The following is a 72,089-nucleotide window of genomic DNA, read 5'->3' as shown; positions in this document are numbered from 1 at the left end:
CTTTTTTTACCAATTATTAAAGAGATGCCTAAATAGGTTTGTGACAAAGATTGTAACGTTCCAAATTTGAGTTTTTAATTTGTTAAATTTTGTCAAAGTTAAGTATCTACTTCAGTGGTTAAGAGCTTCAAATGTTTGTTTGTGGTCATGGGTTCAAATCTCACTCTTGAAAAGTTTTACTATTTTTTTTCCTATCCTTATCTTTGTTCATTCGAGTTAAACACTATTTTAGCTCAACTTATGATAGAATAAGCCTATTGGTTTAGTGGTAAGGTGTTAGCTTACCCTTTGGTCTTGTGTTTGAATCTTTGCATGTGGAAAATGACAATATTTTTGTTATTTTTGCTTGAGCCACCCACGTGGTGGAGTTTGGATGGGTTTCGAATTCTTTGGGAAATCTGATAGGATGGCTACATAATTTAGTGGGGGAAGTGGTTGGTTGAATTTAAAAATATATTTTTTAGAAATATCCCCAAAAAATTTCTCTCGTCTTTCTCACAGTTTTTTTCCTTTACCCTATTTCTTCATCTTTTGCTTATTAATTCTTGCTTCTGTCCGTCATAATTTTCTATTGTTCCTTTTTCTTTTTCTTTTATTTAATTCCCATTCTTCTGTATAGTCGACCATTGTGATTCTATCTACTAAGTGGTTGTGGTTATGGTGTATTAAGTGTTACAGTGTTCCTCGATTGGTTTGGTGAAATATCCTTATCGAGTTAACTGTTTAAGTGAGTATTGATTGTAGGTTTTTTGATAGGAGAGGAACGTGTAACATTCGATGATCTTCTAGCGAATTAAGTGTGTGTGGTGCTGCTTATGTGCAAGGGTAAGTGTTTAGTGTCAATTTGGGGTTGTTGTAGCTGTTTGGGTTATTCGTATTTTGGTTTGATTAGTATTTTAGGAAAATCGAGGACTATATCCTCTTAATCGATTCACTATCGTTGGCTAATTCGTTAAGTGTATGATGTTTTTAGGTACTGGAATACGTTATTTTTTAGCCTACATTAGATTTTTACTAGGTCCGTAATGAAAAATAGTGAACGATGTGAAGTCGAAAATTTGACAGTTGATGCCACACAGCCGTGTGAACCACACATTCTGGGTCAATTGGCTCGTGTGGCCCATAAAGGTGTGTGTGAGACCATGTGGGCCACACAGGCGTATGGGCCCAAATTCTACAAATTTTTCCTAGGGTCGTATTTGTCGGGCGAATCAAATTTAGCTTTTCCGTTGGGTCTGTATGGTATAAAATTTTCTATAAATCATGATTCATAATGCTCTAATACTATGAAATATGAATTATGAACGCATGTGTAGTATGTTATATATGATAACATGATCTATTATATGCTAATATGATATTAACCTGATGAGTGAAGCATGTATGTCATACACGTATTTGATATTTGTTTAGTTTTGCATGTGCATTGGGGTGGGATTATAATTATGGAGGAAGTGTGGGCAGTTTAACATTTCTACAGTATTTGGTGGCTCAGCGATGTATATCTATTTCTAGCAGATTACCGCGTATTGCTTTGGCAACTAGATTGCAAATATTCTGAAAAGTGACATACGATCACTTAGCGTTTTGTGGGGCTAGAAGGGTATCTAATCCGGTGAATCATATGTGTTTGATGTATTACTTGTAATAAGTTACACACTGAGCTCTTAAGCTCACTTTCTGTTTGTTTGCTCTCAGGTAATCCATAGACTAAGGTTGATTGGTGTAACGAAAGCGCGATTATTTATTAGTAATGTGTTTCTTTTAACTCGTTTGTTTTAAATATATTTTTCTTATGGATTGTTTTTGGACTTTTGGAACTATTTTTAAAGTTTGTACTTTATTTTCCATTTCCTTTTAAATTGATTAAATGTTTTTGAAGGATAATAACTCTATTTGCAAAATGTTAGATTTTCACTAACAAACCTCGTTTTCCAAAACTGATGTTAACTAAGAGTTTCACCGCAAACTTAAGTGTTTTATAAATATAAATAATCGACAAATTTAACGAAGTAGTTAATAAAGGTATTTTTCCCAAATATATTGAAATTTTATTTATCAAAAACTAGCGCTATTTTTTTCAATCCTCAAATGATTTCTGGATTTTCAAAATGAATAGTAGTAATTTCTCCAAATCTAGTCGTAACGTCTAGGCCGAGTTTGGGGTGTTACAAAGACATACCTATAGAGGAAAAGGCCAAAATTGTTAGAAATATTACCATAATTTTAAAATAATTTCCTGTTTAGAAATTTTTAAAAACTAAGAAGTATTATTTACAATAGAACACCTTTCACAATAAAGTTCGCAATGGTGTTAGTCCTACAATAAAAAAAAACATAGTCAACTAGTGATTGAGAAAGATCAAAATTTGTAATAGAAATGTTCCTTGAAAAAGAAAGTGAATAATGGTTGCATTGTTATCACATAGAATTCTCTGGAATGGAAAACAATCTATTGTTAATATGTTTGAGCTATGTGGCATGAAAACTTGGGTTCAATCTTTTGTATCCTTACCTCTACTTCTAATTACCAAAAACAATCCTAAAACTTGCTAGACTAGATTATAAAGATATAAAACGTACATATTTTGGATAATACATTTCATTAAATATATATACTTCATTATTCCAATTAATCTATTATCCTTTTGTTTTGCTTTGACAAACTCCAAAAATTAAAATCCAACACCAACCTTAAAAAAAGGTATGCATATTATAAACCTAAGAAACAAACATACCTTTTTTCAGAATAACAAAAAAACATTAAGGCTTTGCAACAACCAACTATAGCTCAAAAGGGACATGGGAATGGTAGACCCAGAGATATGATCAGTGGCACAACGAGGCAGCCTCCCTCAAGGAAAGGAAGAAGCATTGCGAATCCACCTTGGTCTCAAAGCCCTATGTTCTCATACACAATTCAAATAGGTATCTTGATCAATAAGAAACAAACAATCAAATTAGACTAGATTAACAAAGCATATTATTTAAGAAAATATATTGTCACATCCCAAAAATCGAGTTTGTAGAAATTGGGTTAATGAATCGAGAGAGTGGTCACCCAAATTTTATTTATTTATTTTAGATAATCTTTTGATATTAATAAATATCAAGTATAGTGGTTGAGTAGTGGTGGAGTTGTCCATGATGACTTGTGTTTGAATCCTTTCCCTCACACTATTTTCTATGTGGTGCAATTTGGCCTCAAACTTTCGCAAAGGTCACACAATGTTTTTAGAATAAATGTGGTAGGAATTAAAACAAGGAAGTGAAGTGGTCAAGTGGATAAGTGCTCCTTAGTTATCCTTGAGGTCCTAAGTTCAATTTCCCTTATTTTCATCTTTTTATTTAATTTTTTTAACACAATTTCAATATGCATAATGTGCTTGTCGTCCACCCCATTGTTACCATGTTTAAGAGGATTCCTTTCCCTCTTTATGAGACAAACTTATTATATGTTGAGGTAACATAATTCACTTTACACTCCATGTCTCCCTCCTTTGCCAAAACTTCATATCTTGCCATTTGTTATGGTTTATTGAACCTAGGCACAATTGACAAGCTTTCACCACCCTTTGCCGTTCCTACCTCCCAATTGCACCCATTCTTTCACTTTTTCATTTCTTTTCTCAACCATTTTCTCTCCTTTCGCAAAATAATCACCATATTTTATTTTAGTGTTTGCTTTTCCTTTAGCACAACTAACCATAGCACCACCATCGTCTCACCTTCTAGTCACCTTAGCACCGCCCTTTCCCTCATCTTTCTTTTTCCACCACTGTCGATCGCCGTTGTGACCACCGTCGCAAGCCACCTCGGATTCATCTCTTCTTCTATTTCTTCTCTTTCATTCTTATTTTTTTTACTCGTCCCTTCTTGTACTGAAACTTCCTCTGTATTATTCTTCACTCCTCACCGGACCACTCCCTTGTAGGTGAACCGTCACTATCATTAGACTAGCATCACTGATGATTGAAATTCTTCATTTCTCTTCCTCCTCTATTTTTTGTTTCTTATACTGTTTAACTAACATATTCTCTTTGCTCAATCAATTCTTTTAGATCGCTTAACTCTTCGATCTCGTTCCCTTCTTTATTCATTGTCCATCTCGGTTTAATCAAATTGTAAGTGTGGGTTATTTTGATCAGAAAATCTTTCTCTTGGTGATCTCATATCATGGCTGAATGGTATAGTGGCCATAGGGACAACATAATATTTTATTATTTATTTATTATCATACTAATACAATTTCATATAAAATTTTAAAGGGTCGAACAATAATCAAAGGGGAGACCCTTAACTTTACAATTGGAAATCCTTCTTTCGAGAGTCCTAGATTGTGGGGTAAGTGTTGATGAGACTTTTAATAGTTAGCCTTTTAAGTGATGAAATATCATCAAGGAATCTTAATTAAGAAAAATTATTTTTGTGTTAGATTGTCTTGCGAGATAGATCGAGTGAAATCACTATTAAAGATTGTGGCAATCGGATCTACAATATAAGGTGTGGGATCTAATTCTTTAATTTGAATATGATATGTCATTTTCACTTTTAATAATATGCTAATAAATAATTTTTTGAGAGTACACTAAGCACTAAAAGCGGAGTTGAAAAACTTATCAAAAGAAAATCCAAGTAAGTGATCCTAAATTTTAAGTTCATGAAAACTATGATTTGTGATGTGTTGATGTATGTGATGATAACATGTGTGCAAATCTCATCTCTATGTTATGTGATGTATGGCTTAATTGATATGTGGTGATTTAAATGTGTGTTATATATATGTGTGTGATGAGATCCATGATTTAATATGAGAAATATATGAAAGCATGCTAAAGTGAATAAAAAGCGAATATTATGTGATTTTGAAAATGCGAGCATGTTTACATGCAAATGTGTAAAATTGAGAAGTATGCGTTATGTGAGACTATGAGCATGATTACATGAAAAATGCAAAAAGTGATTATTTGTGTTAAATTTGAAAATGAGCATATAACATGCATGGGTTGGTCTTGTGAAAGGTGGAAGTTATGTGGCAGTTTATCTGTGATTATGTGGCCGTTATCGACAATTATGTGGTGGCTTTTCCCCAAATGATGTGTTATTGGATGGACGAGTTTTGGGGAAACTCGATATTGGTGTGTAACAGAGATGGGTATGAAATTTTATAAAATGTGCATCATTTTAAAATATGCATTGACATGTTCATGCATATATATTAGTGTTATAATTTAGGAATATTATGATGATTGATATCTTGTTATGTATGTCATTATGTTTGTGTTGATCTCACACTAGGCTCTTTACAGCTCACCCACTTTACTTATGTGTTTCAGATAATACTCGTGGTTAGGACTCGGATGTGGTCGTCGATGATTCTTACAGAAATGGTTTTTAAATAAATTTGGACTTTTATTTATGATTTTGATTTTTATGGACTTTATTGCTATTTGGGACTTTTTTTGTTAAATTATGGTATTGTGGCATGAGACTTTACTTTTGGGATTTTATTCTGATTTGCATGAATTGATTTTATGACATTAAGTTTTAAAAACAATGCATAAGTTAGTATTTGATAAGATTTCGTATGAAATTGATTTTAAAATAAAATCTATCAATAATATATATTTTTCCATTGCATTTATGAAAAATGAGTTCTTAATAAAATTGGACCTAGTTTTCAAAATTTTCAATGTTTACAAATGAGAATTGAAAGGCATTTGATTTCTAAAGATAATATACAAATGATTTAGAAGTATGATTGAAAATCTAAAGTAGTTTTGAATAAAGGATTGAATGTCTATGATTGAGATATTAATTATTTCAATTGTTGAAATTTGCATTGTTTTTACTGAAATTAAAATAAACATTTTACTTCATTTGTTTTGAAATGGTAAGCCAATTAGATTTAAGATATTTTTTTCAAAATTACGAAGATTATTTCGGCCATTTTTATGGATTGATTTGAAATGTGATTGAAAATAAAGTTGAAAATTTGATTTTACTAGTTTTGAATGAATTGTCCAAATGGTTTAAAAAGTATGTTTGAAATTACAAAAGTTTTTTTTTCTAGGAAATTTTAGTGGCCAATGTCGCTTTCCAAAATTTTCCATAACTAATACCTCTTGAAAAGGTCTAGTACCATTTCATTAAACATCAACAAGGTTATATTTCAGAAGGTCCATCGTTGTGTAGAAAAGAAAGCTAGCAGTCTAAATTTCCCTTCCCTAATCACTACTCTCTGTAGAACGGTTAAAGTCCCTTTGAATGCCAGTGAGGATGTTACCCCAAACAAGGGAGGAATGTCCCGATCTATATGTGCTAGAATCCGAGGAGTAGAAACACTGAAACAACACCAGCAAAGTAAGGCACCTACATCTTCTACAAGGCACTTTGCCTCAATAGAAGCCTCAACCTCTCAAAGTTCATTTCAAAAAACAAATGTTGTAGTCCTTAGAGCAACTAGAGCAAAGAATGTCACTATTTGAGATTTAGCAATATCAATTTACTGAAGAAATGATAAAGGCTCAAGAACAGCAGGCGCTCTATTGGTCATATATGAAGGATCGAGATACTACTCTGAAAAGATCCCTGTAAAAGAACTTCACTAAGCCAATGCTTGAATTTCCTGATTTCCCAAAGAATTTGCTACCACTTCCCGAGGCTGGACGTGCTTAGGAGGAACCAATTGAAGTGTTGTCAGACCAAAGAGTGGAAGGGGGAAAGCTCTCCGCCGTTCTTGGTTTTCCTGTAGCAGGATCCTCTAGAACCACAAGAATCTTTAGTTAGATTTGCATTCCAACTCAGATCCCTATAAAAGAACTTCACTAAGCCAATGCTTGAATTTCCTGATTTCCCCAAGGATTTGCTACCACTTCCCGAGGCTAGACGTGCTTAGGAGGAACTAGTTGAACTATCGTTTGACAAGGCAGAGGTTGCAAATGTGAGAGAAAATCCTGAAAAAGGAAAAGAAACCAATGAAGAACAAGAGAAAACAAAGTTTGTGAATACTAAGGGTGAGGAAGAACAACAAAATGAAACCACCCCTACACCTGCAGTATAGAAAGATAGTACTAAAGCAATCCCACCTCCGCCAATAGAAGCCATGTTTGAACAAGACCTTAAAATCCATCAAATCATTGAAGAGATCACAGAGTCTGACAAGGAAGAGGAGGAACCACCTATTCAGTCACTTAAAAAAACTAAGATATAACTGTATAACAAGAAAATCAGCCTACAAACTATGAACTACCATCACCACAAGTCGTAAGTGAGTTTCTTTTACCCTCCCTTAAATAAATAAATCACACTGCATTTTGTTAATTTTAAGTCTCATGCATTGAGGACAATGCATCCCTAAGGTTTGGGGGTATAGCATGCATTTTAGATTTTAGTTTAACATTGCATCATTTGTTGTTATATGTTATCCTTATAGACATACTTAATTGCCATAGCATGTCATGCATTCTGGTAAGTAATAAAGAATTGTTTGTTATAGCATTATTGAGTTGATTGCATGATAGCTAATTTAGTTAAGTCCAATGATGAAAATAGTCCTTAAATTTTTTTGAGAGATATAGAAAGGAAATAAATAGAACCGACTCCTATGGTTAGGATTTTCTATCATATCTATGACATTTATATTGTATTCATTCAATCTTTAATGACCTTAGGAGTTTTTGGACTAAAACTCACAGTTTCTTAAGAAATCATTGAGTCGAAATGCACAAATATAGCAAATGAAAGGCTAAATTAAAACTCCCAGAAGCATAAATTGCTAAGCTAAGTTTTGTAGTAAAGACTCTAATTTATTCCTAATTGAGTAGCCCAAGAGTAAAAATTTTGGGACACTCCGCTGTGAAAGACTGCTAAGTAGCTTAGGAGTTTGGTGTTTGCTTTATCTTCACTTCCAAGTAGAAAGGTAGTTGGAAACATGAGTGAAGAAAATAACTTCAAATCATTATTGCGCTAAGTAGCTTGGGAGTTTAATGTCTACTCCATCTTCACTTCCAAGTAGAAAAGCATGTGTAATGAGATGAATTCCCAAAAACAAAGACAGAAGTAATAAATGGGAGAAGTATTAGCTAAAGTAAGGTTGAAAGCGATAATAAGTGAGTCAGACTAGGAATTCCTAAGTTATTTAAGAATTGACTAAATATAATCAAATGTACACAACTACACTTAAGAAAATTCTGATGTTAGGGAAAGGTCCTTGCATTTCTGGATTTGATGAGTTTTTTATTGGACAAGTTGCACATATTCTTGAGTGCAGGGTATCCTAAAGACCGAAAATTGCTAGTGTTTAATTAACTCGATAGTGTAAGTATAGGCAATGAAGTGCATTGGAACATGCATTAGTTGTTAGGTTGCATTGCATTGCTTGAGGACAAGTAGTAATTTAGGTTTGGGGTGTGATAACATTTGAAAAGAGTTATAATTCATGCTTTTAGACTTATTTAATTTCTTGTACTTAAGTAAAATTAGCTTCATTTTAGGTAATTGCATGATCATTTCTAGTAAATCGAGAAGTTTATCTAAGAACTTGAGATGGTGATTACTTTATTGCATATTTACTTTTAATTTCTTGTAAAAAAGTCTTTTTGTGGCTGAATGGCAGGTTTAAGGGAGAAAGATAGCAAAGGATGGAGGCTTTTTGAGGCATTCTGAAAGGTTGCCATGGCATGATGGTGAAGAAAACGATAAACACCAAGTCAGCAATGAGAGCAATCAGCATTTGGTCCCCCATACGTACGTGTAATGGAGAATATTCACCTAAAAATTAGGGAAAAAGAAGTCATTGGTTGACTACTTTTACCCTAGAGAACTAGCCAAGTATAAAAGGCAATAAAAAGGGGAGAGACGAAGGCAAGAATTTTTCTGAGCTGGGACAGAGGTCTCATGGTGACAATAAGGGCAAGTTGAGCTGATTGTGAACTTTGGTGAAGACTAGTAACAAGACACCAAGTTGGGGGGATTGGAGATTTAAAACCAAGATTTCGTCCTCTACATTTTATTTTAATTCTTCTGTTCTAAACTAATATTTTGGGATATTAATGATACAAAAACAACTTGAATTTGTATAGCCCAACCATGAGCTAACTTAATACGACTGGGGTTTGCTTTGGATGATTTTTTAACTTTGACTACTGTTTATGGATTAATATGGTTCATATTACTGCTTTACCCAATGGTTGTTTTTATTTAAATGCTTAAGAGAGTGTTGATGAATGCTCAATAAGTCTTAAGGTAGCTTGACACCGACAGGATTAGGTTACCTTGACCAAAGTTGGGTAATATAAGTGAGTGTTGAGTGAAATACTTGTGCAAACTTTAGACATAGAGCCTTACCTTATACGATTTAGAGGGTTGAGCTTTTGTAGTAGTTGCTAATCCCGAGGCTATATACATATAGTGCCTTAGGTGAGTAATCCTAGGCCTTGCTTTTGATAGAGGTAAACCACATAAGTACCCAATCAAACAGTAGGTTCGCCATAGGTTTGCCACAGCATTGTTCACGGGTTAAATCAGATCCCTTAGTAATCCGAACCTTCACGACCAATATTCCAACCTTACTAAAGTCATTAGTACTTTTTTTTGATTTGTTGCAATGGTAATCTTTGTTAATATACTTCATTACTCTCACTTCTACTATGTTAATCCCATTTTAATTTCAATAAACATCATTCGGTACATTTATCTTTTTTGTTGAATTGTGATAACTTAGACAAAGAACACTCATCCAATCCTCATGAGACCGATACTCACTCATCACTATATTACTTGATTTGACGTGTACACCTGCACAATTCACACATGATATTCTTACGCAATAATAACTACTGGGCTAGGTTTGGGGGGTTACATTTACTGGTATTAGAGCCTGGTCCAAAACTCAGACTATGGGTAAAGATTTTCTAAAAACTACATGAATTATAAACGGGTATTTTTGGAAGAATATGCCACATGTTAAAATTGTTGTAAAAAAATTCTAAGTCTCCCAAAGTCGATCCAAGGTCAATGTTCTTTAGATTTGAAACTATAGACTGAGACAACTGTAGACTATGAAAAACTATATACTAAGACAACTACAGACTGTGAAAACTCTAGATAGTGAGACAAGTGTAAATTGAAATGAAACTTTGATTAAAAATTTTCAAGTGATAACATAAAAACTTACCTCAATGTGAGACTATGAGCATGATTACATGAAAAATGCGAAAGGTGATTGTATGTGTTAAATTTACAAATGGCCATATCACATGCATGAGCTGGGTTTTGTGAAAGGTGGAAGTTATGTGGTAGTTTATCTGCGATTATGTGGCCATTATCAGCAATTATGTGGCGGCTTGTACACAATTTGTTATGTGGTCATTTATCGACATGTATGTGGTGACTTGTCCACAAATGGTGTGTTATTGGATGGACGAGTTCTAAGGAAACTCGGTACTGGTGTGTAACGGAGATGGGTAGGAAAATTTATAAAATGTGCATCGTTTTAAAATATGCATCGACATGTTCAGGCATATGTATCAGTGTTATAATTTATGAATATTATATTGGTTGATATGTTGAGATTGATATTTTGTTATGTATGTGATTATGCTTATGTTGATCTCACACTGGGTTCTTTAAAGCTCACCCACTTTACTTATGTATTTTAGATAATCCTTGTGGTTAGGACTCGGATGTGGTCTTCGGTGATGCTCTTAGAAATGGTTTTTAAATAAATATAGACTTCTACTTATGATTTGTCCTTTTCTGGACTTTATTGCTATTTGAGACTTTTTATTGTAAATTATGATACTGTGGCATGGGACTTTACTTTTGGGATTTTATTTTGATTTGCATGACTTGATTTCATGACATTAAGTTTGAAAAACTACCTAAGGTAGTATTTGATAAGATTTCATATGAAACTTGATTTTTAAAATAAAATTTGCAATAATATATTTTTCCAATGCATATATGAAAAATGAGATTTTAATAAAATTAGACTTAGTTTTCAAAATTATAAATGCTTACAAATGAGAATTCTAAAGGCATTTGATTTCTAAAGTTAATATACAAATGGTTTAGAAGTGTGATTGAAAATCAAATACTTTTAAATAAAAGATTGAATGTCTACGATTGAGATATTAATTATTTCGATTCCTGAAATTTGGATGATTTTTACTAAATTAAAATAAACACTTTACTTCATTTGTTTTGAATTGATAAGCCAACTAGGTTTAAGATTTTTTTTTCAAAATTCCGAAAGATTATTTCAGCCATTTTCATGGACAAATGGATTTCAAATGTGATTGAAAATAAAGTTGAACATTTGATTTTACTAGTTTTGAACGAACTGCACAAATGGTTTAAAAAGTACGTTCGAAATTACAAAAAAAAATTTGGACCATTTTGGTGGCCAACATAGCTTTCGAAATTCGACCATAACTACTGGGTCAGGTTTGGGGTGTTACAGATATAGGCTAAACCATGGCGAATATACATCAACAAAAGAACTCAGAAATGAGAGTCATCCACTTAAGATGCAATGAGCAAGCAAACAATAAAGTTACCAAATATGGAAACATGAGGTGGTTGAGCCTGATACCAGCCAAGTTCTTCACTTCCCTAAACTGGATAAAAACCAGCTAAATTAAAAAATATATAAAAATTGATTTTATATCCTGATAATAAATAATCTCATAGTCCATTTTCAATAGTCCAAAAAATCATTTGTATATCACTTTAACTCAAATAGTTACACTGAGTGAATTGAAGGATTTCCACTTGGAGTCAAAGGCCACCACTCTGCTTGCCTTGAAAATGACAATCCTTTAGGTGACTCTTCATCTCAATCTTCATTTATCTTTTGTAATTTTTTTACCTTGTATAATCTTCTATTTAGATTAACCAAACCTTGTCTTGCTTGAATTTACTGAGAAATGGTTTTATTATGTCTATTTTTTTTCTTCAATTCAATTTTACTATATGGTTAGATGTGAATTGCATGCTTGAAAATAATTACATTTATTTTAGTTATTCTTTTAGATATTGAGGCAATATTCTAGAGTAATAACGATTTACGAGTTACTATGCGTGTCTGCCAGATATTTAATAATTATCTATTGTAAAATAATATCTTTTTCTAACAATGTAATGTAATTGTTTTATAAAGTTTTTAATCACAAATTTTCACCGAAGACTAGTGGAATTTTTGTTTTGTAAAATAAATTCATTTCACAATAAATTGTTTTATTTTATGACAAAATTATTTTTTAATATCAAATTTAAATTTTCATTTCAAAATTAAGGATAACACATGACTAAATGATATATATTTTTAATGAGTATTATGAGAATGTCAATATCTTATTCACACATAACGGGAAAAGTTAAAACGTTAGGAAAGTTTATATATATACAATTTCTTTTAAATATACACAAATTTTTTATTTAATGTTTTATATATTAATGAGGAGAGCATAAATTAAGAAAAATATGTAAAATTGAAGATGCATACGAAATGATATGATCCAATATACAAGATTTTTATTGGTGTTTCCATTAGCTTCAATTCTACATCAATGATTTGAAAAGTTTTTTTTTTTGGTGATAATAGACAAATCATAAAAGATTATACTACACTAATACAATCAAAAGCAATACTAGCTTTGTCACTTTCAAGAACTTCAAGTAGATCTGTAGGAATATAAGTCAAAACATTAACTCTCTCCATCTCTATAGACACTATCTTGGTAACCGATGAGTAGTTAAATTAGCTTCTCTTGGAACATGTCTGATCTCCCAATGCTCGAAACTTCATAACTTCAGTTGGATCCTCGTAACGATTGCTGAACTTGAAACAGTTGTAAAACTCCTTTTTTTCCAAAGCATGGACTACCTCAAGGATAAATGTAAAACAAATTCCTATTCAAACCTCGATTATGAAAAAGAGTCAACCCATCAAAGATACCCTACAGCTTACCATCAAAAACTGAACATACCCCAAGAGAATGATTAAAGCTCAAAATCCAATTTTCGTGATGATTCCGTATCACTCCCCTTGCAGATGCATAACTTGTACTTAGATTGATAGCTCCATCAGTATGCATATAAATCCAATTAACCAAAGAAGAGTTCCTTGGAGCAATATCATGACTTCGATCAAAAACTTTATTATGGGTGCTCCATATTTGTTTTGCCCAAGTGACAGAGGCTTTAATGATCTCTGTTGCTTCCTACGTAATTCCTTGGAAAACATGTAGGTTTCTATTCTTCCATATCCTCCACGCTATAATTCCAAACAGACTTTCCCAGCTAACTTCTAAGGAGTCAAATCTCTCAGTAGATTGTAAATTAGAAAGTAGCCAATCTGAAATGTTGGCAGGGAAAAACCAACTATCATGATTCAAAGGAATAACCTGTCTCTAAACTTCTTTTTTCGTCGAACAGTCCCTCAGAACATGGAAGATGCTTTCGTCTACATGACCACGGATCAAGCACCGAACATGCTCCAAATTAGTGAGTAGATGTTGCTTAAAGGTGAGCCAAAGAAAAAGTCAAACTCTATGAGGGCCTTCGAATTTCCAAGGAGTACTCCACAAAAGGTCCTTGGGGCTCCAACAATCTTCCTTTAGCAACCAGTAGGTGCTCTTCACAGAGAAGTCCCTTTAAGGTTCGGCGCCCAAGAAATTATATCTGGTCCATAAGTGAAAGAGATCAATATTCCAATTACCTTCCAAAGTTACCATATATTCAACTCAACAATCCGCTTCCAAATTCCGGTGCAAAGGAACCCGATTAACTAAAGGTCCAATCTGTTGTATCCAAGGATCATCCAGCATCGAACAAATTTCCCATTGCCCACCGACCAAATTAAATTGTCTCTAAATAAAGGCCATATCCTCGAAAAACCTTTTTTAAAGAAAAGAGAAATTATTCTTCGTAATGTTATTAAGTAGGCTCTCTTTTAAACCATACTTAGACCGAAGAACCTTAACCCATAAGGCATTGTGGTTTGGAATCAGATTAAACCCCAACTTCATGAGAAAGGAAACATTTTGGTCTTCCAATTTTCTCAAACCAAGACCACCATTCGAACGCGGTTGACAGAGTGAATCCCAACTAACAAGAGCCAACTTCCTATTCCCATTTGAAGAACCCCAACTGACCTGTCAAACCAAACTCTCAATCTCCTCGCAAATCCCTTTAGGTATCATCATAGTCTGCATAAGATAGATAGGTATGGAAAGTAAAATAGATTGAGCTAAAGTAGCTCTCTTGGCAAGAAACAATTGTTTAGCATCCCAACTCAAAAGCTTATTGCGTACCTTTTCCACCACAAACCTAAGGGTACCTTTAGTGACTCTCCTATGGAATAAGGGAAGCCCATGTAGGATCCAAGATCATTAACCTTTTGAAACCCCATCCATTTGCTAATCCATTTTCCAAGATCCACATCAACACAATGAGATAAAAATGTTTGTCTTGTGAGTGTTTCCTTTATGGCCCGAGTAAGCACAGAAGCGATCCAATACTTCTTTGATGATTTTGGCGTGCTTCATATCAACATTGCTAAAAATAACTAAATTGTGTTCCATAGCTTCTTGTCAAATAGAACAATGAACCAAAGAAACATTTTCTTCTCACCATCAAAGAAAAAGAGAAATTGAAGGCTGACGTGATTTTCAAGTGTTAATGTCACTATATGATTTTAGCATGATTTTAGGCTATAATTTAAGTATAACATGTAAATTGATTTTAGTATGATTCTACCATATAAATATGATTTTAGCATGATTCTAGGCTATAATTTAGAATTAGTTTCTATGTATAGTTTCTAAGTACTAGTATAAATATCTAGCACTTGTACAAGCAATATATAAAGAAATTCATTCTTTTTTTTTAGGTTTGTAACATTGGAATTAAGAACTTAGGTTTCCATTTTATTTATTTTTTATTTTTCTTCTCCAAGCCATTCACTTCTTATCTTTTGTTTTGCCCAACGGCGTGACAGTATCAACCTCCGGGCGGCCTATCGCTGGCCTTTTGCTCCCTCCCACCCTTTTCTTTTCTTATTATTCTAATTCACTTTACATGTCTTCTCTCTTTTCAATTCGCAGATCTATTTTGTGGGCAGTGTTTGTCGTCACTAAAACTCTAAATATTTTTTTGCCTTTTTTGGTCCTGTTTCTAGCTTTGTCATATGTTTCCCGTGCTTTGGCTTTCTTTGTCCTAGCCAAATCATCATACTAAATCCATTCTAAGTCTTTGACTACTCTACTGATCAGACTCTTTTGGCCGTGCTTCTAGCTTTGTCCTTTGTTTCTCATGCTTTGTCTTTTTTTTTCCAAGCTAAGTCATCACACTTGATCCATTTGGAGTCGTTGACTACTCTATTGACCAAACCCTTTTGGTCATATTTCTAGCTTTGTCCTCTCTTTCCCATACTTTGGCTATCAGTTACATCAACCCATATTCATGTTCCTTGATTTAGACAATCAAACACCTACTGTCAGTGGTTGGTCATTGTGCTCCTTATTCTGCTTTGTTTTCTGATGTCCTCCTCTCGGTTTAATAATCTCTTTTGAGGGACTTGTTTGAGCTTTTATTTTTTTTATTTTTTCATATGCTACTTTTCTTGTTTTTTTTCTAGATCTAAAATCGCCGTCGATTTAGTCACTATTTGGGTCTTGTTCTAGGTTAGTTGTCGTTGGTGTTTGATTTTGATCGGTCTAAGGTGGCTTCGAGCCTTTACTCTCTTACGAAGCCTTCTGGTGGATGATCAAGGACGCTTGGCTCTGTCTCATGCTTTAATTTTTTTTCTCTTCCTTTTTGTAAGTAAGGTTTTAAGTGGAAACAGAGGCACTTGGTAATGGAGATCATACGCACTAATGTTTCCATTAGTGGGTGACACCTACGTGATTGTGTAATTTAGATCGCTCATAACGATGTGTTTCATGAACGTTCAAAACACATAAATATTGTCATTTTGTATGACATCATGTTACTTAAGACACTTTACACCTTGCTTCTGTCTCCTTATTAGCTTAAATTGGAGAAATTTTCACAAAAATGTATCTTCCAACCAGATTTCAAAACTTAGTTTCCAAACTCAAGCTATAGTCCACAACACCACTTGATTTTGAGAGGGAATGTTAATGTAAATATGTGATTGTAGCATGATTCTAGGCTATAATTTAGGTTTAGTTTCTAGGTTCACTTGTACAAGCCATATACACAAAAATTTATTCTATTTCTTTTTCTTAAGTTTGTAGCGTATTGGCATATAAATAAATATTCTATTTTTGTAAATAAAAACTGATGTATCTTATGTTTAGAATAATTACATAGCTTTAGAAGAAGAAGAAACACTTAGAAAAAGATATTGAATTTATTGGTATCCATGTGATAGCATAAGTTTTAATGCAAACCATCCATGGAAAACCCTCGCAAACAAGTCACTTAAGGGGATGGAAATTTTCATAAAGTGCTTGGTACTTGAGGATAAGCTTGTGGTGAGATGGCCAATTATCTTTGATTGTTGGGATTTCTAAAAAATGTTGGATCCAGGAAGATAACAATAGAAATCTGCCATCAATTACTTTGAAACCAATCACTTGTTCGAAAACACTCATCAAGTTGGCAAGCCAACCAAAAGCAAGATCTGCCACTCCTATCTTATCTCCCCTGAAGAATCTTTTTCCCTGCAGCTCTTCTTCTGCTAATTTCAAGTTCTCCACTAATTCTTCCATGGCTTCCTCTCTTTCTTTTCCTTCTTTGGTGAAAACACTCCATATTGATGGTAAAAGCTGCAATCAGGAATTTGTAAAGTACTATTCACCGTCTAATGAATGTGAAATCCTAGCAAAAAACCATTACCTTTTCATCATTAAATTTGGCCCAAAATTGTTGCCTGGCTTTCTCCAAAGAATGTTGGGGCATTATGGGATTTTGGGTCCATGTTTGATTTATGTATTCTAGAATGACAACTGATTCTGAGATGGGTTTTCCATTGTGAACAAGCACTGGAATTTTCTTGTAGATGGGATTCAGTTGAAGAAGCAAAGCACTCTTGCTGGATAGATCTTCATCTATTGATTCGTATTCAATACATTTGAGCTTCAACACCCATACTGGCCTTAAACCAAAAAGGGATGACCATGTCTTCAAAAGCTTCACTTCTTTCACACTATAACATGATAATATATATACATTTATATTTACAATTTATTCTTCTTGTAACTTTATATTATAGCAATCTTCATCAACATATTCTATCTCTAAGTAAAAAACCAAAAAAATTCAATTTTTAATTTGGAGATGAAATTTTTATTTCTATTAACGTAAAAATAATTTAATTTGATATAATTTATAATTTATTTAATTTGATTATCGTATTTCATTCTTTTTTAAGTGATTGTTTTACTTCATTCTTTAATCATGTAAATTAAATTTTGAGTGCACTTAAAATATTTAATGTATTCTAGATTGAATCTTAGTACAATTGACATAAACATTATTGTCAATACAAGAGGATGTGAATTTGAGTGCGCTTAAACGCATTTTTCCTATTTATGGGTTGGGAGGAATTATGGGTAGTTTTACGCATTATATTAAGTTTTTTTAATTTACTCAATAATTATTATTGGTGTAGTGGTAAAGAATTTCTTTATAAATTCATTAAAAACATGTTTAATCCTAGACATGTTAATTTTAATTTTTAAATATAAAAATCATATAAAAGTATGGAAAGATAGAAACGCCATCAAAATAATAATAGTACTAATTTAATAAAATAGTATATTAGTCATTTCCTAATCGATTTGGTACTCGATTACCCTTGTTTAGATTAATTAGAGTTTCAGTATACTTGAGAATTTTATTTCGATGTACTTAGCTAGCCTTGTGTGAAAAATCCGCAGTTTGGAAGCGATTTTCTTGCATAGTGGAAAATTAAAATTTTGAAAACTGTCTTTTCAGCTTAGCAGACATTCATTGTTCTCACCTTTCAACCGAATGGTCTTCTTCGCTATTATTTTACCATGAACTGCTTTGAGTGTGGGTTCCAATCAATTGAATCGAAACATAGAACTAGAAAAAGTTTTCTCTCCTTTTGGGCTGAAAATGAAAATTCTCTTTTCTTAATAAAAACCAATAGAATTTTTATTCCGAAAAAATATATGTAATAGTTGAGAATAAATTCTCTCTATTTTTTGATAGAATAAGAATCTCTCAAATTTGTGTCAATACCTCTACCGGTGCCATCTATTTATAGGAAGAGAAGGTAGAACCCTTGTTGAGTTGTAGTGGTTTATTTCTGTGACACCCCACACCCGGTCTGGTCACCGAATCCGGGCTATGGAATGCCACAGTAACCACCTAAGTGACTCTCCATTAACACCTAACCTAACCTCCATCACACCACAGTATAAAACATAAAATATGCTTGAGATGTTAAAGTGCAACGAAATATCATATAAGTACTTACACAAAAAAATTTTAAACAAACTTCCATTCAATACGGCTCGCATGCAATACAAGGTTCGTATTCAAATTAGGGTTTGCATACATAAAATGTAAGGGTTCGCATACAAATATTAGTAAGGCTTCGCATATAGAGCTTGTCTACCAATTATAAAAGGCTTCAAAAAACTATTCTTCTAGGGTTCATTTTACAGTTCTCATGAGGTTTGCATAATTATTTAGCCTTGCGAATAGGGTTTGCATAGATAATAGTTTCCTTTAGTAGGGTAAGGTGTGTGAACTACCCCTAGGCACACAGATTCTGCGAACTCGGTTCGTAGGGATTTCTCCTATTCTGCTTTATCAAAATTAATTAAAGATTTGCTTGAAAGCAACTCACTAATTGTTAGGGTTCGCACCTTGTCACTTCATAGTAACTTTGGTGAACTCTTTATAAGTTAATCAATTTGATTCATTACATGTTGTTGCTTATGGTGATCACTATGTATAGCAATTGAATTACTTTCATATGAACTTGTGATTTGAATAAACATTAAAACAGACATTGAATATATTCATGCAGTTGAAACTTAAATGTTTATAAGTTAATATAGGTTCACAAATAGAAGCATTAAGAGAAACATAAGGAGTCATTAAGAAAATAACTAAATCCTAAGACAAACAACAAAGTCATTAGAAAGATATCTTTAAGCCCTTGAATAATCCCCACATTGCCTTTAATCCAGAGTTCGTTTGTACTACCTTCATAGCATGTACACTTTGACTGGATCATTCACCATGCCACTGCTCACCATGCGATCTAACTATCTATAGTGTTTAGAAAAGAGTACGTGAGTTTTGCGAGCTCAATGAATATACAGGAACAAACTTCCACAAAATACGCACAAAACATAAGTTAAAAAAAACTTTTAGCAAAGTCACAAACTTACGAACACAATTCGCCATATTTACGAGAAGTCTAATTCGCAAATACCAACTATCAAATAGCTTAAAAATAGTAAAGCATGCTATTTCAAAAATCATTAACTTATTTCCCTATTGGATAATCAAATCTCCTTATAACGCCTAGAATGACTCAATGAGTTTTAACATATCTCATAAGTATAGCATAAAGCTAAACACTCTCCAACACACCAACATGTCCCAATGAATGGAGCTTAGCTCGACATTCTCTTATCTCTACAAACTATCCCAAGGCCTCTCTCCTAAATCACAAAACATAAAGGTGAGCATTCTCAATCCTATGGCATGCCATTATATCCAACGGTTTCAAAAAAACATATATGTCAAAGCATGTACTTAAAACATAGAGCTCACACATTGTGAAGAGCTCGCGGAGCACTTGTTTGTATTAAGCTCGTATTATCGAGCTCACATATAATTGTTCATAAAAACACATATTTAATCTTAAACACAAAAAACAAAGGTTTAATGAAGGCTTACTCTCGAAACTTAGGTTAAAACCCTAAGCTCCTAATTAACATTAAGGTTCTCCCATACATGTGGCAATTCCAAAACACTCACTAATTTACTAAAAACCTTTATACAAGCTTTGACTTTCTCTTGTCCTTGCTTGTAGATGATTCTGTCATGTTCGCAGTTTCATAAATATACACAAGTCACCTACAGACAAGGCACATAAAAACTTATACATAAACGTAAGCGACCCTAGGTTCACACATGTTGGTCTTTTGGTGAAGTTAGTCCCCTTTGTTTCGAATTCTTCTAAACACAATTTAGGAACAGAGTCTTACATTAGATCCTAAACGCTAAACGTCTGGTTTTTAAATCTCAATAACAGAATATTCGATGATGAATTTGAGAGAATTTTGTTGCATATCAGAATATAAAATTTCTAATGGAAAATGCTTAATTTATAAACACTAAGTGTTTTAATGTTCTTAGAACAATCACATTAGAAGTAGGAAAGAAGTTACATGCATGGATCGTGTTTCGAAGAGAAAAGTAAGTTGACTTTCTTAACTTTGGTATAATTACTTTTTGACTACTCCTACATTTGACTCTTACCCCAATTTAGTGATTACAACTTGTTAGGCCCATTGACGAACACCATCTCGCCATGTTCACTAGCGATCCTTTCATTACCAAGTCTACTGGCGATCACAGTTCGCTAAATCCACTGGCGAACACCGGCTTGCCAGACCAAAAGGTGAACACCAACTCACTAGACCTTCTAGCAAACTCTAGCTCGCCAGGCTCAACTTTTTTATTTCCCAATTATGAGTACTTTTGGAGCTTTTTTGACCCAATATTCTTTAATGTGATTCAACCCGAATTACCTTTTTTATTTCCCAAAATAAAATTCAATATTTATATATAAAACTTTTTTATCCTTCTTATTTTACCCCCAACAAAAATTTTGATGATTTTATCATTGGTAAAATTTTGACGATTTTGTCCTATAAAATTTTAAGAAAATATGTTCAATATTTCATAAATCAACATATTCACCATGTTTGAATGTTTTATTTTCATTTTGGGCTTCAAAACAGGTCCAAAAACATAAGCTCATTTTTTCGATATTTTTAAGTAATTCATTTTCATTTTCATTTTCATTTTCATTTCCATTTCCATTTTTGATACCTACATTCATTTCCAAATGATTTTATTTCTCCATAACAAAGAAAATCATAATCATTCCGAATTTTTCAATTTCTATTTTCTTATTCTTTCTATTTATTTCTATTCAAACACGCAATTCATTTCTAGTTTCAATGAGCTAACGGAGGGACTAATTGGACATATGTAGTTGAGGCTTAAATGATTTATAATTAAATTCTAGCTTCTCACCTATTAATTATACTCATTTAGTCACAAAGTCATTCCACTATAGTATCGTGATTGAGCTCTCCCCAACGACATACCATTATGAAAGCAACTACTCAATGCTTGTCTAATAACCTTCTCATAAGTGTGTTACCCTCATAGGATATCCTTGATCTCTTTGGGATAATATTTTTCTTCCCAATATGATCCTATTTTATCTCATGGTAACCGTTACATATTCCTTCATGAAAACTCAATCACTAGCAAATAGTGATCAAGCCATCCATCACAAAGACGGGCGACCTGTGGACACGTTTACTCTTCATCAACCATGTAATGCCAATATGATGATATCATTTACCCATATTTTGGGTTATGAATTTAACTGTTGTGAATGATGCTACATACCACAGAAGTCATACACCCAACGCACCAACTTTCCATTACTTATCTATTTGAACTTAGGCTTTTACTTACGTCAAAATGTACAAGTCACACATACATAGTCAGCCATCCAAGTATGCCACACTATAAATGTCACAATTAAATAAATCCATAAATGAATTTAGGTTCTATACTACTTGCATCTTGCCCAATGTACTATTAGTCTAGTCAGCCACATCTATGTCCTATCTTCAGGGAGTCATTTGCACTGATTCCTAAGACAAGGTATCTTTCCAATTGGACTTGATAGACAACATATTAGTCCTTTAATTGATTTGCTTATTTTCAATTAGACTAAGCGTAACACCCTTCACCCAACCCTATAGCCGAACCCAAGCTATAGGATGCTACCATAGATAATCAAGAATAACACAAATAATTTCATCTTTAAGCATTTCATTAAATAATAAACATGATATAATCCAAGAATAATATGGTTTATAACCATATTTGAGTCCCAAACAAACTTACGAAGCTCTTAGACCAATTCAGAAACAAATCAGGACTAATTTGAAGTTTTATGAAAGGATAGGTAAAAAGAAAAAACAAGGGTCACATGGTCGTTTGACCAGGACGTGTGATAGGCTGAGGCCGTGTGGGATTAAAATACACAGTCGTGTAGCCCAACCATGTATTAGAACTAAGATCGTGTATGTAGAGTCACACGATCGTGTCGATAGACCATGTAACTAGTTGTGATCGTGTTGGACCTAATTGTAAAACTTTGTAAATATTCACATGGTCGTGTATGGCATATGGTCGTGTGTCAGACCGTGTGTACCTAAATGATACCCTACAATGCAAGTTAGCACACCAAACATCCAAATATATCAAAACCATGCAATATACCATTTATTAATTTGTTCAAAGACATCAAAAGCATGTCAAAACAATACTTATATCATTCATCCTAGGTGTCTAACCAATATGCCACAATTGACACCTCAATTCAACAATTCATATCCTACCATTCATCATTATTCATGCTTTAGTATTCATACTTAACATTCACATATGTTCATCATTTCAAATGTCAAGATTTCATCAACAAAATTCTGCCTTTCTAAGTGTCAATACTCATCAAGTAAAATACACATTATTGACCAAAACATATATGCAACTCATATTGCAAATCAACAAAAATAATATCATCACTTCCAAACATTACACTTATATCCACATCATCATCATTAGACCAAGATCATGAACATTCAAAATAACTTAAACGGAAATACAATCCTATACACATGTCACATAACCAGATCTAGGGTAAATAAAGATTACCAAATCAGAGACTGGATAGTGTGAGCTCCGAATTGATCTGACTAACGTGTTCCAAAAAATAACCAATTTAGAGATAGAAAAGAAAACAAGATAAGCATTACAAATTATTAGTAAGCTCGTATGAAATTCATTTAACCTACCTCGATAAATTTACAAATAAATTATAAAAACCTGATGTAACACGTACGAATATCATTTGGCATCCTGTTACATCCACAAGTGCATCACTTAACATTTCCAGAGGTTAATACATTATATTACACAAGCTCATAATATAACAATTTATCTTTAATACTATCCAAAACATATTTGACCAATTATAACTCAAATCATTTTGTTTATTTATCATTCTCAACTTGAAACAAAATGACTCACCTTAGTTCACATTTAATTAAATGGACTAGCTACTATACATTTCCTGTGATCACAATTTAACAACAACATATGAGATTATCACACATGAATCAAATAACAGTTCCAATGATACCATTTAATTTATATAATAAACATTCAACAAGTACAATATTTATGTCATTACATTTTCATGTATCCATTTCATATTCAATATTCACATTATTTAAACAATTTCATTTCATATCGTGTTTATTTTCATCGCCCGGAGAACTATAGCGAATATACCTCGGATACACGGGATAATAATGATCACACAAGCTGACAATAGGGACATTAACCATTACTCAATGTTGCTCACACAAGCTATCGAGAATCTACAACAAATGCTAAATTGTAGCCATCAATATGGTATCCACCACCGGTACATAGTACCTGATATATATAACATCGACACAAAGTGTCTGATAAATGTAATACAAGTACAAAGTACCTGATAACTATAATCATAGGCACATAGTGTCTAATAAACCCTAACGACATGTCATTTGCATCCTAGCTATTCATCGAGTTCACATGGGCCCTGTACGACGTATTCAATCCTTTCTATTCTTTTTAACATTTTCGTACTCATATCAAACAACCATATACTTACTCATTTTCGTTCACTTATCAAATTACCATGTACTTGTTCTTTAAACCAATTAATATTTCATAATCGTTTCATATCATATAACCATTTGTATTAGCCACATATATCATACTTTGCGCTATAGTTCTTTTGATCCCAATAATTATTTTATTATAACAATTAAACTATCAAGCTATTAAATAGCACAATAATAAACAATCATTAACAAATTAAGTCTCAAATGAAACTTGTCTAATCAAAATCAGTAACGAATACGACACCAAGGACTTTTAGGCAAATTTTCCTTTTTTTCCGTTTATCTTCCGATTGTTTCAAATCCCAATATGGAAGAGCTTTGTTTTAGCCGATCCTCAAAGCTTAGAAATGGTGTTTTTGTTTCCTAATTTCGATGGAGTGAGCTATTGGAGAAGATGAATTAGTTTTTTTTAACTTATTTTAACATATATTTTAATTATAATTAAATATTATATAATTCATATTTTAACTTAATTTCCTCCACTAAATGCCCGCTAACTTTTAAAAGGTTTAAATACCATATAAGTCCTCCCACAATTACTAAATAAGTCATTTAATTAATAAAGATCAATAGCGATTAAGTTTTATGTCTTTTACAATTTAGTCATTTTTCTTTAATTGATCAACCAAACATCAAAATCTTTAGTCCAAAATTTATTCCACTTATATAATAGCTTCATAAATATTCAACACTAATATTTATGAGCTTGGTTTATGAAAACGAGGTCCCGATACCTCATTTTCCAAAATCACTAACTTTCTATACGCACCACTTGTACCTTGACTAACTGGTCAATTAACAAAAATTATTAGATCTAAATACAATAAAGTACTAAAATAAGTTTTTAAATATTATTAAATAATATTTGTCGACTCGATCATCAGAATACGAAGATCCAAAATTGTCGTTTCTGATACCACTAAAAAATGGGATGTAGCACTGAGGACATGTTTAGGTTCGTCTACTAATACAACTTATCTTTTTGTACAACGATCTGACCATGTAATACTGCTTATTATTAGTTAAACATTTAGACAGCCAACGAGCAACATTTTCTTTCATTTTTCTTTGCGTACAAAAACCATGTGATGACAATTATACAAAATATATTAATGTAATCAATGAATTTGTTATATTAACCAATTTGTTCGAAAAAATTACTAGTTTACAAACAAGTATACTACACTGAGGGCACCAGAACCAGCAAGCCTATATAAAGGCTTCTTCATTGTACACAATTCATAATTCATTCGACAACTTTTCTTAACAATGTTTTCAGATTGTGGGGATTATCTTTAAGTTTTTTCTTTCCAAGTTTTCTGATACGAGTCATAGAGGCCCAACCCAAATTCTTGAAGGCAAGGCCCAATAAGAAGATTCCAAGCCCAATCAAGAAATCCACCCATACTTAGTTGAAAATCAGGTCAAATTGTCAAAGTAGCCCAAGTTGTAAAGTTTTATTTTTATTTTTATTTATTTATTTATTTATTTTTACTTAGTTTAATTTTTATGTAAATATTCAGTCCCAGAGTCCCAAATAAAGACCCTTGGCTGAATTTCCATATTAAAATAATTAGGAGTTTTTTTTATTTTAGTTTTCTAATTAGATTAGGACTAGTTATAAGGCCTATTTAAAGGCATGGCTAGCCACCTTGTAAACAACTTCTCAAATATATCAAAAATATCAAATTTGTTTAAGTGCAGAATTCTCTTTGAGTTTTTCTCCAAGAATTCTCTCTTGAGTTTTCTTTAGAAGTTGTTTTAATAATCTTTTGATTGTGGGAGCCATCTTCACCTTCTTCTTGCCATTGATATTCTTTGGAGGAGATTAGAGCCGTTTGAAGGAGTTGTGAGATCTTTCGGATTTTAAGGCTTCTTAGGACTTATCTTTTAATTTCTTCTTGTCAATTCTTTCTTTATTTCGCTTGTCTGAATCTTTATCTAATTTATTTTCTGTTCTTATTGTGTTTTCAGCCTTTTTCTATCTTAATGAATCAACCCAAAATCCCCAATTTCTAGGGTTCTTCCTTACTCTTTTGGGTGAAATTAGATTGTCGAAATTTGGGAAAACTATCTTGGTGTTCAATTGGGCGAATCGCAATCTCCTTTAGGGTTTCAAGAACCCTTATTAACACTTATTTCTATTCTCAATTTGATTCTTTGCTGTTTTGGGGATTTTATTTCAGATCTGGAAATTCAAAATTCTAATCTTTTAATTTTCTGTTTCGTTTCAGATCTGATTGTTTAGGGTTTTCGTAGGAGTTTCCCATGACTTGGCAACTCGATCTTGGTCCGCGCGCAACCCCCGTATCATTTTCTTTCTTGGAGGAAAAATTAGAGTCGTTTGAAAGAGGTTGTGGATTAATCTTGTTTCCAAGGTAGGACTTCTACGCACCACTTTCCATCTTTTTCATCTATCTAGTTTCATTTCTTTGTTATTTTGTTCTATTATTGTTTAATTTTTTCTAATCTTTAATTTGGATTCCTTACTTTTTTTAAATGGATCCCGTTTTAATTCTTAGATTTGACTTGTATTTGTTTGCGTTTCAGGTTGTGTCAAACTCCAAATTTCCCTTCATTCATCTAGAGCCGTAGGCCAAATCCGTGATTTGGAGAAACTTGTGATCTTGTTCCACGAACATCCTTATTAACATTATTTTTCGTTTTTTAAAGTCAAATTAATAAAATTTTTCATCTTGTGAGATTTGAACTTGACACCATAATATTTAAAGCTTTTAACTATATAAGAGTCCATTTGAATTTTATATAAAAAATAATTTTTTACATTTTTTCATTGATTGGTTAGTGTGTCATGATCCGAATTCATTTTAAAATGAAATTGGTTATTTATTTTATCTAAAATAATCGAGGAAAAGTGAAATTAAAACTAAAATCTAAATGGATGGGCTAAGAAATTCAGTTTCTTTTGCTTATTTTATTGGGATTTTAGTAAAAAAATGGTTCTATTAAAGAACAATGTAAAAACAGTTATTCCATACACTTTTTTTTAATATATATTTATATATTTCGTTAAAATTATGGAAATATTTGGTTGAAATTAACGAGAGAGAAAGCCGGCAAGGTGCTGGCCTAGGAAGCACCACAATCACTTAAAACAAACAAAAATGTTAAAATAATTAAGAGCCATAGAAAATATCGGATTGGATCAAGTGTTGATAGGCAATACGGAGGATGGAGGTACGTAAATGTTGAGAGCCGTTTAAGGTATTTCCGGTGGTTTGGAGGAAGAATAGAAAGGTTTAGGCTTTGGGCAGCTAAGTATTCGCAATGAAACAAAGTTATAATGAAATATTATTACGTGGTAATAGAATAAAGTTGTAATGAAATAGAATAAATAAAATATTGGTTTGATTGAATATAATAGAATGAATATTGTAATAATATTTTTATGTTTAGTTGAATGAAATAGATATTATAATGGATTATGAAAAAAGTAAAATAATTAATATACCCTTCAAGATATTTTTAAAAATATTTTATCTAACCTGAATATTGTCGATTGTATTTGAAGGAACTTGAAATTGGATTCACCAAAATAATATTTATTTTATATTAAATAGTCTAGAGATTTAATATCAAAAGTTCAGTTTTGTCTGTCCTATCAATTCTGAAGAAAATTGGCAAAGGAAAAATTTGAAATTTGATTTGTCATAATGAAATTCATACAATTGTACTTGGTAATAAACAGGCTGCTAGGAGAACCAAAACCATTCTAATGTCGATGCAAAAAAAAAGGTTAAGTGAATTAACATTAAGTTAAACTAATGTATCAACATTTGATTTAAAAATCACAGCAAATGTTTGAGAACATATCCATACAGACTAACTTTCTAACTTGGTAGATATCCAAAAAAAAAATTAATTCACGTAACCGCAGATAAAATATAATAAAACAAAACACTCGAAATATGATACAAGCAATCTTAATAAAATGAAAAAAACAACTTTATAGTTATAAAAAGTTGAGAAGTATAATTGCCCTTCTAAACTTATAGTTGTAAATATAAAGGTTGCAATCTATTATGACATACTTCAATGTCATAATCAACAATTTATAATATGCATGTACAAAAGTGATGACCCTTTATAACATACTTTCACTTTACGATTATGTATGCAAAAGTTATATTAATACACTAGCACAACTATTATCTTCGTATCATAATTTACACATGCAAAAAGTGTCTGACTTCTATGACATGCTTCCATGTCCTAATATCATCCTACAATTACATATACAAGATGTTATTTTCATCTACCACCACAACCATAATTTTTATTGGGTAGAAATAAATCTTTTCACTAGACTTAAGAAAACAAGCATTTGCGTTGGATGATCAAGAATTTTTCTTAGTGCAACATCTCGCTCATCCTCTGTTAAACCTTTTATTTCGTCTAAAGTCACATATAATGTTTGTACCTTTTCTTGAATGAGCATTTCACAGGCAATGCTCCTACTTAATTTGAGGCCAACTTGCCTAACATTATCCCAAACAATATGGTAGTGTAACACTCTTCACCCGGTCCAGTCACCGAACCGAGATATAAAATGTTACAACAATTAACGGAGCAATCACATACGATTCCAACTTTAAATATTCAATTAAACAATAAAAACAATTCCTAATCTTTTTTTCAATTAAACATGAATTTAGTTCATAAATACACAATTAACATTCAAATAAAACATGAGTCACACAATGATAGTCAATTTAATGCATAATCTTCAAATATAGCTTTTTGCAGGCCTTAAAGAAGCTGATGTATGCCTTATTATCTACCTAGAATTTAACTAGAACTAATTTGCAACATTTCCAAAGTTATAGATCAATTAAAGCATAAATAAATTCTTCAAATAATCAATAATGTCACTAACATTCAAATTTTATGGTATACAATTAAATTCGAGTCTTATTCGAACTTTCGAAAGCTCTTAAGTTAACCCAAGTACAAATAAGAACTAAAGTAAAAACTTTTCAAAAAATTAGGAAAATTTTCCAAAACAGGGTCACACGGCCGTGTGCCTAGGCCGTGCTACAAATGGAGACGATGAAAAAATTGGAGTCACACGACCATGTATCCAGGTCGTGTAATCATTGAAGTTGTGTGGACCTAAATGCAAAAAATCAATAAAAGTCACACGGTTGTGTGGTTAGGACATGTAAAAAACTGAGACCGTGTGATCTAAATGCACCTTATTTTCCATTGGCACACAGTCATGTCACAAGCCTGTGTGTGACACACGATCTTGTGGCTAAATCGTGTGGCACTGAAATATTTCATTTAAGTGCTTGTATCAAACCAACCATAAATGCAAATTCAAAAATTTCATTTTGGCAATTTGGAAATCTATTTAAAACACTTCAAAGCCAATTCAAAACATACCGTACAATTTCCTAAGAATGCCTAACCAATATGCCACATTGGCACCATCACAAACAAGATCTGAGCATTTCCAAACCATGCCTTCTATTCAAAGATACATAAAAACCTAAGTTACAAAATCACATACTATCAAAATAAACTTGCCAAATTCTTACTTTAATCAAATCCAAAACTTGATCAAATACACACTACCAAGATAACCATCATTAGCATACATGTCTTAAAATTTCATCCAAGCATCATTCAAAAATCATCCTCTTTCACGATTCCAAATTATGAACCTTTCAACTAAACATTCACATGCCATTCATATCATCTAAGCATGCCATATAACTTTCAAAACCAACATTACTTAATAACCATCTCATAACTTGTAAAACAACATCACTTGAAACTCAAAAACATATGAACACAATCAAGCCTATATACATATCAAATACACATTCAAGACAAGCATTATATATATGGATCAATTCACCATCAATCCAAAATAAACACATATTCACATTAAAACCTAGACACATTCCACATAACCAATTCAAGTATGATTCAAAATTTTACCGAGTTTAAGATAGTGTGAGCTTCGGAGTGATTCGACAGACACATTCTACAAAAATGCTAACTATAGACACAAAAAAATGAAACAGAGCTACAAATGCTTTGTAAGTTCATAAGAATTAAACAATAAAGTCACCTTATTTACTATTAATATAATGAATTAACTCTTATATGACTTTCTTGTTTCCACATTTAACAACTACAAGGTGAGGTCACCAAAGGCAAGTCTCAAAGAAATTGAATTTATACAATGCCAATCAACTCAATTCAATGTCACTTAATCAGCATCATCAAATACCTATATACTTCAATTATATTATTTAATCATCATATAACGTATTAATTCAAAAAACATATCATCTTTTCAATCACATAACATTTTTAATTTAAAGAATTCAATCCAGATCAATACTAGTCCATCAAAACCTTTGAGAAGAAACAACATTTAAATTATTCAAATTTCAAATACCAATTCCAATCACAATATACAATATAAAACAATAAGTTCCTTTTAACTTTAACCATTTAGCTCGGTGAATTATAATAAGTAGATACGAATACTCGGGTAACCACCCAAAATACGCCTGATTGCTCATACGAGCTATACCATCCAAGAACATGCCTGGGCACTGAATGCTAAGCCAGTAGGCTAAACATGCTTCCAAAAACATGTCTAGGCACTAAGTGCCAATCCCGTAGGCTACACATCCTCTCCCAAAAACATAACTGAATCCCTGTGGATATAACTTGGTAACCCGTACAGCGTACAAAATAACCCTATTGGCATTCCAATTGTATCCTATCCTATGTTCATCCAAGCTCAATACACATATCAGAACCTTTATTGCAATTCATTCCATTCCTCATGTTTGTATTGTTCTAATCATAATTCAAAAGATAATCACATATCATTAATTTAGTCCACTTGATGTAAAAACAATATATATACCTTTTAACAATATAACATCACCATGTACATATCATACACTTCTAGAACAAATTAGACATTAATTCAATATCAGTATATCTATCTATATTTATCACATTTTTCAATATAGTTCTTTTCTCACTTTTTTGTATTATTTTTAAATAATTTAAAATTACATTCAAATATTGTAGAATCACAATTCAAGCATAATAAGAAAATATAGTAAGTTCCATATGAACTTACTTGAAAAATAGCAATCCTAAAGTGTCATGGATTAATCTGTAATTTCTCGATTAACTTCCGATTGATTTAATTCCAAATATGCAAAGAGGAAAGCTTGGCTAAACCTTGGGACTTCAAAAATGTTTTTTTACAAAGAATTGGTGGACAAAGTATGTTGAAAGAAGATGACTTTCATGTTTTATGTTTTAACAAATTTAATTAATTAATAACTTAAATTTTAACATATTCAATACAAAACCAAGCACTAACTTCCCACTAGCTTCAAAGTGGTTAATTTGCCACTTAAACCCACAAACATTTATTAATTAATCATTTTAACTAATAAAAATCAATACCGATTAACTTTTATGATTTTTAAAGTTTAGTCCTTATACCTTAATTAACTATCAATTCAATAAAATTTTCTAACCAAAATTCAATTCACCTATATAAAAACTTTGTAAATATTTAATGAAAATATTTATGATCTCAGTTTACGAAAATGAGGTCTCGATACCTCATTTTCCAAAACCACTGGCTATAGGATTGAACCACTTGTACTTTAACTATATACTGAATTAGCAAATTTATCAGATCAAAATCCATTATAACACTAAAATAAACTTATAAATATTATTAAATAATATTTACTGAGTCGATCATCAGAAAATGAAGTTCTGGAACTACCATTTTTTATATCGTTGAAAATTAGGTTGTTACAGTAGCATCGATAAGTGAATTAGAAAAAAAGTGATTCACTTACCTCGAAACTCTTTCTTTTTTTTTTTTTGAAAATGTAGAATCAACAATATTTTAATTAAATAGTTGAGATTGTGTAGCTGAAACATCCATCTCATCTAGGGAACCATCTGTTTCACATCGATTGTCATCACTTCCTTTTTTATGAATCCATCAATTAGCAACATCCTCATCTTGTAATTCTTTAACTATATTAGCAGTTGTTTGAGCATCTTTTCTAGAAGCTTGATCTTTTGCATATTTGGTAGTAAGTTGCTAGTAATAAGGGAAACTTTAGATCCTGAATTGCTCGGCTTCTTTATGACTTTATTAAAATATATATACCATTAACAATACATACTATAACAATATAAGTAAGTCAAAACATGGAAAGAAATATTAAATAAATGTTACACTTATATATGACTCCCACACCACATTGACCTCCTCTGGACATATCAACGTCCAAAGTATGAATCTTGTACAAAAGATATGAAATAAGTGGTATCTGCAAGTACATGGGTCAAGTTGTAATATAGTTACAACGAAGTATGTAAGTACTCCGAGGATCGTACCCAAGGGAAGCGAGTACTAAATTAATCCTAATCTAAACACAAATAGATCTAATTAGTACTCTAAATAAATTATATTACGAATAAACAAAAAGATAGATTTTTGGGGTTTGTATAACAATAAAGAAAATAACATAAATGAAGAGACTTTGAAACACTAATTATGCAAACTCAATCCGATCTAGGCATGGGCAATTAGCTCGCTTTAGTAATCATAACTAACTTTTGCTTCGGGTTTCTATTCAATAAACTAATTGTCACCCTAATAGGATCTCTTGATCTTCCTCTAAACTAACGAGTCACCAAGAACTACTTATCTCTCGACCTCAAAGTCCAAACCAGTTAGGGGCTAAGCTGTTAGAATGTCGGTACCCCCATGGCATAGCTAAAATTAATAATAAAAAAATAATTCTGGCGATCCAACCTATGGATCCATGTGCGAGGAACGAATCAGGGTGAAATAATGGTTTCGAAATTACCGTAATTTCAATTTGAGTAGACAGCGACGCCTCGGCAATGACATCTCTAATCTACTATCGAACCAAGTCGTAACCTTTTAATATTCTGACCTCTACGTAATCCACTCAATTTGACAATGAACGAAAGAAAATATCCAAAACTGTTTTGGAGAATACTTTGCTTCACGGCTGCTAGACCTCACAAGCAAAAAAAACGTAATTTTTAGGGTTTTTTTAATTGGTATATCTATCTTTTTTTTTCACCCTTTTATAATTGATATATATAATGAATCATAATTCATAAAATTTTATCCGAACATAATAATCATAATTAAAATAAATAAATATAATAATTTTTTAACCGAAAATTATAACTACATTAATTATAACAAAGATTTCGATAAACTATATTTATTTAAATTTATATACGAACCAAATTCATATATTAATAGAACTATGTTCTCATTATGTGTACAACATCCTTGTACATATAATATGTTCGATATTTGATTGCCCAATTAAATTAATTCTATAATTAATTTAATTCATATGACGACCAAACACAATACCAACTATGTTTTATTCCGTTCATTTCAACCATAGGGTGTGACCCTATAGGTTCTTGTAATATTAGCAGTAATACTAGAACGATTCTAATGTTACAAACAATGAGTGGCATCTAGAAATGCATCATTGCTACCTAAGTTACAAGAAGTCATGATTCGACATAACCTTTTTGTGATTAACCTTTCATGCATTAATCCTTAAGTCCTTTTATCTCTGGAATGGACACAAGTCATGGAATAGTCACACTTGCATAGTCCATCCCATGTTCCTTGATATCTTGAGTAGACTATGATATACAAACAAGTATGACATCTCATATCAACTTATTTGAGCATGGCCATGCATTTCTAGTCTCACTTAATCAAGTGGCCTAAGATATTACTCCCATTATGTAGGAGGGACTTATCCTATATTGATCAACCATATCCCTCTACATAGATTGTGGTATATCCAACATCAGCCTTTATAGAACAACCGATTCATGATTATAATGCTTAACCTATCAAAATATACAACTCACGATGTTGGAATAATGATGATCTCAAGTCTGAGGACCATATACATATTAATCATTATGAGTAACATTGTGACAATTACATAATAATCCAAGAAACATACTCATAGCGGGTCAGTCCAATATGTTGTTCTCTAACACACTTATTCATGTATTGATTTTGACACTCCATATCAATGACAACTTTTTATCATCAATCAACTACATGTTAGCCTTAATGCATTATTTTTGTCCTAGCCAACAATAATACTTGACTAAGGACCTTTTAAGAATAATCATATTTTTAAAATAGTTTATTATAAAATAATTTATTTATTCACACGAAAAAGAAACTGAAATAAAATGGTAACACCTTATATTAATAAACGTGATAAATCAAGTATGTTATTACAACCATCTCATGATTGATCTTTGGGCATACTCTTACATAAGGTGTTTATGGATAGGCCAAACCAATTTTACCTTAATTCCCACCTAGATGAGTTCCTACGGTCATCAAGCCTAGGGTTTAAGTTCTTCCTCTCCCAAGCAGCTGATCCGCTAAGAAAACCCTATACAATAAATAATTAGTCACACCTCCACTCGCTAATCCCTCATAAGGATTAGTTGCTCACGGATTTCATAAACACAATAAACTTGATAATAAAGATAAACATGAATATTGAATCAAGAGAAAAGGTTTAAGAGAATCCTAAATTATATTTGAATGAAACGTAGAATCCAAAAAGAGCTGATCGAGTCTATAAATGAGATCTCTCGACAAACACAAAGATAAAAACTAGAAATAATCTAAAACCTAAGAAAAAGGGATAAACTGAAAACTGAAAACTAAAAACTGAAATTACAAAGAAAATTCTAATGTATGAAAATTTGTCCATCACAAGTGTTAAATGAGCTTATTTATAGGTTTAGGGTTTTTGTCGTCCTCAACCCTAGGTCAGCAGATGCTCTAATGTTAAACATTTGATTGCGTAGACCAAAATGCCCCTGCCTTGTAAGTGTTTCTCATACAAGATTGATGTAGCGACACCCTAGTGCCTGTGTCGCAACATCGAAGACAGTATGCTTAGCTTCAGGGTGATTTCAAGGGTGTATTGCGACATCCCTTGGTTGGGTCGTGACATCGAAGGCAATCTTAGAATTTTTATACTCTGCTCCCTATGTTGCAACATCAAACTCCCCATGTTGCAACAGAACGACTAGTATTAAGTTTGTACACCCTCTGACGGTCTCCTGCACACTTACTAAGTATATTAGCTCACCCTTAGGCCTCATTCAGCCCCTAAGGTCAATAAAATACTCAAATTACACTTTTTATTGCATGTAAAAAAAACTATGAAAACTTAATTAAAACATAATAAAAGTGCTAGTATTCAAGCTCCTCAAGTGCGAAAACAAGTTTAATATGCTACACCAAATTACGGTAGATCAAACCCCCCCACACTTAAGTTGTTGTTTGTCCTCAAGCAAGGCAACCAAAACAACAAATTAATAGACAACCCTTTAGCAAATATAGTATAAATGTTTGTTTCAGAGTGTTTGTCCTCAAGTGCATATTTACGCATTTCAAAAATTAAATATATTTAAATATACAATTAACTCCACCCTTTAATGTGTTTGTTTTAATTTCTAGTCCTAGATTTAGTAGATTTGTAACGCCCCAAAAATTCAAGTAATTATTTTTGTATGTTTGTGACACAAATATCTATAAGCTTTAGTGGTTATGTGTTCTGGGAGTGTTTCGGAGGTCCCAAGTTCGAGCCTTGGCTTGGGAAAAAATTTTGTTTTTAATTGAATAAACCCCTATCCCTAGTTGTTGACTTAAAAATAAATGTTGATAAAAATGTCAAAATGGGCATGCTGGTCTGGTGTTTAAGTGGCGTGTTGGTTATGTTTGAGGTCCTGAGTTCGAATCCTTGTGTAAACAAAGGATTTATTTTGCTGCTTGTGTCGTGTGAAAGGTTGATTTTGACTAAAATTCTAAGTGGTGGAAAGGTTGGAGTGATTTTAGGAGGAAAGTATGGGATGTGGGAAGTTATCTTGATTTGGGGAGAAAAGTAAGGTGTTTGAGGAGTGTGGGAATGTGTGGCCGATTTTGTGGAGGCTAGTAAGGGGGATTTCAGTTGTTAAAGGGGTTTGGATAGGGGTGGTTAGAGAATTTGTAGGAGAGGATTAATGGATGTGGTGAGAGATATGCTGAATGAGGTTTCTTTTTTCAAAATTTTGACACCCTCTCCCCGATATCTTCCCATGTTGTTGACGACAATCCTTTCCCCTCTTGGCTGAATTTCTCCTTTGTGCTCTCTCTCTTTTTTTCTTTTTGCAAAATCAGTTTTCGTTTTTTCTCTCAACTCCCTATCGGTCACTCTGAGTTCTTTGAACCGATTTTTGTAGTTGTTCTTCCTTTCTTTTCTCTACTGATTGTGCATCTTCTTATCTTCTCTTTTGTTGCTGCCGGGATTCCTTTGATTCTTGGTAAGTTTTGAATGTTTATTCATCCTTCTTTGCTGACCTGTTGTTTGTCTTTCATCTTTTTCGTCCTTTCACCCTCCACTTTCTCCTTGTCTTGCTGATACTTTTCTTCCTTGTGCAGCCGACTGTGTTCCTATCTTTGCTCTCTGGTGAGCATCTTTTATTTTCGGTTATGTTCTTCCTTTTTACAATTGGTTCTTATCGCGATTTTTGGTAAAAGTAAATAGTATGGAGTTAGTTTTTCTGTGCTTGTTGGTTCAATGCTTACCTGTTTATGGTTGGTGCTTAGGAACTGGCCCAAGGCATGAAGATCATTAGTTGGTGTTAAGTGGGCAAAACCTCCTTCTTTACTCTCTCGAAGGTAAGGTGGTTGCTAATTATTGTGAGATCAACCCGTGTATATTTTTGATTGATTGGGTGTGCAAATGATTAATTGATGGTTGTACGGCCAATTGTAGGACACAACGGCTTGGGATTTTTCCTTCTCAGTGAATAGAAACAAGGTGTGTAAACACTACCCAAATCATAAACTGGCAAAAGCCAGAAAATATGACAATTGACGCTACACGAGTGTACGCTCGCTCGTGTGGTAATCCGAATGCATAAAACATGGGCGATAGACTGTTGAGGCCACCATGAGCGAATTCGTGGTCTTAGGCCATTTTGGGCCACGATGGGTCGAAATGGGTTATGTGGGCCCAACGGGCTTGTGGACTCCACATGGGTAAACCACATGAACGTGAGGAGATTATTGGGCCAAACAGTGTGATTTTCAAGACCGAGATGACTGTGGACCTACTGATGGGTTGATATGTAGACCTAGACCCCCAAACTAATATGAAATGACTGTTTTGTCCCTATTTTATAAAATGACTGCATGCTCTATGTTTTGTATGACTGTATATAAACATGCCACGATATATATATGTTGCATACATGTATAATATGTTGCATGAGAATGGGATTATTATTGGAGGAAGTGTATTGTACTGACAGCTCTCATGCATATACTGTTTAGTGCCGCAACCGGTGCTAATTTTGGAGTGTAGGGATAGGTGGGTGATATTATCCCTACATGGAGTGTTGGGCTAGACAGAGTGGAGTGTAGAGGCTGGTTGGGTAGGATTTCTGATTGCATGTCTGAACTGTTACTGTCACTGTAATGGGCTAAGGCCACACTGATACTGATACTATAATGGGCTAAGGCCCAACTGAACTGAACTCTTATTGAATTGGGCTTAGGCCTAGACTGTACTTGCCTAGGGCCTGTTTGGTCATTTTGCTTACATGGGGTTACACACTGAGTTTTTGTAAACTCACCCCTTTGTTTATTTTACAAGTAATCCCCAGTCTTAGGGACCAGTGCTGCGAGAGACTCGGAGGTGACTACACAACCGCACCTGCTTCTAAATAGGATTTTCACTGATAATAAATTTAAATTGGGTATTTGTTGTAATAAGGCCTCTTTAAATTATTAACTTTTAATTTGGGATTTTAATTATTTAAAATCTTACAAATAGTAGTAGAACGCGGATTTTCTAAAGATGTATGCTTTTCAAGAAACCACGTTTTCGTAAAATACTGTAAAAGCTTCCGCATCAAACAATGTTTTAAATATAGTAACAAACTAATATGATCAACAAACTGCTAAAGATAACTTGAGTTTTCAATAAACGGGAATTACTATAGAACGGGTTTTTCATTGAAACTATGTTTTTTGTAAAACACTTCAATGTGATATCGCCAGATTCGGCCATAACGTCTAGGCCAGGTTTGGGGTGTTACAAGATTCAATCATTTATGTAATGTTCAAAAACATCATTTATTTTTATTAAAATAAAGGGTAAATTATACTATTAGTCATTAAATTATAAGTAAATTTTTGTTTTGGCCACTTAATTAAAAAACGTTACAATTTAGTCACTAACGTTATTTAATTTATTTATTTCGTTATCTGACTATTAAGTGTCACTTTTTAATTGATATAACAATAATTTTAGTCCTCATCTTTTATATTTTCTATCTATTTGACCCTTATTTTATAAACTTACTGCTCAATTTAGCCCCTGAACTATGCCTACTTTTTCACTTTGGTACCTAAACTTATTCTTTCTACTAGATTCGTACTTAAACTATCATTTAGTTACCCGGTTTAGACCTTTTTGTAATGATATTAAAAAAGAATTTATTGCCACGTTGCAACAATCAAAATGTTCCTACATGGCACCTGTCAACCAACCGTGTCACGTGGCACTTCGGGTTACATAAAATAAAAACATTGACCCACCCTTGATCGGATGTTGACCTACATTGACCACCATCCAGCGTTGACCATCGTTTATCAATGTTGACCACGTTTGACCGTATTGATCAGCCATTGACCAAATTGACCATCCACGTGGCGCTATTAGAATGATCTATGTCACCCTTCTTTTGTTGTTTTTTCTAATATTATATAAATATATTCTATAAAAATGTAAAAAATCATATATAATATATAAATACTTCAAAATTATAAAATATATAATTATAAATTTAAAAATAAAAATATTATATAAAAATTTAAAAATTCTAAAATATATCAATATAAATTTTAAAAATAAAATATTATAAAATTGAAAATTTGTTAATTTTTTTTCAAGAACTCTAAATTCTAAAAGTTCAAATATATATATAGATATATATAAATTTCAAAAATTTCAAACTTTATATTTTTCGATGAACTTTGGCTATTTTGGAAATTTAGATATATATTTTTTATTTTTAAGGTATATTTTCTTTTGAATTTTAGAGTTTTGAAAAAAAGTTATCGAAATTTTAAATTTTTATATAATATTTTTATTTTAAAATTTATATTTATGTATATTTATAATTTTTTAAAACTTTACAATTTTGATATAATATTTTTTGGTGAACATTTTATGTAATATTTTAATTTATATATATATTAATTTTTTCATTTTTATATAATATTTTTATTTTTTAACTTATAATCATATATTTTAGATTTTTTAAAAACCTTTTTTGAATTATTCATATATTATTTATATTTTTTTACATTTTTAAATAATATATTATATAGAATATTAAAAAAAAGTGATATGGTCGTTCTAATAGCGCCACGTGGATGGTCAACTTGGCCAACATAAGGAAATTATGGTCAACACCAGTCAATGGTGGTCAACATCAATCAATGTTTGGTCGACGGTGGTCACTATCGGTCCAAGTCCGATTACTGGTGGGTTAATATTTTTATTTTAAATAACTCTAAGTGCCACGTGGCACATTTTGATTGGCCCTACATGGCAACTGGTCTTTTTAACACCATTACAAAAAAGGGATTGAATTAGGTAATGGAATGATAGTTTAAATACCGATATGGGACAAAAAAAGTTTAGGTATCAAAGTGGGAAAATAGTCATAGTTCGAGGGCCAAATTGAGCATTAAGCATATTCTATATAAAAATTAAAAAAAATACTCAAATTTATTTTAATAAAAAATTATATAAAATTTCTAGGAAAATAAAATCTCGAAAATGTTGTTGTTGAAGAGCTAATATGTATGAGAAATAAAGAAAATTCTCATTCAATAAAATCTAATAACAAATTAAAAATAAAACAAAACCAAAAAATGTTAGACCATTATATGTTTCCTTATTATTTCTCAAAACCAAATTAGTATTATCTTCAAGTTGAGTTTTATGCCCTTGAAGTACATCTAGAACTCATATTACATAGGCTTGGGAAATCGACACTAATGCCATTTTTGAGCCAAAAGAATACAAAATATAACAAAAATTTTCCTTTCCAAACCTAATTCAAAATTTCAATTCGCTTAAATTTTATTTTTCAAAATACAAAATGTAGAAGCAAATTATATTCTAAAATTTCTATTCTTATAACGAAAAAGCTACATTAAGAAACAAAAGCTAAAAAATGAAAACTAATAAATTTGCTTAACATTTTCTTTTATGTTTTTAAATGAGCATTGGATATTTCTATACAGATAATAAAAAAAGAAATTTTGGAGGGCTTAAAAGTAATTTTCCTATAACACCCAACACTCAACTTGATCGTCGAATCCGAGATGTGAGATGTCACATTCGTTGCAGAAACAACTACAACTTCATTTGCACAAGCCATTGGATTCAATACTTAAGTATAATGTGTTATTTAATCAAATCCATGTTATAAATGAGTTTATGGAAGCTCTTATGAAAAATCAATGTTAATTGAAAGACTAAAATGTAAAAGTTTTAAAACACAGGTATGGTGTTGCAACCATGAGGGAACCATGTTGTGACATTCAAGGCAACAGCTCGACATTACGACTTCAACAACAGATGTCACTGTTGGATCTGGTGCCCTAAGTGTAGTGTTTTCGTCAATATAAACTTGTAACTTTTTCAAATAGATTGGTTAATAAAATAAATTCATTAATTAAATTAATATACTTTGGATAAACTTCCCTCAAATGGTTTTTGCACGCAACGCAAAATGGAAGCAAATGTTGCTCACTGGTTGTCTAATTTTTAACTAATACTAAGCGGTATTACGTGGTCGAATCGTGATACGAAAAGACAACTTGCATTAGTAAATGAACCTAAACATGTCTTTAGTCTAATTAGAAATGAACAAACCAATTGAAAGACTAATATGTCGTCTATCAAGTCTAATTGGGGACATGCCTTGTCTTGGGCATTAGAGCGGATGACTCCCAAAAGATAGAGACATAGATGTGATTGACTGGACAGACAGTACATCACACATGACCCAAGCATAATAGATCCTGAATCTATTTATGGATTTATTCACTTATGATGTTCATAGTGTGGCATACCTAAATCTTCAGTGGATGACATATTATGTGTGACTCATACACTTTGATAAGTAAAAGCCTAAGTTTGAATATATAAGGAACCGAAAGCTGGTATGTTAGGTGTACAACTTCTGCAGTATTGTCACACATGGTTTCCTCTAAACCTAAAAATTTAAAACAATTAGTGGTTAAATTTAAAGAAACCATAAGTTGGCCGCTTCTACTGGAAAATCTGGAGAAAATAGTAATCGATTTAGGACTTGGTTGAAATCCAATGCTGGTTCAATTGGATTAGAACCAACAATTTCCTTAGTGGGAGACAAAATGATTATGGATGAATGGTTGTTATATGGTGGAATATTGCACTTGAAGGGCTGTATATAGTTTGGAAATGACTTTCTGAGGAGGATTCAACTCTATTCTATTTCATTTTCTTATTTTCATTCATCTTCTTCCTAGGTAGCTACTAGATGAGATGGTTACGGAAAGCTCTACATGGGGAGATGGTCATAAGGTTCCAGTAGAAAAGTAGAGAATCCAACAAGCTGGTGAGGTACTAAGACCTTTAGAGTTTTTAAGTTTAAGATATAAAGATAAGGATTTTCAGAACCATTTTAAGGGTTTTGCATGTTTCTAGAAAACTAATTTTTTTCGTTGAAAATGTTGAGTTTAATTTATGGTCTTGGTTGTAATGCTTAGAAGCTGGAAGAATGAGAGCTCTGGCATTCGAAAAACCTAATTTGACAAGATGAGGAAGCATAAGGTGAGTTTTTATACCCCATTCCTGGAATATTGGATGAATGGCATGAATGTGGATTGAGTTACAGTGATGCATGTAGTGTGTTCCATGTTAATATGTTTGTGATTATATGTATGTGTTATTTGTTATAATTGTGGAACACAGTGGGACATATCAAAGGGTTAGATGAAGTTAGGTATGGGAAAAAAGGGGTGATTCTGTTAGATACTGTCATCCGGTGTTGCTGTGTGCACCCATGATGTGTGAAGCTCTAGGCCTTGTGAAGGGGACACTGTGATGTTCAAGCATCAAAGTATAGGACGGTGAATGGAGAAATAGGGAAAAAGAAAAATGGAATTTCGTTATGGTTTCGCCATTCAGGATTACTAGGAGAAAACCATCATGTGCAAAGCTCCAAGCCTTGCGAATGGGATACTTCGGTGTTTGAGCATTAATGTGGATATATGATAAGACGATATTGATGGTTATTAGGTTCTATAGAGCAACACTATGACAAGGGTCAGTAGGCTTTATGGGGTGACACTACTACGGTGGTAAGGTCTTTCTAGATGAGACCTCCAAAAGGTTAAAGGTGTAAGACCATAGCTAGGCTATGACATCTAAGATAGTCTATCGAAACAGTAAACATGGGATAGTCCACTAGGATAGTAAACATGAGATATAAACACAGGGATTATGAGGTGTAAGATCATAGCTCGACTATTGCAACTAACATAGTCCATTTGGACATTAAACATGGAACCTGCCAAGTAAGACCATAGCTCAGCTATGGCATCTTATGGAGTCTACCAGGACACTAAACACGGGATAGTCTATCGAGACAGTAAACACGGGTGGTCAATTAGAACAACAATAATGGGAACTTTTGTAAACAAGGAAAATGGGTTAAAAGGAAAAAGTATGGGCATGCAATAGTTAGCCAGCGGGTCAAAGGAATCCGCCAATGAATGGAAAACATAATAAAAGTGGGAAAAGATTGCTAGAATAGTAGTTGTGAAAGCCAGTATAGAATATGAGTGGTGACCTAGCAAGAAATAGTCACGGGAGTGGGTGCACTAGTGGTGCCTAGAGTGCAAGCAAACAAAATATGGTTTAACCGAGGATGTTAGATAAGGATTTGCATTAAGAATCTCCAAAGTGTGCTCAAGGAACCCTGAATGCTAGTGGTTGATTGTAAGTAAGTCAATTAGCCCACAAGGAAATGAGGGGTTAGTTAGAACCCAATAATAGAGAGAGTTACCAAAAAAGGAAACATCAAGAGACAAATATGTTTGGCAAGACTATTCCTCTTTAAAGGAAAACTAGTGTGGAAGTATCATTCAAATGGCTAGATCCGTAGGGAACTCGCATGCCTAATCATCCAAATCAATGGATCTTTTATAAGGTTGTAATAGGGCTAAGCTTAAGGTAGAGATAAAGAGAAGTGAATTCTTAGGTTCAGTTATCTTAATCCTAACTTTGCCTTGGATCTTTTCAAGGTACATTCTTCATACTAATGGTTTCTTCACCCCTCCAAACTTAATTTTGAAGCATATGCCCAATATTTCTCAATACTTTGAGTATTTATTTTGCTCTTTTTGCTTGACATTTGAATAGAGCTTTTTTTTTTAACATACGAAGAACATGTACATCTTATCGAATTTTTCCTCTATCTTTGCACACCAAGATAAGTATAGTTAAGATAGGTGCAAAAATAAGATAAAACTTAAAAGGATGGTAGCATGGCTTATAATGTAGGTAAATAAAAATAAAATAGGCTTTAAGGCTCAAATTAAGATTTCAAGGGTCAAATACATATGGTAGGCTCGAAAGGCTCAAACAATCCAAAGAAAATGTGCCTAAATCATGTTTAGATTCTTATGCCTCCTAGGATTTTGCCTAAAAAAATTTACTAACTCAATTCTAAGGACTTAAACCTTCATGCATGTCTATTTCAAAAGAAGTTCAATTTTCATTAAAAAGGCCACATGAGACCTAAGAACATACAGACATTCCATAACTTAGGATAACATAAAAAACTCAAATAAAATCAGAAATCATACTTGCATTTGAGCTAACTTATGAACAAAAATTTTCTCTAAACATTATTTTATTTCAGCATTATTCATGTGAAAGCATTAAAACCTACTTAAGAGAAAAAATTTTAAATTCATGCTAATATTTCCTTACCCCCTTTTAAAAAGATGCAATGTCCTCATTGTGAAAACAAGGTAATGAATGAAAACTAAACATCAGTTAAGGTGTTAAGAAAGAAAGGTGAGTCATGAAGGCTGCTTAAGTACCAAGTCTTTCTCAACAATCCATCTTAGACATGTTCATCCACATTACCACATCAGTTCACTTTTTTCTAATGAAAAGAGATTGAGCTTATTTTATTCATGCTTGTAATATCTTATTTATTATGCGATCAAATTATTAACTATGAAAGAAATATAAATGCCTAAAAATAAATAAATGCTAAGAAAAAGAAATTTCCCCTGTTTTTATTCGTGTCATCCTCCATGTCTTTTTCTTTTTCCCTTTTTTGTTGCACTTGATCCCACAATCTCCTTTTTCCATGTCTCAAAGATATGATTTGGGAACTCAGGAACAAAAGTGTTAGAGATATTCTTAAAAGTATTTTATACAGAATCATCTCTAAGTTTTGCATATCACCAGTAAACTTGTTGTTGTTTGTGTATGAATTTCCACATATCCATCATAATTGAAAATTCTGGTTTCTTCATAGTGTTTGAAGAAACTGGCATTAGAATTGTCAACTCAGGATTAAAACTTGTCTCCAATGGTTCAGTAGCACTTGGGTCCACCCTCGGCTCAAGGCTGTTTGTGTCCTTTTCAATTTCTGCTTGTTCTGTGGCATTTGTTGAGTCAGTTTCTGGTTCAGACTTAGTTGATGGCTCATCATATTTTGGTTCATTCAATTCATTTGGCTCCACTTGGTTCAATAGTTCAACGTTCTCCACTATCCTTTCAAGGTCAAGCATTGTTATGCAACCTTGAACATAACAGTCTTTCAAGTTTGCCTTTGATCTTACTTGGGCCCTTAAGCAAAGTGAAGTAATCTATGATAGGAAGTAGGCACTTCCTTCTTCTTTGCACAGTCTTGAGTCTCCTTCAGAATAATTTTCCCAACATTGATAGACCTTTCTATCATAATCACATACAAAAAAAGTATTCGTTCCATCGAGATGGTGGAACTATGTGAGATAGGTATAAAGCTATATCGAATAAAGTAGAACCATACCTTAGCCATTGGATTTAAATATTCCCTTTGATAAGAATGACTACCATACTTTTTTCTAATCCATTGGGATCCCAGATTTGTAACTACATTAAGAACTTGTTGAAGAAAATCATAATTGATATTTGTCATCATGGAAGAGTACTCATCTTCTTCAACATCATGTAAGTTAAACAAATCATTAATGGATTTAAAAGTAAGGGTACCTTCTTCTTAAGAACAAGAACTTTATTAGCATCTGTCATGGTCGAGTTGACATAGAACTCTTGCACTAAATCTTCATCCAGTATTAACCGTGCATCACAGAATTACTCCCAATTTAAAGCATTAATCGTCTTTGGAAGTGAAAATGGCATGATCATATTGTCATTTCTGTCCAAATTGAAACCCTTTTTCTACCATCATGGGTTGCTTCTTAAAGATAGAATCAAATCTTTCCATTGCTTCCTCATCTTGAATCACATTTGGATTATCAGTAGAAGTCTTGAAAGATCTAGTTCTTTTGCGAGACATGGTATTTTTCCCGAAAGATAGGTAGAGTTTTGGCAAAAGGAAGAGAAATTGGCAATGAATGTTGGCTGAAGGTTGTGGTGGTGATGGAATTGCAGTAGCAATAAGAGTGTGGTAGCATCAAAATTATGGCGGTGAAGGCGTTGCTCCGATAAGAAGATTGTGGTGGCAATAGGAGGGTTTTGCAACAAGAAGGGAGATTTTGGGGAGATTCTTCGAGATTTGACGTTAATGGCAAGAAGAAAGAAATAGGTGGCTAGGGTTTGAAGCTAATTGCTTTGAATGGTGTGAGGAATATGATGGTATAGAGGGGTTTATATAGTAGCAAATTAGGGTAAACTTGTAGCAAAAATTTAGCTACACAAGGATGCTTGGGTGGGAAGGTAAGCAAGGAAGGGAAAAATGGTAGCAAAAATAGGGTTTTTAGGGGCTATATGGACAGAAGTGATGCGTAATTTCCTCTTTTTTGCTATTTTTGACCTCAAGCCCAAACTATAATTATTTGTTGTACTAAAAAATTAAACTAAACTAGGAAAATAAAGTAATTAGTACTTGGGCCAAATTGACCATCTTTATTCAATATAAAGACAACTAAAATTGCAAAATTAAAATTAAAATTAAAAAATGTTGGATTACTTAGAAAACTCCTTCTCAAAAAATTACATCAAATTAATATCCCGAGAAAGGTTATAGGGGTCACAAGCGTTCTCGCTTACGTTCCGATCTCCTTAGACAGACTTAATTTAATGTATTAATTCAAGAAGATAATTTCTAAGTATTAACTTTATTAAAAATAAAAGCATAAAAATTAAGGGTTTATTAGATTGAACGAGGTTTCAACTTTCTCAACTTCACCATCCCAATAGTGTTTGAGACATTGACCATTAACCTTAAATGTACCTCCATTGTTGTTGTACAATTCAACGGCTCCATATGCATAAACTTTGTATATGGTATAAGGTCCTTTCCATCAGGATTTTGGCTTTCTTGGAAATAACTTTAGCCTTGAATTAAACAATAAAACTTTCTGACCTTTTTCGGATTCACGAGGTTGTATACGATTCTCATGCCATTTTTTAGACTTTTCTTTATACATTTTGGCATTCTCGTATAAAAATAACCTCAACTCTTCAAGCTCATCCAATTGTAACATCCTTCTCTCACTAACTTGCTTAAGATCCAAATTTAATTATTTCAAAGCCCAGTGAGTTTTATTTTTCAACTCAAGTCGCAAATGAAATGTCGTTTCAAAGACTAACCGATAAGGAGTCATTCCTAAAGGTGTCTTAAAAGCTATTCGATAGGCCCATAGATCATCATCAAGCCTCCGAGACCAATGTTTTATATTAGGTCGCACCACCTTCTCAATGATTCCTCTAATCTCAGAGTTTACCCATTCAAATTGTCTGTTTGACTGTGGATGATAGGCATTGGAAATTTTTTGTTTCACACCGTACTTGTCAAGCAACCACTTAAGTCATTTGTTTACAAAGTGCGATCCTTCATCGGTAATTATAGCTCTAAGAGTCCCAAACCGTGTAAACACATGCTTATGTAGGAATCGCATGACTACCTTAGCTTCATTCGTTGGGTATGCTTTAGTTTCAACCCACTTGGATACGTAGTCGATGGCCACGAAGATATACGAGTTACCATAAGAAGAAGGAAATGGGCTTAGAAAGTTGATGCCCCATATTTCAAATAATTCTACCTCCAAAATGTTTGTCAAAGGCATCTCGTTTCTCCTTGATATGCTTTCGGTCCTCTAGCATCTATCGTAATTTTTCACAACTGTATACGCATCCTTGAACATTGTAGGCCAAAAGAATCTTGCTTATAAGATCTTCGCTGTAATGCTAGAACTACCAAAGTGTCCCCCACTTGGAGATGAATGGCAGTGGTAAGACATCTCATCAATTTCAGTTTCAGCTATGCACTTCTTGATTATGTTATCTGCGTATTGTTTAAACAAAATGGATCCTCCCATAAATAATACCAACTATCATGAAGGAATTTCTTCCTTTGTTGATATGTCATTTCTCGAGAAATTATTCCACATGCTAAATAATTCGCACAATCAGTAAACCAATGTATTTCATGAATTCAGTTTACCTCAAAGATATGCTCATCTGGAAAATTCTCATTGATAAGAACAAGTGAGTAAGTTACCTCATTTTGTTCCAACCTCGACAAATGATCGGCTACTTGATTTTCATCACCTTTTCTTTCTTGGATCTTAAGGTTTAGCATCTTTCTTTATAAGTAAGTATTTAATGGTGGCATGATCAGTAAAAACTATAACTTCGGTACCTATAAGATATGAACGAAACTTGTCAAAAGAAAAAACTATAGCAAAGAGTTCTTTTTCAGTTACCGTGTAATTACGTTATGCTCCTGTCAAAGTTCTATTTGCATAGTAGATAGGGTGAAATACCTTGTTTCTTCTTTGACCCATCACATCTCCAACGACAAAATCTCTTGTGTCACACATCAACTCAAAAGGTGAGTTACAATCAGGTGTAACAATTATTGGGGTTGAGATTAACCGACTTTTTAACTCTTCAAAAGCTTCCAAACATGCTTTGCCAAACTCAAAAATAGTATCTTTCTCTAACAGCTTACACAAAGGCTTAGAAATTTTTGAAAAGTCTTTTATAAACCTTCAGTAAAATCGGCATGGCCTAAGAAACTTCGAACCCTTTTCACACTAACCGGAGGTGGTAATTTTTCAATCACATCCACTTTTGCTTTCTCAACTTCAATTCCTCTTTTGGAAATTTTATGCCCTAAGACAATTCTCTCATTAACCATAAAATGACATTTCTCCCAGTTAAGGACCAGATTTATCTCCTTGCATCTTTTAAGTACCTTAACCAAATTATTTAAAAAAACATCGTAAGTATTACCAAAAATAGAAAAATCATCCATGAAAACCTCAACAAAATTTTCTACCATATTAGTATATATTGATTACTAAAATGTGGCAGGTGCGTTACATAAATCGAAAGGCATTCACCTAAAAGCAAATGTATCGTACAAGCAAGTAAAAGTAGTTTTTTGTTGGTCTTTCGGGGTAACAACTATTTGGTTATATCCCGAATATCCATCTAAAAAATAGTAATATTTGTTACCTGCTAATCGATCTAACATCTAATCCATAAAAGGAAGCGAAAAATGGTCCTTCTAAGTCATTTTGTTCAATTTTCTGTAATCAATATAGATTCTCCATTTCGTCACAGTTCTTGTTGGATTAACTCATTATGTTCATTCTCGACAATCATGATTCTACCTTTTTTTTTGGTACACATTATACCATACTTACTCATGAACTATCTGAGATGGGGTAGATAATTCTCGCATCTAACCATTTGATCACTTCCTTTCAAAATACCACTTCCTTGATAGGGTTGAGTCTCCTTTTCCAATCAATCCTAGCTCTTTCGCCCTCCTATAAAATAATCTTATGCATAAAAAAGGAAGGGCTTATTCCTCGAATATTAGCTATGGTCCAACCGGTTGCCCTTTTAAATTTCTTTAAAATAACAATTAGTTGCTCCTCTTGGTGTTCTGTTAATTATGTTGAAACAATCATAGGCAAAGTAGAACAATTACCTAAATAAACATATTTTAAATGGAAAGGAAGTACCTTAAGTTCAATTTTGGTCGTTCCTTAATTGACAACTTCAGTTGTGTAAATTCCTGAGCTTCCAACTCTAATGGTTAAAATTGAGCTGGTTGAACATAGTCCCTCAGATTGGCTTCCATCAAAGCCATGTTTTCATTACCTTTTTCATCTTTCAATGGCTCAAACCCTAAAGTGTTCTCCAATAGGTCTTCAAAATTGTTATTCCATTCTATAGAAACTAAGGTTTCTAACTCTTCCATCACTAAACATTCATCCACCAGATCAATAAATTTAATCAGTTTGAGAACATTAAACGTTACCTGATCATCTTGAACTCTCATCCTGAGTTCTCCTTTTTCCACGTCTATCAATGTTCTTCCCGTGGCTTGGAAAGGTCTCCCTAGGATGATCGACACTTCCTTATCTGCTTCAAAATCTAAGACAATGAAATCAGTAGGAAAAATGAATTTATCGACTCTTACCAAAATATCATCGATCTTTCCTTCAAGGTATGCTAAAGATCGATCCACCAGTTGAAGTGTCACAGTAGTAGGTCTTACTTCGCCTATTCCCTACAATTTGAAAATAGACTTCGGCATTAAGTTGATGCTCACTCCTAAGCCATACAAAGTTTTACCACAGTAAGATGCTCTAATGTTACAATGTCTCCAACTGGATGCAGTATGGAATCCCATGATGACGGCACCTACGAAGTAATTCTTTGAATCTATCCCATGCCTCATACAAAGATTCATCATCCAATTGTTAAAAATTAGCTATCTCATTTCGCAACTTAGTATTTTTGCTAGGTGGGAAATACTTAACCAAAAATCTTTCTGTTCATTCTTGCCATGTAGATATTTAACATAGTGGCAATAAATTAAGCCATGCTTGTGCTCGATCTCACAATGAGTATGGAAACAACTTCAACCTCAATGTGTCTTCAGTCGCACCGACTATCTTAAACGAATCACTCACCTCCATAAATAATCGAAGGCGAAGGGATGCATCTTTTGTAGGCATTCCACTAAATTGGTCCACCGTTTGGAGTATTTGAAACATTATAGGCTTCAATTCAAATTGGGGTGTCTCGATATTCGGCCTCCTATGTCCCGGATTTAATTTATTGAAGAGTGGCACAACGTACTGTCTCATGGCACGATCCCGATCATCATCAATAAGGATTGGATTGTGCACATGATTGGCTCCATTTCCTTCTCCATCATTTTGATTTCCAAGGTCTATCTCGGCTCTTCATTTAGCTGATCTTTTGCATCTTCTTTATCTAAATGATAGCTCGATCTCAGATTCTACATGTAATAAATAGATAATTCTATATATGCTTATAAACACCTAAAAAATAAATCACAAAAATGATTAGAAGAATAATTTCACAAAAATGATTCATGCAACAATCCCCGGCAACGGCCCTAAAAGCTTGTAACGCTCAGTTTGTGCAAGTGTACACAGTTGTTATCAAGTAATAAGTAAAAGAGTTATCATCTCAACAGAGACTGTGTATGTTATTCAATATATTGCAAAATTAAAGTTAACAATTTGATGATAAAAACACAATATCTTGAGTGATGGGTGATTAACTAAATTAAATTATCTAGATGCAGAATTGATCCTTAATGTAATTTAAACTAAATACAAAGTATGAAATGAAATGTACGAATGAATTTAGCAAAAGCACAAACTTCAACAATCAATAACATGAGTATGCTAGGATAATTGCATCATTCAACTTAGCTTCTTTTTATCATGCTTAACAGTGTATGGAAATTATTCCATGGCAAATCGATCTTTCATGAGTTTGGAAACCAAATTAAGTCCTTTTGGAATCTTTTACTTAGTAAAACATGCATTTTAATGATCATATTAAACTAAGGGTTTCTTAAGATTCATGTGAAGTAACAGGGACGGGTTAGGTTTCAAATATTTTAATCACATAAACCTAAAAACTATACAAGCTAATACAACTCATTAAATTTATTATGAACCTTTAATTTAGTCGAGTGAGGATCTAAATTAAGCATGCACATTTCAATTATTATGTCCACTAGTCATCATTCAGTTAGGATCGCTCAGCTAATTCTAATGCACCCAATCACATGTGAATGAAATGCATACTTGAGTTTAATTGAAAACATGATCGATTGAGGCACAAACACTATACACATGATTTAAACAAAATTTATTAAATAAATGCAATCATCTTAGCTAAACAGAATTAAGCTACCATTTTTTATGGCAAGATAATAAAGCACATTGCAAACATGATTAAAATCAAAATCACAAATTAAAGGAAGTATAAACTCTGTTGAATCAGTAGTCTTGTGAACTCTGATTGAAGATGTTTTCCTCTGATCCTTCTGTTGCTCCTTTGCTAATGGCTCCTCAATGTCTGGAACTTGGATGCATGTATCTAAAACAGGCATAAATCGAATGAAACAGTGGTATAGGCAATCTCAAATCATGAACATAAAGATGATAAACATCCACCCAAATAACTCCAACCCAGAAAAGATTTAGTTCATGGGTGGAAAAGTAAACACCAAATTTAAATCATTCATCAACATTTAAAGAAGTTTGGATCACAGAAATCAGGAACACTAAAGGAAGAACTGCAGGATTTCTCGCCACACTCCAGCTTCTCTTTTATCTTTCGATTGTACGTAAATTCATGTCTGTATTCTGATCTCTGTAGCTGCTACCCTTTCTTTCTCTAAAATTCTCCAATGAAGTTTTTCTCTATGCAGAGAGAGAATTGTTGTCACCAGTTTCTTTCTCACACAAATTCTCCTCTCTCTTTTTATTTTTCACTCTCCTTTTTTTATTAGGTAGATTCTTCCCACCTCAACACACATTTTTCATTCCTCTTTTCAAGTTGGTTTTCCTGGTACACATCCAGCTGGCTGAGAGTGACGTGGATAGAGTGCTGAGTCATCTTTCCAGAATTACCATGGCAATTCTATTGGCAATCAATCTTACCAATTTCCACGGTAATGTTTCACTTCCCTTATGTTCTATCTTCATCTTCTTGCTCTTCCTACACCTGTATTCACACAAAACCACACATTTCCTCCCCAACTGATAAAAGTAACAAATAATGGTCATTATATCACAATCCAAGCTTTGTTATGCAATGTTCTAAAAATATCCTAAAAATGAAAATGTATTCACTTAATTACAACATATTAATTATATTTAGAGGCCTTAAATATAAATTTTTCAAGAGTTATTACACCTTTAAACCTGAATTATTATTTGTCTTTTGAATATGCATGAATGCATGGAATTACCAAGACAATCAGTCACCAAATTTACTACCCAATCGTAATGAGAATATTGTGTACCTCTATTCTCAGCAATCTTCTACTGAAACAAAGGAAAAAATGCTTACAATTGTTGTAAACCTATTTCGCAAATGCAGTGCAGAAAATGGTTCCTAAAAGTAAAATTTTGTAAATATTTCAGCAATTAAAACTATAGTAGATCTCTCTAAATATACTTAGATTATCTCTCTCCTAAACTTTTTTTTATTTTGCAATTATTCAAATTTCAACACAAAATTTCCTAGGGAATTCAAATTGTTATATGATTATATACTTGAAAACCTCAATGGAGCATACACTAGACTGCCACGTATTGTATCATGTCCCAATTAATATAATTCACTTATGAAACAAAAGCTTTTAACTAAAAAGATGGATGGAGCAAACAACAACCTTATTAGCAATTTAGCTTCAAGATTCAGTGGAGTGTCCTTAGAATATGTTCATATATATAATTTTAGACAAACATTTATATTTGATTATTTGAACTCATTTTTCTGGTCAACAATATAATGGAGCAAACAAAATATTACTGACCTACTCAACAGGTTCAAACATTGGAGTATTCATATTATTTTACCATGACAAAATTATACCCTATTACTATGCTGAAATTAAGTTAAGAAGCCCTAAATTTATTCAAAGAATGGTACTATAGCCTAATTGAATTTATATTTCAATAATTCTACTTTTAGAAATCTTGTTTCAACAATTGTCCTATGCTAAACATGCCTAAACAACTATCACCATATTTTCTAAGTTTACAAAGAAGAGTTACTATCCTCATTGAACATCATTGATAACCATATACTCAAATAATTAGGTAGTTGAATGGCAATTGAATGTTATGGTAAAAGAACTGTATGAAAAGTTAATAATGTAGTCTATATGCACAACACAACCCCAAAACTAATGTATCCATTATCCTCAATGCATGAACATGACAAAATAAAATGAATAAAAGCTATATGAATGCATGAAACAGATAAAAAATCAAAATGAATGATCATGAAAATATAAAAATCAAAGCTTATAAGGGAAGGAAATTACTTCACTTGGCTTGTGTGGGTTTCCTTACAACTCTCTTGTAACATTGCGGCCTATCTTGGCCATCATTGTCAGCTTGAACAGATTTATTAGCAGCTTTCTTAAATATTTTTCTCTTAAGCTGGTTGATGGGCACCTCATACTCATCATCATCGGAATCGTCAGTATCTAACTTTGTGATTTCATCAATTACTTGATGAACCACACGTTCCTAGGCAATCATAAAGGCCTTGCATTATGGTGCAGGTGCGGTAGCCTGAGTGGTATCCCTTCCATCATCATCAGATTCAATGTGGACAGATTCTATCCTGGCTTCATCTTACTCTGGGTCTTGGTTGTGCATGGGGCAGTAGTAGGTTCTTTATCTTCTGCTTTAGGATTCAATAGCAGTTCCTTAGGGAAAACAGGAAATGGTGGCATTGGGCGTGAGAAATTCTTTTGTAGGGATTTATGAATGGCAATATCATGTTGGCGGACATATCTGAAAAGCTGGTCATTTCCTCTTCAGCTTTGCCAAAGTCAATGACAAGTATTTTCTGATGCTTTTCTAACACACAAAGCTATTATTTCAAACCTTCTACAACTTCAGTCGTTCACTACTCAAACTCAGTGTAAGAAGTCGAGGGGGCAACAAAAGCAGTCCTAAGGGGAGAAGATGGAAGTGTGCCAGTTTGCCTTGGTATTTCTTTGCCAGCCAATTTCTATGCAATGTGCGTAGTAATAGCCTCTTTGTTAGGAAGGTGGTCTTCATTTTATGACAAGAGAACCTTAACTCTTTGGCAGAGTGCAGTGATCAGTGAGGGGAAATTTAATGTACCAGTATTCTTTTGGGCATTACGATGAATCTCACGAAAGATGATTTTTCCAACATTGATCTTTCAACCCACCATTATGGAGTGGAGAAGTAATAATCGGTCCTTGGAGAATGTAGCATTATATGTAGAAGGAATGAGACGAGTTTTTAAGAAATGGTACCAAATTTTACATTGAGGCTTCAATGAGATTCTGTCAATGGTGTAACAGTCATATCTTGAGAATTACCATTGTGCTCCCTCCACACAAACATTAATGAGAACCTGGGCTGAACGCTCTAAGCACATTGTCTTCACAAAGTCAGCATGTTCATTAGAACCTTCAGAACAATCCATATTGAGCATTGATGGAGTCCTCATTAAATAGACCTGATGCACTACGCACGTATATAAATGCATTGTTAGGAGAGGTAATGTGGGCATAAAACTCTTTCACTACCTTTGGGAGGACATCAACAGGATGGAGGCAGAAGATTCCCTACCCATGCTTTTCGACAACTGATGAAACAACCTCTGTATACCCCAAGAAGGGAGCATTCTGAAAATGGAATCCTTTTTCCATACAGAATGGTCGTTTGGAAATATTTTTATGGTATTTCTCCTCAGCAAGTTTACTAAATAAGGTGCGTGGAGAAGCAGAGTTGAAGTAGAAGCTTTTTGAGAAGCCATTGAAGAGAATATAGACAGAAAAAAAATGAAAAAAAATGAGACTTGATTTAAGTTATGAATGAAACAGAGAATAAAAGCAGAAAACAAAATAGGATGAAAATGTGGAAGAAAACTGAACCGACTAGATTAAAACATCGGGGAGAAGAAATTGTGATGTGTACGATAAAATTGGCCTCAATCATGAGCTAAAAAGGCAAAACAATTAACATTTAAGGGAAAATAAAATGAAAATAGCGCAAATTGGGAGGATTAAAATAATTTGGGCTAATGGCTGCAAGCTGTACTTATTGTGGACCAAAGAAAAACTTGTAACAAGAAGGAAAATTAAATGAGTTTAGTGAATAACAAAATAAAAAATTAAATTAAATGAAGAAAAGTTTAAATGCAGGGGAGAAATTTTAATTATTTCGAAGAGAAATGAAATTTTTGTCACGCATTATAGAAGTTCAAAAATAGTGTTTCAGGCGTTGACCATTGACTTCAAAAGTGGTCCTGTTTTTTCGTCTTTAACATCGACAGCTCCATAAGGGTATATACGCTCGACTTCAAATGGTCCTGTTAAGTTCAATTTTGAGCTTAACTTATTCAATTAAATTATTAAATTGTTGATTAATTTTTGTTTAATTAAGTTATAATTCTGCCTAAATTGATTAAATACATTCTATGCCGTAATAATTTAATTGCACTCCAATTCAACAATTTAATTTTAATTTTATTTCATGTGCATGTAAGGAACAATTTGATGCCCGTATAAGCTCAATTTGGAAATTAATTTGCATGATTAAAGCTGCTGGATGAGGATGATCATTTGCTGGTTTTGAAGAAATTAAATTGGCATTGGACAAAAGAAGAAAATTCGGTCCAATAGTAGTACAGCAGGCCGAATATGCAGCAAAATCAGCAAGGGAATTATTTAGTTTCCCTCTTGGAGTGGTGACCGACTTTAATTAAAGTTAAGTGATCATGTTCAGCTTTGAGAAGTAAAATTGAAATGAAACTCTACATGAGCTGGAGCTATTCTTGTGCGACGGTTTCAGCAAGGATAAAGGGGGATAAGATCAAATTTTATTTGAATTATTGAAAGTTATTATCATTCATAAATAGAGGTGACCAGCAGCTAAAAAGGTGTCGAAGAAAAACAAAGGAAGATACGGTAGCATAGGAGCGTAGCATTCGAGCAAAGAAGAAGCTCAAATTGAACTAGCCAAAACTGATCAATCAGCTGCAGCAGCAGACCAAGATTTCAGCTAATCAAGAGAAGGGAAGCACGACGATTTGAGGAATTTTCTTCTCCAGGATTCAGTCTGTAATTTTTGTTGTTTACAATTTATTTTTGTTTTGTTTCGATTGCTATGAGTGGCTAAATTAATTAAGCTCAGTTAGACACTTATGAAACTTAGCACAAGGATTTTGAAGGTTTATTTTGTTTAAATTCGGATTAGCATTCTTGAGTTGCTAATTTTATCGTTCAAGGAATTTTGTCTCTAAATTAATTAGATTGATCGCCTACCTAATTTAGGACTTTTCTCATAATCATCTAAGTGTAATTGAGTAATTGAATTTCTTAATTAAACTTAGAATCAGTGATAATAAATTAGCATGTCACTGATTAACACAACTCGGATTTAATTCTGGAAGCCGCTGGAGAATTTTCTTTAATTAACGCAAGGTGAAATCTCTAAAATACTTAGTGCACTTTTAATTAATAATTAAAGGTAGGTATTCAAGTATGAATGTTCTCTATTTTAATTTGAATTTATTTGGGATAAGAATTCATTTCGTAAGTGATTTTCTTCATCTTTGTTGCTAGATTAGATTATTAAAATAATTAAATGACGCTAAGGAGTTGTGCTAGGTGGATTAAGGAGTTACTAACTGAGCACTGTTTCTCTTAATTGGACAACCTTTCAACATTTACAATTTACGCTTCATTTTATTTGTTACCAAAAAGCATTATTAGAAAACCCCCCCATTTTTCCTTTCTCGCATACATTTATATTAACTTGATTTCAATTCTTTTCAAATAGGTTTAACACGAGCTTCTTCGTGGGACGATCCCGTACTTACTCTATATTACCAGTTAATATTGGTTGAGTAGGGGATTAAATTCGGTGGTCGTAATGACAGCTACCAGGTCCAGACCATCTCGACTTTAATTTGCCAGGAAATAGTTTAAGTCTGGAATTGAAAAGCAAGACTTGTGGTCCAGGTACAAATTACTGTGGCAAAATTTTCTTGTCATGCCAGGGCTTTGTCTTTTCTTTGTACAGTCTCGCATTCTCATAAGCTTGAGCTTGAAATTTATTCATCCCATTAAGCTCCAGTAGTCGATGAGTAGCAGAAGCACCCCAGTCCATGTTTTAGTTTCTTGATTGCCCAAAATGCTTTGTGTTCTAGCTCAACTGGCAAATGACATGGTTTACCATAGACAAGCTTGAAAGATGACATTCCATACGGTGTCTTGAAAGTTGTGCGATAAGTCCACAAGGCTTCATCAAACCTTATTGTAACACCTTCAAATAGGGCCTAGAAGATTTACTGGTATTTTAGGAATTTTAGCCTATATGAGCTCAGAATTTCGTAAGGTTAGTACTCGATAATATTTTCGACTTGGGCATCTTGGTTGTTAAATCATTTTTTGAATTTTTTTTCTAGAAACCCTTAATTTTGAGAAAGGACTGATTTATAACAGAGTCAAAACAATGAGCATTTATGTGGCAATTAAACCAATTTTTAAAATTGAACCTAAATGCCACCCTCCACCTACAGTTTTCACTTTAAACTTTCCTCCCCTCTTCTTTGTGCCGCCTCTTGCTTTTCCCTAGCTATTTCTATTTATTTTTTATTCCCAAATAACAATACACTGGTTTCTTACCATTCCTAAGTCATTTGTTACCATAAACCTTTAAGAAAAATACCCAAAACTCTACAGATTCACCATCTTCTTTAAACGTGGGGTTTCTAAAATTTCATCAAAACTCGGTCATTCTTCCAAAAAAGGTAATCATTCCTATATCCATTGGTTTTTAATGTTATTTAGACTCTAAAACTGAATTATTAGCCCCCAAATTGCATGTTTTAGATAAAAACCAAAAATCAGACCATTAATGGTGGATTTCAGGATTTTGAATCAAAACTTGGTTTCAAAGTGTTTTTAATTGTTTTTTAGCATGATTAGTCTATACCATAAATTGAGTAGATTTGTCTAGTTTGAAGGTTGAAAATAAGGCATAAATGATTAAGTAGATGAACAGAACTAATTTTATGCAAAAATTTTGAGTATAGATCAAGATACTAGTATATAAAGTTTGTTATGTTAATAGTTTAAGTTACATGAGAACTTAGCTTAAAACCTATGTTCTAGTTGGTTTGAGTTAATTCATGGTTGATATTTGACTATGATTGTTCCATGATTTATGTGTGTAAAGCTTCGAATTCGTTAGAGCATGCTATGAGCTAGGGAAGAGTTAGTTAAGCTTTCAATTTTTCAGCAAAAGCAGCATAAAGTCGTGAGTGTATGGAATTGTTACTCATAAACACGAGTCTTGTGTTGATTGGGAATTTAGATGTAGCCTAAACCCCTACTCTAAGTTCTGAATGTAAGCTTTCTTGAAACTATACTTGTCTTGTGGTTATGTGATTATATAATATGCATGATATGAGATATGTGGATATGGTGATTATTATGTGAAGTGTGATTATATACATGTAATAAACGTGTAATATATATTTTATATGACTATTCTAGTGTTTTGCAAAATATGCTAATATGCAGTCATAGTGCATGGATAATCGATAAATAATATTTGTTTTTTTTTATATTTGGCTTTATGATCTTAGAACCATTAGATATAGCTGGCATGCCATAGGATTGTGAGTACTCGCTTATATGTATAGAGGTTTTGAGCGTTGAAGATCTAGGACAAGTTTGGAGGGATAAAGGAATGGGAGATAATCTCCATTCAATGGGACATGTGAGGGGAAATAAGGAGAGTGTTAGTTAAACACTTCTCTTTTGGGAAATGTTGACTCTATGAGTCTATGTGGTGTAACAGAGATCCGTGTATTCGATGAGTGATGATAGAGCTCACTATATGTTTCATACCTCAAGGTTAATCTATCTTATCTTTTATAATTGTGAAAATATGTATCTATATGTTATGTGATGTATGCCTCAATGAGTATGTATGTGTTGTGAGTATGAATCGTTAGATGATGCATGACTTAATACTATATGATGTTAGACTTGTGAACAAGGTGCTTGTGAATAATTGATTAGTTGTGTTACATGATGACATGTTTGCTTTGTGGAAACTCTTGCACTCACTGATCTTATTAAAGCTCACCCACTCATTTTAACATATGTAGATTACTGATTTCATAGTATGGATGGTGTGGTTTCCAAGGGAGTGATCCAAAGAAGTCTGGTAATTCTTCATAGGGGCTTTACTATTTTATTTGTTTTGGGGAGACAATAAATGTGGTAAAATTATTATAGCTATGTCAAATTCTAAACATTTCGGTTTGGTTTATAAGGTCTCCATGTTATTATTATGGTAGAATAATAGACATTGGTGTTGGCATGACGATTCTTGTTTGGACTGATTAATTTAGCCGTTGAATGATGAAATAAATAAAGTAATGGATGCATGTTGTTTAGGAACTATTTGAGATGAATTATTTGTTTTTCTATGCTGCATTTTTAGCTTCAATAGTAGAGGTATTGATATTAAGCTTTGAAAATTGATACCTCTGTGAATTAAAACATACAGGAAACAGAATTAGGATTTGGTATCAATACCTAACGGCTGTAAATGTCACAGCAATAAGGTGCAAGCATACATTGTCGATGCAAGTACTATAGACAGAGGTGAGTCTGTCGAATATCGATCCCACAGGGATGGTTTTCTTTTGTCTATTAATGTAGGTGCAATAACTAGATAGAAACGAGATAAATTGTAAGGATAGTTGTCGAAGCAATAACTTAAAACAATAAGATAAAGTATGCTATGGATAAACTACGATCCCCAACATGAATCGTCAACGGTATACTAAGTACTCACAAGGTATAAAAGATAGGTGATTGTCGACGTAATAAAATTTAATATATATCTTACCAAATGTCACTCTTTTATTTAATCTGGGACTTAACCATGCACATTAACCTCACCTTTCGATGATGGCAATATGGCACTATTAAGAACAAGTGGACTAAATTCCTTTAGTCCTTACTCAACTTCCACTGAAATGCTTATTAGCTCAAACTGTCACTACACCTTCCAATCTTAGTGACTGCAATAACACTTCCATGTTTAGAACATTCAAACCCTTGAGATTAAACAATAAAAATAATATTTAATAAGATAACATTTAACAAAGCATCCATTGTACTTCCATACAATAGAAAACATAGAGTAATCACCAGCGTTTTCAAATAAATGAGAAAGAATTGAATGGAGAATACTATTCCTAGGCTACTCAATTGAATCTCTCCATTTCCCCTTATTCTTCACTTAGATCTCCTCATCAAGAGTGGATCTACATCAATCTTCACATTGGTTCACCCAAAAGAGGCTCAAGCTGCCATGACTACAAGCTTCAAAATAAGGTAAGAGAATGGTGGTCAGCCAAAAAAATCCTCTCTTTGTTCTTCTCATGTTATCCTTTTATGTTTTCCTAAATAGTACAAGTGTCCTTCCCTCAGGATTCTTCTGTCATTTTTCGTACAAGGTATTTACACCGGACTGGATAGCTCAAACATGGTTTGCTCTTATCAAACAACTATCAACTGTGGTGACAATTCTAGACGCAATCTGTAATTAAGTCATGCAACGACATTAATGCAATAAGATAGCAAAATTAAGGATAGAATAGGCTAGGATTCACTGAGTTGTAAAATGCAATTTACTAAACTGAAAATGCTAAAATGTATGCTGAGGGTAACTAAATGGGAACAATTTAACCAATAAGTATGGGAAAACTTATGTTCTTTTTAGTGCTATCACACACCCCCAAACTTGAATTTTTACTTGTCCTCACGTAAAACAGAAGTCAGCAAGGCATCAAAACATTACTAGGTAAGGCAAATGAACATTCTTTCAACTTGAATCACCTAAAATCCCAATGAATGAGTCACATTCAGATGAAAGAATATTGCATCGACGGTACAAAAGCATGAATGAATAAGATTGTAGCTTCATTAATGCCAGCACCATGCATCAAACCTTAAATTCTATCTACCAAAACAACATTTATTGTACAATAATATAATTTTTTTTCAAAATAAGGGATATCGTTGCATTACTGTACCCTTGTTCTTGAGAAGTAACGATGGGGTGTAACAAACCCCCAGAGAGCACGCAATTGCACCAACACACACTCGTACAACAACGGCCTTTGTCCAGATTCATTTTTCTAACACTTTGGAGTGTCTCTTATTTATAACTATCTATATATATATATATAGGCAGCTGAAAGGTAGTTTTATTCAAGATTCAAGGAATGCTACTAGTAATTTATTACTAATGCAACCTAAATAATTCATCAAAGTATTAAAGATACAACATTCAATCAAATTTATCCAACTCATTCATTGACAATTCAAGTGATCCAAGAATTAAGCATCGAATGTAACAAAAAAATTTCAAACAATTGTGCATAAACCTTGTGTGCTTCAAAAAAAAGTTTTGAAATGTGGGTGTATTTTCAAATCCCATATACATTCCCCCAAACTTAAAGATTGCATTGTCCCCAATGCATTGACATGAATATGTAATGACAATGAAAATGCAATGATAATGTATACTTATCAAAATAAAACCTACCGCTATATGCAATGCATGAATACTATAACTACAGCTTAAAACAAACTAAGTCAATTATCCGCAACAGCCGATGTGGCTGCATGATGTTTCTTTCTCCTCATTTTCTTTTCCTCCTTTCATTTTTTATCCTTGGAGCGCTTCCTTTTCTTTTCTTTGGGCTTTGTGCGGTCTGCGGATTGCTCCTCAATTCTTGACTCAGCCCTAGCATCATCGGCTGTTGTTTGTGTAGGAGAGGCCACTTGGAGTGGTCCAATGGAGACCACTACTGCCCATGAATTGCATTGCTCTTCACTGGTGACCTTAGCAACTTCCACCAGACTCGCTCCAGTTTGCTCTAAATTATCAATATTTGCACCCACAGATCCGGATGTGGTGACAACCTTCTCAACAAAATCTTCTTCTTACTTTTCTTTCTCATTTTCAGTAACTTTTTCTTCTTAGCAACAACTTCCACTTTGATGACAACTTCTTCTTCTACAACATCAATTTCCTTCTCAACAACAGTGTCCTCTTGATCAGTAAAAAATCATCCTCAAATGATCTATCAATCTTGCGCAGACATTCCTGAATGTCCCTGGATTCATCTTTGTCATTATCAGAGACATGCACGGTGGGAGGAGATGCCACCGATCGGTCTCGATCTTCAAAGTCATAATTCGAAGATGAATGCTTATATTTTTGAATGAATTGTGGAAACACTGGGAAGTCCGATATGTAGGGTGGGCTCAATTGGCTTAATGTGGCTAAAATGGAACTGTTCTAGGCTTTAGCATCAGCATAAAACAATTTCTGAGAGTTCTCCATGTCCTCAATTGTAGTAACAAGTTTGATTTGCCTATTGCTGATGGAAGTAACCATTTTCTCAACATCTTTCATTTTACGCTATAAGGATGTCTCTGTATGCAGGGTTGTTCCTTTACTATCAGCTTTGGCTTTGCCCTTCTTTGTCTTGTTGGTTCCTGCCTCTTTCAGTATTGGTGTTTCTGTGCCACGAGTCATCCTCTCAACAGAGGCTTCATTAATCGAACCCTTATTATCCATAATTTCTTCATCTCCCTGGGGTACAATTCCTTTCTTCTGACATAGTGACATGACCAATGATGCGAAAACCAAAATGTCGGTCTGCCTGGAGGCGTATTTAGCAATTTCTTGATGGATTATTGTGCCTACATCAATTTTTCTACCCTTGATAATGGAATGCATCAGACACATTCTGTCAATCTTAACGGTGGTGCTGTGGCTAGATAGCAGTAACCTGTAGTTAATAAAGTGAACCCAAATTTTGCTATGCAGCGCTAAGAAATGACGGTGCATCGTAAAATTCTTTGAATGTAACCCTATCCACACTACTTTTTCAATACAAAAGTCCTGAACCAGCAGGTTCCTTTTTTCATCCGTCATTTTCGTAAAGAAATCAGAGTGTTCGTCAATATCGACCGGAATGCTGTACAACTCATTGATTATTTTAGTGTCCCATGGAATGAGACCTTCACGAACAAAAATAAAATCCAATTATTGGTCATAGGGGTTGGCATAGGACTCACGTACCAGGGAAGGGGAATAGCTTCTAGGGTGTGTGCAAAAATTTCCCCATTTCAGTTTAAAAATGGTTCAGTGAATTTGTTTGCCCAACTCCTGTTGTTGCGATAGGGAAATGCCTTGTTCAGGGTGAAAATTTTGGCGCAATATGTTCTCTTGAAATCGTTCCCTTGTCGTTTTATTCAAAAAGATTACTGGTTCCTTTTTCTGCACTTGCCTAGGGGATTCCAACTCGTGAACTGCGGTGGCGAAGGAAGCATGTTCTTCAGTAGATTTGTTGGCTTTCTTGGTCAAACCTCTTGTTCTTGCTATCTTTTGTAGAGGGAAGACGATTTTAAGTGACAAAGGTAGGATCTTGATTAAGGAAAAAGAATAAAATTGGTTGTTTGGATGCTTTGCAATCGGCATAGTGGTATAGACTTTATAGGGAGTGAAAGAGGAAGATGTAGAGTCATGATGTTTTGTGGAGAGATACAAAACTAGCGGGAGGAGTGGCGTCCAATAAGAATTGTGTCTGCTCAAACAAATCAAACAGCTGAGTGGGTTTTGATCCAACTATGAAGATTGAATTTCCCTTAATTCTTATTAATGGAAACACAGTGGTACGAAATACGTTGACAACCAAATCTTGTTGTGTCGACATTGGTACCTTATTATTATGCAAAAAGGAAAGAAAACAAGCTGTATAAAACAAGAATAAAATAAGATGAAATCTTTGAATAATAAATTAAAATTTTAAAATGTTTGGACCAAATTAATAGTCTCTGCCTGCTCTTGATTTTTATTTCCAAATAGTGTTTCAATCTCTGTCCATTGACTTTAAACTGGTGTCCATCACGTAAATCACGAATTGTGACTGCACCATGGGGAAATACGTCGACAACTTTGAACGGTCCAGACAAACATGAACGCAATTTACTTGGGTGCAATTTAAGTTGAGAATTGAATAATAAAACCTATTGACCTGCGGTAAATTGTCGCTGCAAAATAATCATTTCATGCCATCGTTTGGATCTTTTCCTTATACATCGCAACATTTTCATAAGCATTTCTTTGAATCTCTTCTAGCTCGGTGATGTCCAACAACCTTTTCTTTCCAGCAGCTTCATAGTCCATGTTCACTTGCTTAATTGCCCACATAGCTTTGTGTTCTAGTTCAACTGGAAAGTGACATGCTTTCCTAAAAACTAATTGATACAGTCACATCCCCAATGAAGTCTTGTATGCTATCCATAAAGCCCATAGAGCATCATCCAATCAGGAAGACCAATCTTTTCTTGAAGGGTTCACAACCTTCTCAAGAATATACTTAATTTGTCGATTTAAAACTTCAAGTTGCCCATTGGTTTGTGGATGATAAGTAGTGGCCATTTTGTGATTGACTCCATGTCTCTTTAATGTGGCTGTGACTTGGTTGCAATGGAAATGTGTACCCTGATAAGTAATCAAGGCCTTTGGTGTGTCGAAACGGATGAGTATATGCTTGTGAAAAAAATTGAACACTAGCCTTGCATCATCCTTTGGGACAGCAATAGCCTCCACCCACTTCGAGACATAGTCAATAGCGACTAATATATAAAGATTTCCAAGTGAACTTGGAAACAGTCCCATAAAATCCATTCCCCAAACATTGAACAATTCAACTTCTATAATTAGTTGTTACTACATTTCATTACGTCAGGAAATAGAACCTGTGCGCTGACATTTGTCGTATTGATTCACAAAATTTTGAGCATCCTTGAACAATGATGGCCAATACAATCCTAATTGTAAAACCTCAGCAGCAGTTCTCATACCACCAAAATGGCCTCCATGATGAACATCATGACAGTGCTTCAGGATTGAAAGCATCTCTTCTTCCAGAACACAACACCGAATAATTTTGTCATTACATACCTTGAATAAATACGAATTGTTCTAATGGTACTTCACTACAACACGAAGAAATCTTTCTTTTTTGTGGAACTTGATACTCAATGAGAGCTTACCACACACCAAGTAATTAACCACATCTGCATCCCAAGGAGTTGCATCGATAGCGAATAACATCTCATCTGGGAATGTGTCGACAATTTAAAGTAATTTCCCATCTTCGCTGCCAACTTCCAATCTAGACAAATTATCGACAACTTGATTCTCTGACCCCTTTTGGTCTTTTATCTCGATGTCAAATTATTGTAACAATAATATTCATCGTACCAGTCTTGGTTTGGCATCTTTTTTTTGCAAAGAAATATCACAACGCAGAATGATCAATGAATACATAACTTTTGCACCGACAAGATAAGAGCGAAACTTGTCGAAAGTAAAGACTACAGCCAGCAATTCTTTCTCTGTGGTGGTATAATTAAGTTGAGCCTCTGTAAGAGTTTTGCTAGCATAATAGATTGCATGAAATATATTTTTCTGTCATTGTCCTAGCACTGCACCCACGGCGAAATCATTTGCATCGCACATAACTTCAAAAGGTTGAGACCAACCAGGTGCAACGACAATGGGTGCATTGACCAGCTACTTATTTAACTAAATAAAGGCATCTAGATATGCCCCATCAAAAAGGAATTTTCGATTCTGTTCCAGCTATGAGCACAATGGTTTTGCAATTTTTGAAAAATCCCTAATAAACCGTCGGTAAAATCCTGCATGTCTAAGAAAGCTACAAATACCTTTCACATTTATCGGTGGGGGTAATGTCTCAATGATTTCCACATTAGCTTTATCTACTTGAATACCCTAATTAAAGATACGATGGCCCAACACAATGCCTTCAGTTGCCATAAAATGATATTTTTCCCTATTCAAGACAAGATGAGTGTCCTCACACCGCTTCAGTACTTTATCCAAATTGTCAATGCAATGATCAAAATCATTCCCATAAACTAAAAAGTCATCCACAAAAACCTCTAAAGAGTCTTCGATCATATCTGATAATATTGCCATCATACACCTTTGAAATGTGGCTGGTGCATTGCAAAGACCAAAAGGCATACGACGAAAAGCAAAAGTACCAAAGAGGCAGGTGAAAGTTGTTTTCTCCTGATCCTCTGGTGCAATAGAAATTTGGTTGTACCCAGAATAGCCATCTAGGAAGCAATAATAAGCTTTTCCAGCAAGCCGGCCTAACATTTGGTCAATGAAGGGAAGTTGAAAATGATCCTTCCTTGTGGCAGCATTTAATTTACGATTGTCCATACAAACTCGCCATCCCATGGGGATACGTGTTGGTAGTAATTTGTCCTTATCATTGCGAACCACTTGCTATTAGAAATCAAGTAAATAATTCATGCATCAAGCCATTTTATAATTTCTTTCTTGACAATTTCTTTTATCTTCTCGTTTAACTTTCTTTACGATTCAATTGACTGCTAGCCTTCATCTTCTAACTTGATTTTGTGTATGCAAAAAGTAAGACTAATACCTTGAATATCCGCAATACTTTAGGCAATAGCTCGTTTGTGCTGCATGACAATCTGAGTAAATTTCTTTTCTTGTGTTTCATCTAGTGTTGCGGAGATGATAACTGGAAGAGTATTGTGATCACCCAAAAAAATGTATTTAAGATGAGGAAGTAGTGGTTTCAATTCTAGAGTGGGAGCTTCTTCAATTGATGGTTTAAAAATTGGAGTGGTTCTATTGGTTAGGTCTAAGGATTCAATTTGCCATCTATGCTTGACTTCAACACTACTAGCTTCAACCGTGCTATCACAATTGTCTACAGATTCAGCCTCAGATGTCACTATAATTTCTTCAACAAGGACTGTGCTTTGGTTTTTGAATTCTTCTTCAATCAAATCATCAAGCACATCGATAGTATGGCACGCTACTTTATCCTTGTGCTGAACAAACTCAAAAACACGGAAGGTAACTTCTCATCATTCAGTCACATGGTGAGTTCTCCTTTATAAAAATCAATAAGAGTTCAACTAGTGCCTGAAAATGGTCATCCCAAGATTCTGGGAACCTCATTGTCTGTCTCGCAGTCAAGTATGATAAAATCAGCCAGAAAAATGAATTTATCCACACGAACTATAACATATTTGATTTGCCCTTCTAGTTGAGCTAAAGATCAATCTGCTAGTTGCAGTGTCACTGCAGTGGGTTTCATATGACCAATTCACAACTTTCTAAAAGTAGATAGTGGTATGAGGTTGATGCTAGCTCCTAAATCGCATAAAGGTTTGCCCAAATACTGGTTTCCAATTGAACATGGAATGGTAAAGCTTCCAAGATCTTTCAATTTAGGGGGCAACTTGTTTGTCAAGATAGCACTACAGCCTTTTGTGAGTACAATAGTTTCAACCTCAATGAGTTTTTTCTTCTTAGACAAGAAGTCTTTCATAAATTTCCAATAACTCGGAATATGTACCAGAGCGTCCACTAAAAGAATTTGATTTGTAGTTGTTTCAGTGTATCCAGAAACTATTGATACTGTTTATCATTTACATTGTCTTGAATCTTTGTGGAAAAGGTATAGGTGGAAGTACATTCGGTTGCGGTGATACTTTTGGTTGCATCCACAATTTCGAGGGACGAATATAAGGCATGCGAGTGACAGTTTGCGGTACTTCATTGTCGGATACATTGACAAGCTCTTCAGAATCAACCTTCGCATCAGGGTTTACTATTACCAATATCTGAGAATGTTACAGTAGAATCGACAACCAGCTCACCATTTTGTTTACCACTCCTACGAGTGATCGCTTTACAGTGCTCTTTCCCCCTCGGGCTGGGATTTTCAGTGTTACTAGGTAAGGAGCCTTATGGTCGAGTATTCAAATTTAAAGCAAGCTACCCCAATTGTGCCTCCAATGCTTGAATGGAAAATGAATTTCCTTGAACTATGGTGAGTAATATGCTCCTGCATTAATGCCTCAAGAGCAGTTAATGGGTCAGAAGTAGAAGCTCGTGTATACTGTTGTTGTCACTGTCCTTGATCATTTAGATTCATCATTTATGGCTGCATCTATGTTTGTTGTGATTGTATCTGACCTTGTTATGGATACAATTGAGGATGTTGATTGTGGTTCTGTTTTTGATTGTAATTCCCTTGTCGTGGATTATAATTGCCCTGAGTAGATGCTTTCCCATATCTAAATGTTGCAGCATTTTGTCCAACATGAGTTCCCCAAAACTTTTGGTTACATGCAGAGTTGTTGTAATAGTTCCCTTAAGAATTATTGTGAATATTACTGACAAAATAGGCATTTTATACATGTTGCATACAATCTTCATAACTATGGTTGTCACCACAAATTTCACAGCAAAAGGTAGGAATATTCAATTATTAAGCAACCTATATAAGTGCAACGTCACTCGTCCCTTGCATATTTTTAATCATGTTTGTGAGCGAAGAGACTTGGGCACTTAACGCAGATATTGTATTCAATTCAATAACTCCTAGAGTAGTCTTTTCTTGTGCAACTCTAGATATGGGATATTGATGATCATTTTGAGCAATTCTCTCAAGAATTATCATCGCATTATTGTAAGTATAATCCAGCAGCGGTCCATTGGCTGATACGTCGACAAGAATCCTTGTATGTGAATTCAGACCATTACAGAAAATCTCAATTTGTGTTTCTGGTTGAATGTCGTGCATGGAACAACGTCGAAACAAAGACTTATAACATGCTCATGTGGTGTGAAGATTTTCATCATCCAGCTAATGGTAAGCAGTAATATCATTTTGAAGGTGAGCATTCATTGTCGGTAGGTTTAATCGCAAAACAAACTATGTGGCGAGAGCATTCCAAGAAGTAATTAATCCAGCAGGTAGCCCAAGAAACCAACTATGAGCTCACCCTTGCCAGGAATTGGGAAATAATGCATCCTTAAGGCATCATCAGGAACGCATTGTTAGGAGAGGTAATGTGGGCATAAAACTCTTTCACTACCTTTGGGAGGACATCAACAGGATGGAGGCAGAAGATTCCCCACCCATGCTTTTCGACAACTGATGAAACAACCTCTGTATACCCCCAAGAAGGGTGCATCCTGAAAAAGGAATCTTTTCTGCATATAGAATGGTCGTTTGGAAATATTTTTATGGTATTTCTCCTCAGCAAGTTCATTGAAGAAAATATGTAGAAAGGCAGAGGTTGAAGTAGAAGCCTTTTGAGAAGCCATTGAAGAGAATATAGACAATCAAAAAATGAAAAAAATGAAACTTGATTTAAGTTATGAATGAAATGAAGAGTAAAAGCAGAAAACAAAGTGGGATGAAAATGTGGAAGAAAATTGAATCGGCTAGATTAAAATGTAGAGGAGAAGAAATTGTAACGTGTGCGATAACACTGGCCTCAATCATGTTCTGACAAGGCAAAACAATTAACATTTTGTGGGAAAAGAAAATGAAAATAGCGCAACATGGGAGGATTAAAATAATTTGGGCTACTGGCTCCAAGCTGTACTTATTCTGGCCCAAAGAAAAACTTGTAACAAAAAGGAAAAATTAAATGAGTTTAGTTAATAACAAAATAAAAAATTAAATTAAATGAAGAAATTTTTAAATGCAGGAAAAAAATTTTAATTATTCCGAAGAGAAATGAAATTTTTGTCACGCATTATAGGAGCTCTAAAATAGTGTTTCAAGTGTTGACCATTGACTTTGAAGTTGGATCATGTTTTTCCATTTTAACATCGACAACTCCATGAGGGTATATACGTTCAGCTTCGAATGGTCCAAACCATGTAAACTTTAATTTGCCAGGAAATAGTTTAAGTTTGGAATTGAAAAGCAAGACTTGTTGTCCAAGTACAAATTACTGTGGTAAAATTTTCTTGTCATGTCAGGGCTTTGTCTTTTCTTTGTATATTCTCGCATTCCCATAAGCTTGAGCTCGAAATTCATTCATCTCATTAAGCTCCAGTAGGCTATGAGTAGTAGTAGCACCCCCGTCCATATTTTAGTTTCTTGATTGCCTAAAATGCTTTGCGTTCTAGCTCAACTAGCAAATAACATGATTCACCATAGACAAGCTTAAAAGGTGACATTCCATACGGTGTCTTGAAAGTTGTGCGATAAGCCTACAAGGCTTCATCTAACCTTACTGTAACACCCCACAATAGGGCCTAGGAGATTTAAGGGTATTTTAAGAATTTTGGCCTATATGATCTCAAAATTTCGTAAGGTTAGTACTCGATAATGTTTTCGACTTCGGCATCTTGGCTGTTAAATCAACTTTTGAAAAAGTGCTCTAGAAACCCTTAATTTTGAAAAAGGACTGGTTTGTAACAGAGTCAAAATAGTTAGCATTTATGTGGCAATTAAAATAATTTTTAAAATTGAACCTAAAAGCCACCCTCCACCTACAGTTTTCACATTAAACCTTCCTCCCCTCATCTTTGTGCCGCCCCTTGCTTTTCTCTAGCTATTCCTATAACACCCCTTACCCGTATTCGACACTGAAATAGGGTACGAGGCATTACCAGAACATATACACTTGTAAACGTATTTAACCGAATTATAAAATTTTATCTAAATTAAAACTTTCAAAATTAGTAACATGCTTTTATAACTCTTCACAGTATATCCTCAAAATATTATATTCATAATAAATAGGGCCTACGAGACCCGATACATACTCATGCTCACAATTCGAATCATATCACTAGCAATTTCCATTTAATTCACATACAATTCAATATCATTAAGTTCAACACTAATACGTATTTACCATTTAACTCAACGTATATCGATTATATCATTCATTAACACATTTATGAAATTCTCAATTTTTCAATTAAAATATCACTCTAGCTTAAATAAGAACATCAATTCAACTCATCAATCCCTTTTTCATCATTTTTCCCTTCAAGTATGAACTTACTAATTCATTATTGTTCCACACCCGTTCCTATGCATATTACACAAAAACATAAACATATCATTCAACCATAATTGCAAACTAGTGCATTCAAACATAATTCTTTTTGGAACTAACCACATGATAAACAATTTCAATAGAGATTACATAATCTAAACCTTACCACCCTTTCATGATCACAAGCATATTTCTTTCTAGGCACTTATCATTACAATTCATAACTTATAAGTTTAACGTGGCATCATTCAGTTACAACTTGGCCAAAGCCTAAGCTTGTACACCAAACATGTTAGCCAAATAAACATATAACATAAGCATCATAAGCATGGATGAGCACAAGATTTCTTAACGTATCAAACTTACCAACATGTGTTAATTCATAAACCATTCATGACATTACTTCATGCCAAATCATATACCAAATATACCATACATACATACTATGAAACTTTATTTTCCCACATGAGCTTAAATCATAACCAATAATTCTAATTCAATGTTTTTCGATTATAATCGGGCATATGACCAATTATACAAGAATCATTCATACATTTTTTCCAGTTTTCCTCCTCCTCCTCTCCATTCCACATCCTTAATGTATATAACACACTTAAACAACATTATCCATACTTTCAC

General features: G+C 33.5%; 1 protein-coding gene and 1 non-coding gene across 2 annotated transcripts; one reads left to right on the top strand and one right to left on the bottom strand.

Annotated features, from left to right (window-relative positions):
- Positions 1 to 16,448: 16,448 nt before the first annotated feature.
- On the bottom strand, positions 16,449 to 45,006 carry LOC105781485 (glutathione transferase GST 23-like). Its single transcript, XM_052627057.1, has 3 exons — positions 44,678 to 45,006; positions 16,870 to 17,179; positions 16,449 to 16,799 (listed from the first exon to the last, which is right to left on the bottom strand). The coding sequence occupies exons 1-3, from the start codon at positions 45,004 to 45,006 to the stop codon at positions 16,449 to 16,451; spliced, it is 990 nt and encodes a 329-aa protein (XP_052483017.1).
- Positions 45,007 to 50,086: 5,080 nt separating this feature from the next.
- Positions 50,087 to 50,193, top strand: LOC128036497 (small nucleolar RNA R71). Its single transcript, XR_008193292.1, has one exon. It is a non-coding gene; the product is annotated as a small nucleolar RNA R71 (small nucleolar RNA).
- Positions 50,194 to 72,089: the final 21,896 nt, after the last annotated feature.

The sequence above is a fragment of the Gossypium raimondii genome, chromosome 13 (genome assembly GCF_025698545.1).
Source record: "Gossypium raimondii isolate GPD5lz chromosome 13, ASM2569854v1, whole genome shotgun sequence".
NCBI lineage: Eukaryota > Viridiplantae > Streptophyta > Magnoliopsida > Malvales > Malvaceae > Gossypium > Gossypium raimondii.
This window is presented reverse-complemented; position numbering and strand designations above follow the sequence as displayed.

What these genes read in the sequence shown, in the direction of transcription:
- LOC105781485 (XM_052627057.1), bottom strand. Translation starts at nt 45,006, where the DNA reads ATGCTTGACCTTGAAAGGATAGTGGAGAACGTTGAACTATTGAACCAA. An exon ending in AAACAACAACAAGTTTACTG is followed by an intron (nt 17,180 to 44,677) that starts GTGATATGCAAA and finishes ATCATGTTATAG; the next exon opens with TGTGAAAGAAGTGAAGCTTT. An exon ending in CCAAATTTAATGATGAAAAG is followed by an intron (nt 16,800 to 16,869) that starts GTAATGGTTTTT and finishes TCCTGATTGCAG; the next exon opens with CTTTTACCATCAATATGGAG.